The 67,973-nt window shown below is 48.8% G+C and overlaps 7 protein-coding genes across 18 annotated transcripts in view; 4 read left to right on the top strand and 3 right to left on the bottom strand.

Annotated features, from left to right (window-relative positions):
- LOC124066880 (5-hydroxytryptamine receptor 2A-like) overlaps window positions 1–4,937 on the top strand; it is an 18,089-nt gene extending 13,152 nt beyond the window's left edge. Inside the window, exon 3 of the mRNA XM_046403705.1 lies at window positions 2,565–4,937. Coding sequence (XP_046259661.1) covers window positions 2,565–3,406 — 842 coding nt within the window. The 3' untranslated portion in view covers window positions 3,407–4,937. The remainder of the gene's footprint in view (window positions 1–2,564) is intronic.
- An 11,371-nt stretch (window positions 4,938–16,308) lies between these two features.
- Window positions 16,309–27,470, bottom strand: sucla2 (succinate-CoA ligase ADP-forming subunit beta). Its single transcript, XM_046403658.1, has 11 exons — window positions 27,314–27,470; window positions 24,803–24,986; window positions 24,233–24,332; window positions 23,720–23,882; window positions 21,739–21,867; window positions 20,522–20,660; window positions 20,250–20,411; window positions 19,758–19,900; window positions 19,543–19,663; window positions 19,107–19,195; window positions 16,309–18,727 (listed from the first exon to the last, which is right to left on the bottom strand). Exons 1-11 carry the CDS (start codon window positions 27,428–27,430, stop codon window positions 18,653–18,655), a joined length of 1,422 nt encoding a protein of 473 aa, XP_046259614.1. The 5' UTR covers window positions 27,431–27,470; the 3' UTR covers window positions 16,309–18,652.
- A 992-nt stretch (window positions 27,471–28,462) lies between these two features.
- med4 (mediator complex subunit 4) lies at window positions 28,463–32,381 on the bottom strand. 2 transcript variants are annotated; one of them, XM_046403702.1, is made up of 7 exons: window positions 32,228–32,381; window positions 31,989–32,055; window positions 30,979–31,149; window positions 30,740–30,797; window positions 30,558–30,644; window positions 30,077–30,208; window positions 28,463–29,825 (listed from the first exon to the last, which is right to left on the bottom strand). In XM_046403702.1, exons 1-7 carry the CDS (start codon window positions 32,299–32,301, stop codon window positions 29,653–29,655), a joined length of 762 nt encoding a protein of 253 aa, XP_046259658.1. In that variant the 5' UTR covers window positions 32,302–32,381; the 3' UTR covers window positions 28,463–29,652. The 2 variants fall into 2 exon arrangements, with proteins under 2 accessions (XP_046259658.1, XP_046259659.1); XM_046403703.1 differs by having other exon boundaries at window positions 32,151–32,292.
- A 1,098-nt stretch (window positions 32,382–33,479) lies between these two features.
- On the top strand, window positions 33,480–43,218 carry itm2bb (integral membrane protein 2Bb). Of its 2 annotated transcripts, none has more exons than XM_046403669.1 (7): window positions 33,480–33,713; window positions 40,743–40,913; window positions 41,145–41,213; window positions 41,379–41,528; window positions 41,817–41,927; window positions 42,176–42,326; window positions 42,428–43,218. In XM_046403669.1, exons 1-7 carry the CDS (start codon window positions 33,630–33,632, stop codon window positions 42,514–42,516), a joined length of 825 nt encoding a protein of 274 aa, XP_046259625.1. In that variant the 5' UTR covers window positions 33,480–33,629; the 3' UTR covers window positions 42,517–43,218. The 2 variants fall into 2 exon arrangements, with proteins under 2 accessions (XP_046259625.1, XP_046259626.1); XM_046403670.1 differs by having other exon boundaries at window positions 33,481–33,713; window positions 40,743–40,874.
- A 968-nt stretch (window positions 43,219–44,186) lies between these two features.
- Window positions 44,187–54,884, top strand: LOC124066836 (serine/threonine-protein kinase Nek5). 8 transcript variants are annotated; one of them, XR_006844649.1, is made up of 24 exons: window positions 44,189–44,585; window positions 44,752–44,858; window positions 45,206–45,437; window positions 45,879–45,975; window positions 46,079–46,176; window positions 46,267–46,350; window positions 46,968–47,038; window positions 47,698–47,784; window positions 47,885–47,939; window positions 49,038–49,151; window positions 49,333–49,419; window positions 49,802–49,847; window positions 50,189–50,345; window positions 50,779–50,857; window positions 50,975–51,073; window positions 51,294–51,440; window positions 51,530–51,598; window positions 51,785–51,841; window positions 52,143–52,229; window positions 52,314–52,488; window positions 52,602–52,688; window positions 52,776–52,953; window positions 53,302–53,541; window positions 53,782–54,883. XR_006844649.1 is itself a non-coding variant. In XM_046403630.1 (23 exons), the coding sequence occupies exons 3-23, from the start codon at window positions 45,318–45,320 to the stop codon at window positions 53,328–53,330; spliced, it is 2,061 nt and encodes a 686-aa protein (XP_046259586.1). In that variant the 5' UTR covers window positions 44,187–44,585; window positions 44,752–44,858; window positions 45,206–45,317; the 3' UTR covers window positions 53,331–53,476. The 8 variants fall into 8 exon arrangements, 6 of the variants coding, with proteins under 6 accessions (XP_046259586.1, XP_046259582.1, XP_046259583.1 ...); XR_006844648.1 differs by having other exon boundaries at window positions 53,680–54,883; XM_046403630.1 differs by lacking the exon at window positions 53,782–54,883 and having other exon boundaries at window positions 44,187–44,585; window positions 52,564–52,688; window positions 53,302–53,476.
- Window positions 54,885–55,137: 253 nt separating this feature from the next.
- On the bottom strand, window positions 55,138–59,266 carry LOC124066843 (GDP-Man:Man(3)GlcNAc(2)-PP-Dol alpha-1,2-mannosyltransferase-like). 3 transcript variants are annotated; one of them, XM_046403654.1, is made up of 6 exons: window positions 58,989–59,263; window positions 58,615–58,836; window positions 58,030–58,232; window positions 57,762–57,930; window positions 56,623–57,260; window positions 55,138–55,952 (listed from the first exon to the last, which is right to left on the bottom strand). In XM_046403654.1, exons 1-6 carry the CDS (start codon window positions 59,039–59,041, stop codon window positions 55,669–55,671), a joined length of 1,569 nt encoding a protein of 522 aa, XP_046259610.1. In that variant the 5' UTR covers window positions 59,042–59,263; the 3' UTR covers window positions 55,138–55,668. The 3 variants fall into 3 exon arrangements, with proteins under 3 accessions (XP_046259610.1, XP_046259609.1, XP_046259611.1); XM_046403653.1 differs by having other exon boundaries at window positions 57,762–58,232; window positions 58,989–59,265; XM_046403655.1 differs by lacking the exon at window positions 58,615–58,836 and having other exon boundaries at window positions 57,762–58,232; window positions 58,989–59,266.
- Window positions 59,267–61,972: 2,706 nt separating this feature from the next.
- Window positions 61,973–67,973, top strand: part of lcp1 (lymphocyte cytosolic protein 1 (L-plastin)) — an 11,515-nt gene continuing 5,514 nt past the window's right edge. Inside the window, exons 1-4 of the mRNA XM_046403640.1 lie at window positions 61,973–62,127; window positions 66,529–66,610; window positions 67,185–67,333; window positions 67,893–67,973. The exon at window positions 67,893–67,973 is cut by the window's right edge and continues 43 nt beyond it. Of these exons, the coding sequence (XP_046259596.1) occupies window positions 66,544–66,610; window positions 67,185–67,333; window positions 67,893–67,973 (297 nt within the window). The 5' untranslated portion in view covers window positions 61,973–62,127; window positions 66,529–66,543. The remainder of the gene's footprint in view (window positions 62,128–66,528; window positions 66,611–67,184; window positions 67,334–67,892) is intronic.

Here is a 67,973-nt window from a genome sequence, read left to right as displayed (position 1 = left end):
TCCTGCTGAAGAGCTCACCTGCGTGAAGCGAGACACCTGGAGAAAGACAAAGACGTGAAGTCCCTCCCTTCGTCCATAATGTAGCCTGTATGGTGTGACTGTTGTTGGTGTTTTGGCTGTGAGCAGTAGAGACAGTAGATAAAGTTCCATTAGATCAGATGTTCATGGCTTTTTTCCAGTGAAATATCTCTCTGTAGTATTATTGATTTGCGGCGTCATGCGCCAGTTTACTGCATTCGCCATCTTGGTTTCACACACGCAGACTTCAAACGTCTGCTGTAGGCGTCGTCAGGGAAACGCAAAAGGCCCGTAACACGCCAAGCCCAAACCGCGTGATTGTGGTCACGTTCACGCGATGATAACTGACGTTAGCCTACCGCAACGTAACGCTGCTGGTCGGAAATCTTTAACCGACCAATCGGCACGCATTAGCAGAATGCTAACGCTTTAAGGGAAGAGAAACAGGCGTTAGTATTTGTTCTTATCGATTCTGACATACAATCAATCAATACGTTGAGGCGAGACGTTGCGGTGGATCTCGTAGCGCATCACCTCAACGTCAACAGGCAGCGTGATGAGCAGCACCCTGCTGGATCAGTGGGGTGTGACTGATCATTAATCCGATTATCTGGCTCGGGCCCATCAGCCGGCGTCTGCTCGCTCTCCTCGTCGTCTCTAAAGCGACTCCCTCGCCTGCTTCCTCTCGCTCGATCGGCTTTCATCTCCTCTCGTCGAGTTGTTTCCCCTCCGTCTTCTGTCTCTCGTTTCATGTATTTGGAGCACCGAGCTGCCGTCAGGGAAGAAGACCAAAAACCGCCTTTTGATTTCTGCATTCTGTTTGAGTGTGGCGTGAGGGACGCTCGCCTCGGCGGGATTACGAGACGATCGACAACATCACCTCAGCCAACAACATGTGATCAGCTGGACAGCAGTTCACTGCCTGGAATGAGATCTTCTGTCTCTCATTCAGGTCTGCGAGTGCATTTAAAAACTCGCTGTGATTGGTCTTTATCCTCCTCCTTCTCCTCCTCCTCCTCCTTCCCTTCATCCTCCTCCTCCTCCTCCTCCTTCCCTTCATCCTCCTCCTCCTCCTCCTCATCCTCCTCCTCTTCTTCATCCTCCTCCCCTTCATCCTCCTCCTCCTCCCCCTAATCCCCCTCACCCTCCTCCTCCTCCTCCTCCTCATCCTCATCCTCCTCCTCCTCCTCCTCATCCTCCTCCTCTTCTTCATCCTCCTCCCCTTCATCCTCCTCCTCCTCCCCCTAATCCCCCTCACCCTCCTCCTCCTCCTCCTCCTCATCCTCATCCTCCTCCTGTTCTTCATCCTCCTCCCCCTCCGCCCCTTCATCCTCATCCTCCACCATCTCTCACTTCTGTCACTTTTGTTACGAGCAGGTAATGAGGACCTGGCGTGAGGAAGACTGGTCAGGTTATCTCCTCCCACTGAGTTCGTGTTGATGCGGATCGAGTCACAAGCGGGTCATCCAACACTATTTTAGTCCGTTTTTTATTTTTCAGAACGTGCGGCTGCAGTGGACGCTCAGGACACCACGAGACAAAATCAGCAGTGACAAAAGGAGGAATTTTCGGGGGAGGAAATGAAATGGCGAGCTGCTATTTCCTTTCCTTCCTTTCCTTCCTTCCAGAACAACACAATAACACCAGCTGAGCTGCAGGGACGAGCTCATTTTCCTCAGATGTTGTCAATCAGCAGTGGCTGTCCTGAGAAACACCTGACAGGCTCCACCAATGAGAACGTTTGGTGGATTTTAAGTGGATGAAAGCTGTTTGTAGCTGACATGTAAGAAGAGCACAACATCACCAGAAGGCTGCTGACACTTTGTCATTTCAAACATGTTCGGTGGTTAGCACAGACTCCCCTGTGCTCAGATCTGACACTTCCTGTGTGGAGTTAGCGTGAGCGCTTACGACTACGCTGTGCAGGTCAGGCTGATGGGTGACTGGCCTCACCATGCAGGTGTACCTCGCTGCTCGCCCTCCGTCAGCTGGGACGAGGGGTCAGAGGTCAGAGCAGCCCACCAGAGCGGCTAGCATGACTGCACATAGCAGGAGATGAGTTCATTCATGCACGACATGCGTACAAACAGATGTCCTCTGTATCCATAAGCAACCAGATCAACGCACATCATCGGGTCTCCCGGTCTGCTCGGTTTCTGTGTGCTGCTGAGTCATTCAGAACAGAGCGCTTTGCACTGCCTGCAGTTCATTATGCTGCATTATTTGGTCGAGTGGTTACTGCTTACTTTTTATCCACAGTGTGGACGTGAACAGACTTCATAAGAAGACTGTGGACCACAGAAACAGGAAAGGACACACATGCACGTTTGCTTTGGTTACACTTTGGACCAGACAACTTGTCCTCAACTCAGTTTTGTGCCATGTCAGGTTAATCCACCGCTTGTGGTTTTTGTTGTTGCTCCTGTCTAAGTGAAGGAAGTGGAAACAGTCAGCAGTGCAGAACCTGGTCCTGACCGCTCCTCACACAAACAGCCACACATCACATTGTCTGTTTCCTTCTCATCTTGTTTCCTTCCTCTCTGCAGGGATCTCCATGCCGATTCCTGTGCTGGGACTCCGAGACCACTCCAAGGTCTTCAAAGACGGCAGCTGCCTGCTGACAGATGACAACTTTGTGCTAGTTGGCTCCTTCGTGGCCTTCTTCGTGCCCCTCACCATCATGGTCGTCACCTACTTCCTGACCATCAACGCGCTGCAGAACGAAGCCACGCTCTGTCTGGACCAGCTGGTCCCGCGGCCCAAATGGAGCACAACATTCACCTTGAGTTTCTTACCACAAACCTCGCTGTCCTCTGAGAAACTCTTCAGGCGCTCAATAAGCCGCGAGGCCGGCGGCAGAGGAAGCAGCGGTGGCCTGGGAGGCGCCCGCGGGAGCGTCTCCGGCTCGCTGTTCGGACGCCGTACCATGCAGTCCATCAGCAACGAGCAGAAGGCGTCTAAAGTGCTGGGTGTGGTGTTTTTTCTCTTTGTGGTCATGTGGTGCCCGTTTTTCATCACCAACGTGCTGGTGGTGGTCTGTGACCCGGCCGTGTGTGACGCAGGACTCATGGGAAACCTGCTGAACATTTTCGTGTGGGTGGGATACCTGTCCTCCGCAGTGAATCCGCTGGTCTACACCCTGTTCAATAAAACGTACCGAGCGGCGTTCCTGCGCTACGTCCGCTGCCAGTACCAGCCAGAGAAGAAGCCCCTGCAGCTCATACTGGTGAACACCATCCCGCCGCTGGCTTACAGCTCCACCCAGCTGCCCCTGGCCAACATCGGGAGGCTACGAAACGGAGAGTCGCACTCTAGTGGCGAACTGAAGGACACAGAAAAGTGTAGGTCGGACAAAAGTCATGGCGACAGGGACGAGAGCCGCGTGTGAGCGCACATCAGACTGAAATGAAAGCGATCCTGGTCTCGTCACACGTGGGAGCGAAGGGTTTGAGGGTCAAAGTGCCAAAGACAAAGTGCCTCCCAGTCAGGATGTTACAAAAACTGAGCTGATGGCTTCCCAGACCTGCCACCAAGATTTAAAACAGAGCTGCTGGGCCTCACCATGTCAACAGGGTCCAGATCAGCTCCATCGAGTCTGACTTTTATTACAACAAAGACACCTTTTAATAAGTCTGCGTCCACGAATCAGTGCTTCATGGACCGACTCCCAAAACCTCTTTGGTCTTCTGCCACACAGCCAGAAATTTCATATCACTTTGTTTTTCACATCATCTTTTGTTTCTGAGAGTCAAATTTAAAAATAAGGTGTGTGCTGGAAGGGACAGTCCATGCAAATGATGTGAGACGCTCACGATTCACCCACTTCGTACCAAACTCTGAGTGAAAGGGTGAACCAAAGGGTGAACCAAAGGGCGAACCAAAGGGTGAACCAAAGGGCGAACCAAAGGGTGAACCAAAGGGTGAACCAAAGCGTGGACACCGCGGTGACCTCAGCTCCCCTTCGCGCTGCTGCCTGGCATCAGGCAGCCTCTACCTCCCATCATTCCTTTGGATGGATCAGCAGGGATTAGACTGGATTTCCTCCCACTTTATCAGATGTCAGAGATGCAGGATGCGCCTGACGCTCCGGGACTCCAGAGCCTCCCGGGGGTCGGATAAAGCTGCCAAACAGGGAAGGAAAAGCTCCTGCTGCTTCTGTGTTTTCTGTTGAAAATAACAGCAAGACAAAATATGATGTCTGCTCGTAAGAACATGAAGTCACAGAGACAACGTCAATAAATCTATATTTGTATTTTGTGCAGATATGTGAATAAATAAATGTGTGTGATTGAAATGTTTAGTTGTTTAGCCATGATAGGATGCAGTGTGAGGATCGTAACACGAGGAGGATTTAACTGCACATGTTTCCGTCATAAGAGTCACACTTTGCACTGCGGGGTTGGCAGACTGTCAGTGAACACATTTGTTTACCCACAGACACTGAGGCTTTCCTCCAGGCTGCGCCACGTTTCACAGTGCGGCGATATGGATCTGCTGCAGAGGACGGACGAGGGCTGGATTAGCGTACGTAGGCAGGAAAGGTGTGTTCAGACCAGAGACCAAAGCCAAAGGAAAAACGTGACACAAATTCAGTGCAGGCAAAGCAAACAAAGACACAAGCGTGTGAGGTTCACTGGTTCACGACGGACTCAGCCTGGTTAAAGTGTGCAGCGCAGGTCGACCCCGAGTCCGCCACAATCCACATGAGCACACACATCGCTAGTTTTATATTAGTTTGCAACATGCTTCAATGGAATTACTGTCAACGTGAAAATAAACCACATTTTTAAAAGATTTCCCGCAGAATCTCCAGGATAAACGTTGACTCCGTGTATTTCAATTAACGACGTGTATTTCTACTAACCAGGACTCACGTTGATCAGTGAGTCTCGGTTTGGTCAGTTATGTTGTGACGATGCCATCCAGAAGGTCTGGTTGGTTTAGGCGCTTTATGTCTTGGAAAAGATCACATGATTTTCTCCCCACAAACCAGATGTGCAGAGGTTACCACGGCGGCAGCAGCAGCAGCACCTCCACCTCCACCTCCCCCACTGCTGACATGTTAACGTGAAATGTTAATGTTCAGTTTCAACATTTTATTCTGGTGGCTCAACTTAAATTCAACATATCATCACTCTTCGTTAGCTGAGTGAGCTGAGCAGCTCGGCCGACTCTGTCACAAACATCATGGTGCATTTACTGACCGTGTTTCATGTAGGAGCGCTGAATTTCCTCTAATCGATGGCAAAAACAACGAGGAGTTCACATCCAAGATGCTGAACATTCATGTGAAGTCCACCAAAAATAATCATCAGCATCAGCTCAGCAGACGGCTGCTGTCAGATTTACAGCAAGATGCTGAGACACAAGCTGCGTTCACAACCAAACAGAAAAGTTTCTTCATCTGTTCAGACCGTCCAGATGAACGGCAGGTCGTCCGCCGGTCGCAGCTCAGTATTCTGCCTGTCCACATCCTGTTTGGTTCAGAGAGTGAACCCAGTCGGGCTTCTCCAAGGAAAACTCAGTTTAGTTTTATTTTCTGGCCTTAAGTCCTCTCTGTTGTGGTAAAAAACATTTAAAGGGATGTGGATAACCATTTTGACAAAATTATTAAAACCACTTGGAGGTGAACTGAGTTGGAATTAGGCTTTTGTTTTTGATAAGTTTGATAAGACTGGAGTTTCCTTTTAGTAATAGAAGATTGTAGGTTGTGTTCATAGAAGTGTTGTTTTCAGTGACTGGCTGGGAAAACAAACGAGCCAATCAAAGCTTGTCCTCGCTGCTCACCTGCTAGATGAACTTAATCATGTTTGGAAAGAGTCCGGCTGGCTGTTTCACCCTCATTCAGGACTTTACATGAAGCTCAGCTAATGTCGAACTGTAGTTCCAGATGTCTCAGGGCTCAGCTCAGGGGCCCAGCTCGGGGGCCCAGCTCGGGGGCCCGGCTCGGGGGCCCGGCTCGGAGCCCAGGGCTCAGGGGCTCGGGGATCAGGGCTCAGGCCCCGGCTCAGGAAAAGTGCAGCAGGACTTTTATTATTATCACCATCGACAGAAAGTAAACTCCAGGATGTAACGACCACACTGAGTTTTCCTGTTACGTGTGAACGCGGCGGGTGGACGCCTCATGTGCTCGTGTTGAGTTGCTCGTCTCTCAAGGCCCCCGAGGGGTTTGTAGTGGATCTCAGAAGACGTAGCTGACGTGTGGTTCTGCTGCTGCTCAGATCCTGGTCTGAAGTCTGGTCTGTTTTGGACTCTGATGCTCACGTTTGTTTTGTATATGGAACTCGTTTTCAAATGAAAGTAAAAAGCAAAAGTGGAGATGAAACACTTTTCACGTGTGTAAGAGTTTAAGTTACTCAAGTGTTTGTTGGGTGAATAAATGAACAGGTTGGTGACAGTTCAACAGGCTTCTTTCCTGCATGTTTTTATCTTTTATGTTCTGCACACCAGGGATTCATCACATGAAATATGACATCAGTCCACTGCTGACAGAACTACAAGACGAAATAAAAACAAAAGTGTTTTAAGATGTGATTGGACTTGCTTGGGGTCAGGGAAGGATCCTGGTCTGGACTAAACTGGACTTGGTTGAGGTTTGGGGACCCTGGTCTTCGTGCTCACACCGATCACTCTGGTGGCTCAGACTCCCGCCAGCCGTCAGGTGACCTCCTGATGTTTGGTTCGGTAGACAACATATGATTAATAGGCGAAAGTCACTTTGCAGGTGTGTCCCGAACACGCTGGAGACATTTCAGCTGAGGACAGCGACCCAAACTGGGTTACTGGGACAGGAAGTCAGAGACTGTTGTAACACAGCTGACATGTTCATACATCTTAACAAAGTGTGAGTTTCTTCTGTCTTCTTCTCTGTTTATTTGCTGGTTTCTCCACAGTGTGAACGTCCATCCATCCATTTTCTACACCGCTTATCCGTCAGGGTGGCGGGGGAGCTGGAGCCTATCCCAGCTGACTACGGGCGAGAGGCGGGGTTCACCCTGGACTGGTCACCAGTCAATCGCAGGGCCAACACACAAAGACAAACAACCACACACTCTCACACTCACACCTAGGGGGCAGTGTAGAGCAGCCAGTTAACCTAATGTGCATGTTTTTGGTATTGTGGGAGGAAGCCGGAGAACCCGGAGAAAACCCACGCAGGCACAGGGAGAACATGCAAACTCCACATAGAAGGGCCCAGACCGGGATTCGAACCTGGGACCCTCTTGCTATGAGGCGACAGAGCTAACCACCGCACCACCGTGCCGCCCCAGTGTGAACGTGTTTGTACAAAACAAGCTGCGGAAAGTCGGCTCATGTGGATCAGGTTCAGATACGTGACCACATCATAAAACTCTGCTGGTTTGTTCAGCTCAGCGCAGGCCGTTAATGTTCCTCTGGTGTTCTTGTCAGATCCCGGTCCTGATCCGGGCTCACCGAGAACCCGGACCTCACCAGCGCTGATGTCACTTGCTGTGGCCGTGCTGTTGGTTTGTGCCGTCCAGCAGCTGAACGTGTTTGAGCCCGGAGCCTCTGAGTCAGATCCACTTTGTGCAGGTTACGTTCCCACATCACAAACAACAACACGTCCTTCCCTGACAACAAGAGAAGGAGCAGCACTTCACTGCTTTATACCAAAATAACCTCCTTCTCTTTCCACAGTACTGATGATTCAGACTCAAGTGCACACACACAAGCTGAACCTGTGATGAGACTTTGGGCAGAGAGACAAATGAAGGCTGATTTCTACTAATCTGATTCGCCCACAGCAAGTCCTGTCCAACCATCCAATTTGTCTTTGTAAAAAATTTATCTTTGCCCCATCTGTCTTCTGCTGTTTAAAATAGCACAAGCCAAGAGCTGTTCACACACACACACACACACACTCTGTGTAATCAGTTACTACAAAGTGAGCCCGTCTGGGCCTGAATAACACAGCGTGAACATTTGTTGCTTTAAAGTGTCCACTGTGTATCTGTGTCTTCGTGAGGACCCAGTTGGGTTGACGCGTTAAGGGGACGTCGTGGAAAACAAGGACCACAGCTTTGAAAAAATGCTTTAGCCAATTTTTCAAGAGAAATGATGAGGACACCTTTCAGAGACTGAGGCTGAAGTGTCACCTACTCGCTGTGTGTGACCGGGTGCAGCTGGACGGACTGAGGAGACAGCATGTCTCAGAATGTCTCCGGTCCTGCAGGTATCTGAACACGCTGAGCTGATGATGATATCACACACAGAAGACACGCTGACGCTTTTAAAACCTCCACACATCAGCTGAGGAGGCTCAGCGTTAATGAGGTTCACATAAACATCATGAACGCTGCCTGGTGTGTGTGTGCGTGTGTGTGTGTGTGTGTGTGTGTGTGTGAGTTCATAATCCTCTGGGCGGGTCGTCATCCAGCGTGTGTGTGTGTGCGTGACTCACACCTGTGAAATGTCAGTCAGCATGACTGCTCTGATTGGTGCACCTGCTGCTCCACACACACACACACACACACACACACACACACACACACTGATTACCCTTTAATACACACTTGTTTCCTCTTTTTTAAGCTTGTTCCACTCGAGCCATAAATTATTCAAAGAGCCGATCACTTAAACATTCTGCTCGGCTTCCTCCCCCAAACGCAGATGAAGCTAAATCAGCCACAGAGAAGAATTTTAAGTGCAGCATTTAGGACAGACTTCACTTCCAGGGAAAATGAAGCCTTAAAGCAGCAGCAGACGGCAGCACGTTAGTCCAAAGTACACAAATCAAAACGCGTTTCGGGCGTCCGCTCTGAGCTTCGCTCATCTCAGCCGAGCTCGTCAAGGAAAAGGTTCGCTTTTTAAGTGGTTTTAGTGAGCACGAGGTAATTAAGGGATTCCTCCCAAATCCCTCCAGGGGCAGACGGAGGCAGAAGAGGGGATTAATCACAAATCAGAGAGGGGACGCAGCGAGACAGAGATGAAACGAGAGAGGAGGACGTCCCGAAAGAGGCGGAAGGATGACAGGAGACGAGAAACGGGGTCAAGGAAAGGAGCTGAGGAGGGAGAAGAGGAAGAGGTGAGTGAAGGGAACGAGGAGAGAGGAGGCACCAAGAGGTGATTAAAAAGGAGAGAAAGATGGAGAGACACGAGCTCCTCCCATCTTTCCTCCCTCCTCCCCCAGCAGGTGACGTGTGTGACGGACGTCAGAGGGCGACACACACTTCCTGTCAGCGCCACGCCGCAGGGCCGTGAACGCGTCGGAAAGCGGGGAGCCCACAAACGTCAGGTCAGCTCGTTACCTGAGGGCCTCCAGTGAATCACCTGAGTCAAGCCCACAGCGCACCTGACAGGTGAGCGTCCTGTTCCCCCAGCGTTTCACTGCGTCTCTCACGCCGAGTCGACGCCCAGCAGGACGCCGATTTCCCCGCTCCATTCAAACTGTTCCTGCTGAGCGGCCGTTCGTCACTCTGACAGAAATTTGGTTTAAATCACGATGTCATCATTATCACGAGGATTTCATGTTCACTGTTTACATCTGTTTTTATTCTGGTCGTGTTTATATTTATATTTACAGCATCAGGTATTTTGGAGGTTATTGGGCTTATACCGGGAGCGGGGAAGCTAATTTCGTTCCAGCTCATGTTTCTACATGTGTGAAATGACAATAAAGCTCCTGGAATCCTGGAATCCTTGAAAGAGTTTCGCTCACTGTGCTGGATCGTGGACTTGGTGAGGTCCTACTCGTCTGTGCTCAAATACTTCATGTTCAAATGCAAAGTGAAACGGCCCCCAGTGAGATCGGGTTTCTGGAAGGAGCTCAAGCAGGTTTTTAAGTGTTGATTATCACATTTTCACACCAGAAGACGTCTTCATGTTTCCCCAGAGAAAACTCCTCTTCACTCTGTGACAACTTTTATTATGCGAGGACGCCGAGGAGCAGGACGAGGTGGGAGGAGGAGGAGGAGGAGGAGGAGGACGGGCTGACGTGCTTTAATAAAACAACTGATGAGCACCAAAAGAGAAAAGAAAGAACTCACACCCACAGGCAGACGCTGCTCACTTTGCGCCGCCATCAGCGCTTCGTCGCCGTGCGGCGGAGGAAACTTTGTACAAATAAAGTTTTCTGCCGATCTGCAGGGGCTTGTTTCGTGTGCCGTTCATTCAGAGGAGGACATGTGGGATCATTCTGTCACTGTCACGTGGTCCTCGCCAACCTGCTGATTGGCTGCCAGGAAGGCGGGTCTTACATAAACACACGGGGGAACATGTTGAAACTTCACGTCAGGTCGTCACGTCATCTGAGCGTCAGTTGGCAGTCAGCAAAGGTCAGGAGACGCCGACAGCACGCAGCATGAGGACTGTGGTCCTCGGTGGTCTTCAGTGAGGCCTGATGCTTCACTCTCACAGGGCCAATGAGGATCGAGAGGTCGAGCTGACGGGTTTTACTCGTGTACGTCACAGTGAGCCCTGCAGCTGCTCTGTGATTGGCCTGTGAGGACGTCACGTCTGCTGTCTTCACGTCCATCCAGGAACACAGCCTGCTCTGTCCAACCCGACACGAAGACGACACAACCTGAGGCCTTTAAAACAAAGTCAGGATCGAGATCCTCAAAATTCAGAAGACTCGCTTGTTCAGACGTGAGGGGGCGCAAAACGGATCACCTGGCAGGCGAGTCAATGCAGTGAGCCTACAGAGGCTGCCGAGCGCCGCCGGGTCCCGTTCTGTGCCACAGGGGGTCCGCTCTGCTGGTCCTTCAGTCCTCATCACAGACGGACACTGCGGACAGCTGGAGGACGTCTGATACGTCAAAGAGGACACATGATCAGGTTATTCGACATTTTCTGACGCAGATATTGTGACACAGTCCATGTGTGAGACGCACCAGGTGTCCTCCAGCACAAACTGCCACATTATTTCTCACCTGGAAATACAGAGGAGCTGATCAATACACTTTATCAGAAAGTATCAGCTGATATCAAGGAAATGATTCTCGTCCGTCACGTCCTGTTTGATCAGAGGACACGTCTGAAGACACAGCAGGTTGACAGGAAATGAAGACGGATGATAAAAACGATATTCTGGATTCACTGAAGAGCTTTTCTCGACTCTCTCAGTGCGTAAACGTCTCAGTTCCGAGCTGAATGAGTCTCACCTGCCACAGGTGGAACCTGTCAGGGCTGAGGACACCACAGAGAAGACCAGGGAGCAGACAGGGACAGCAGGACAACAGGACAGGACAGTCTGTATCAGAGGACTGGAAGGTTTTATTGAGTTGGTTTTATGAGCTTCCCTGAGACGCTTTCTGACAGGAAGTCTTTGCATCAGGTCTGCCTGGGCCTCCTCCCCCGGCCTGAGACACGCAGGCTCGATGTGCCAGCCCTGTGGAGAACAGGGGACATGCTCAGTGATGATGGACATTAAAGATGATTTGTTGTTGACCATGTGGGGTTTGTGAGATTCACACAGAGACCAAAGCAGCACACGGGAGGACGTGAAAACTAGTGAAGGTCATCACACAGGAAGGTGAGCTTAATGTCACCTGACGAGCCCCGCAGGGGACCGTCAGGTGCGTGAGTTTTGTCGGACGGCTGCGAGCATCATCAGGCTGTGTGGACTCATCGCCGACCTCTCGGTGTCCAGCATCCTGTGGACGCTCAGACTGATGGTTGTGGTGAAAAAGACGCCGAACAGAGAGAATAATGAAGAGCTCACGACAACAGAAACACTGAGGCGACCCGCACGGCGACAGCAGCCAGGATAAATAACTCAAAAGGACCGTGAAGCAGCAGACGTGTGGTCGCATGATGTCCTCCAATCAGAAACCAGAAAGCTTCATTTTCTGTCCCCCACAGGACACACAGGACAGACGACTTCAGCCTCAGGCAGGTTATCACACAGTCTCAGTCAGCAGGGACAGAAGAGACGAGGCAGACTCATCAGGCCCACAATCCTTCACTTCAGATGGGGGGGGGCTGCGAGGACCGACGCTCGTTAATATTCTGTTTTAATAGAAATAAAGAAGGTTGTGTGAAGGCTGACCGCCAGCCTTCTCGCTGAGGACAGGAGCCGCATGCTGGCGGGTCAGTGGTGTCCAGCGTGAAACGTTTGGTGTCAGGGAGGTTTTTCAGGCTGCACACAGACGCCAGGTGCCAGGTGTCCTCTGAATCACGTCAAACAAGCTGCTGAAAGTGAGTGTGTGAGTGCACAGCAGCTGCACACACACACTCACACACACACACACACACACCGGTCTGGTCTCTGAACGAGGTTGGTCTTCATGTGACAAATCCTCTGCGTCCCTGCTGTCTCAGAGGGCTGAGCTGCTCCGGGCTCTAATGACTCCTGAATGAGGCTCCGCTGGCAGCCGCTCAGCTAATTTTAACTTCCTCCAGAATGGCCAGAATTTAAACAGGTTCAAAATGAGGGTGGAGCAGAGACCCGGCGAGGAGGAGGGAAGTGACCGAGACCACTGACTCTCACAGTCCACCGCCGAGATCCTCATATAGAAAGACTATTTGTGGGGTCGCAGGCTGAGTCACAGCTTCAGAAGGTGGTTTTTCTCTCTCTGATTTCCCTCCTCCTGACAGCCACCTGTGGGCAGCGCTGGTGCCAGTACTCACATCTTAGGAGTACAAGTACTACAGCACAGTGTACTCAGAGGATCAGAGCAGAAGTGCTGGTTAGTCAGAATGTGTTTTAATTGCTGGATCTTTATGAACAGCATCATTAGATTTTATATCACTGATAGTAAAAAATAGCAACCAAAACACCAAATCAAATCAGTGGAGTTTAAATTTCCTTCTGCACACACACATACACACACACTGCTCTGTGTGTGCACGTGTGTGTGTGTGTGTTCACACACAGCCCACAGGTGAGAACACCTGGCTGTGCAGCTGTTTTCAGGTGTTGTTCTGCTTCTCCTGGCGGTCAGCCGGGACCCGAGCACCGCCAGCTGTTAGCTGGTTATCTTAGCTTAGCATAAAGACTGGAAACAGCTAACCTGGCTGTGTCCAAACGTAACACACACAAAAGTCACAAACTGGATGACTTCAGACCCAAGAAAATCCAAAAGACTTGGACAGCATGGGACTTCACTCGGACTCGAGTCCTGATTTTCTGTTTGGAGAGTCGATCTGAAGGCCACACAGGAGGGTAAACGTTTGTACCAGAACACGTCTCACAAACAAACTATCGCATCAAGAAGATGGACTTCAGTATGAAAAAATGTCTTCACATCGCCTACATCACACATCTTTGTTTCACAAAGACGAAGATCAGGACGTCAAGACTCGAGTCAAGCTAGCTTTTACAAAACAAACAGCCGACCTCACTGTGGACCATCTTAACATCCCTGTGGGAGGGATTTAAACATCAGCAGGACTGTCACCGTGAGCCTGTTAGCATGCTAACATTAGCATCATTCAATGACCAAATGCCTGCAGCTCAGAGACTGTGGATGGAAGAACCACAGCTAACATCTGCTTTTAGAATCTGTTGAATAATCGACTGCAGTACGACAACAGCAGTGCAGAAAGACAGGAACTCTGAGGGGACATGAAGGCAGCAGGTGAGTGTGGTGACATGCTGACCTCACACCTTCCTGCTGCAGATCCACTTCCTCCTCTCACCCTCTGCAGGCCTTTCAAATGGCACCTGGAAAGTTGGTGAAATATCGTTATTTCCCACACAGAGGACCAGCTGTCCTTTTCTGAATGGACTAAATCGATCGCCCCCCCCCCCCGACTCCACAGCCCCTCCACCCCCTCCCCCACCCCCAGCAGCTCACTGAGGTCGACCGGCCCTATCACCACATGAGTAAATGAACTGGCAGCAGCTCGACTCCCACAAACTCCGAATCTTATCAGCGTGAGGCAGCTGAGAGCAAACAGCCGACCTGCCGGTAGACACTGCACAGGACCTCCATCAGCGCGCAGGACCTCCGTCCGCGCGCAGGACGTCCGTCAGTGTGCACACAGGAGGGAGGAGGTCTGCGGGCGGGTCCACACAGTGGGACGCTCGTCCACACTTTGTCTCAGAGCTGTGGAGGCCTCAGCCCTCCTCATCACATCACTCTGCCGCGTTCCTCTTCTTCTTCAGACGAGTCACATTCGTGTCAGGTCCTCTGGGATGAGGCTGGGTTTGTGTGTATGCAGCTCTGATTGAGGCGTCCTGGTGCCTTTGACACGCTGCAGAAACTACTTGGATGGACTGCATGATGTAATGCTATTCTATTCACACTGAGCATTCAAAGCACTTTTTGTTCTACGGTCGCATGGACGACCTCCTGAGCCACAGCCGGCCGAATTGTCTTTCGTGGCAAAACTTCAACACACGCTCATGAGAGCAAAAACGGCGGCGCAGGACGACCACAACGCCCTTGATGGCCAGTCGGTCCACGTCCTCAGACTGAAACGTCTCTACAGCTACTTCACGGGTTGTGATGAACTACTTCTCATGTAGCTCGAGCTATGGCTGTGCGTTCGCCGTGCTGAACACTGAATATAAATGCTGGCGAATGAGTCTCTGGACAGGGCGAGTCGAATATGACGTGCCCAGTGAGTTCATGTGCACTGAAGCCAAACTGCTCTGAGATCAGCAGATGTTTTGCTCAGTCAAAGGGTGTTTGGTTCTCTCTGCAGGCAGACATGCTGCTCACTCTTGTTCTCCCCACATGGCAGCATCAAAGCGACGGAGCGCCAAGCAGCCGGCGGCTGCAGATTAGGGTTCACACGTGAGCGGGAGCAGAGTGGCCATCGGCTGCTGCTGGGGGAGTCCAGATGTGATGTGAGCCGACACTTCAAAGACTCCTGCAGCGTCGCTGATGCAAGAAACATTTTCATTCTCTACTTTAGTGAAAGTGCTCACACCACCATGTGAAAATACTTTACATTCTGACTGGAGTCTGGATTATACGCAGTAAAATGTACTACAGTATTCAAAGTACTGATGTTGGAACAATGTGACAAGTATCTGCATATTTTGTCTGTGAAAGCAACACAGCTTCAAAACTCTGAACACCTGAGTGTTTAACTTTTTGGCGGCCCCATCTAACGACTAATCTGGTATGTTTGAGGTAACCAGAGGATGAAAAGCAGGAAGGAACACCTGAGCATCAACACATCTGGACAGGAAGGGATTACTGAGTGGAAGAATAATTTGTATGTGAATACAGTAGCTGTAAAAGTACTTCCAAACACACATTAAAGTTTCAGATTTTAATTCTAAATTCATCCTGACAGCCGCTGAATGGCTGAACTGGCTTTGGCTGTGACCTTTTTCTCAAAGAGGTTCATTTATCACAATATTTTCTGGCTCGGTGGCCTTTTCATCCCGGAATAACACGGCAGCCAGTCTGTAATGAAACGTCTCATCTCATCGAGCTGCACGACGAAAGCTGGGCCTCGAATCGCAGACGAGGAAACGGTGGGACAAAAGGCTCGAGTGAAGGCTTCAAAGCTGAGCGTGTGCGTTACAGTGCTGAGACGCAGCAGGGACGTCTTCTGCTGGGACGCGTCCAGCTAAGCTCTCTGCTTTCAGCAGCTAAACGTGACTTGTGTTATCTGTTCATTTGGGTCTCTTTCACACCCGCAGTTCAGATCAGCTCAGGACGCCTGGTGCTCACACGGACTGACGGTCTGTCTCAGGAGCTGATGGTGAAGCAGCTGAAACTGACTTAGGACAAGTGAAAAAGACATGAATGTGAACCCTGCTGGCAGTTCGTTGTTACTGCACCTGACCTGAACCCGACACGGGCCGCACAGTCGCTACGTTTGACTGGTCACCACGTCTGAACCCCAGGAAGTCTGATCCTCCTGCAGTGCGTTTGAACAGAAAAGGCTTAAATAAACACAGAGTCAACAGCACTTCAACCTACTGCTCCACAAAAACACTAAACGCCCACTCAGGTAATCAACCAGCCATTACCGCCGACCCGCATGACTTCACACAGCAGAACCTGCAATCAAACGAGCCGCGAGGCCCAAAACATGTTAGCAACACTATTATTAAGAGAACAAGTCCTGCAGTACTCCAGGAAGCTGAGCTTAACAAGCTCAAAAAGTTCAGAGCGACTGCCTCACATCTCCACACAGCCGGCTGGTTAGCTTAGCTTAGCTTAGTTTAGCTTAAAGGAAACAGAAAACAACTAAATTGCAGCCTCTGAGGCTCCTTTCATGTGCACATATCCACTTATTTCAAATCAACACATATTTAACCGAAAGTGAACAGAGGCCTCAGTTACATTTTGGTTTATTCAGACGGATGAAGGTCCTCACTGAGACAAAAACACGACAGGAAACAGAACAAACCACAGAAACTTTGGTGTCCTCTGCATTTATTTTTTCTCTCTTGGTCGTACTCCTTCGCTTAAATATTTTACAGAGCAAGAACATCAGTTTGGTTATTTACAAGATATAATAAATGACAAACAACTCACAATGTCGGTTTGTGTTTGGAGGGCTGGAGGAGGAAGAGGAGGAGGAGGAAGGTTAAAGTACAGCAATGTCACCGTTGATGTGAGAGGATGCAGCCTGTCGGCCCCGACACGACGTCCAGAGGCGGAGCACCAAGTGGCTGTGGCATGATGGCAGACCGAACAGCAGCAGCCGGTGAAGACGTCCCCGTCCCCTCGGCCTGAAGGAGACACCTCCTCAACCACGGAGGTCCAGGAGAAGTTAATAAATACGCAGACAGAGTACACAGAGTGTCCAGCTGTCACAGGTTTTAACTCAACGTCCAAAGGAAGACACGGGACCTAAAACACCAGGGACGCCTTCAGCGGCTGTTTCCAACACGACGGGAACCAGGTGAGACTCGTGAAGGACAGAACAGGAGAGAGGACAGGGCCAACAGAAGCCAGTGTCCTCACGCTTCAGCAGTTCTGCTTCAGCTCGTCTCCAACAGACTGAGATACACAGGAAGCAGAATGAACGCAGGAAGTCACCGAGTTAACGTTCGGCCGACTCCGCGCTCCTCCTTTTCTCTGAGCTCCTCAATAGGAACAATGAAGACGCATCCCCTCAGCTGAACATTCGTCACAGCAGCTTCACCGATCGATCGGCGCGGCCCGCGGCTCCACAGGCGTCAGAGTCAACACCGCACTGTGTCGAGTTCAAAGCCGAGGGCAAACACTCCACAGCGAGTCGTGTTAACGTCCCCGTCGAGCGTCTCATCGATCAGGGGCTTCCTGCCGTCACACTGGGCCTCCGACTCAAAGTGCAGCTGGGCTTTGCTGCTGTGTCATCAGCCTGCTTTCACATCTGATTGGCTCTGACCAGTTTTAAGAAGCTCAGTTTCTCAAAGCTTCAACCACTGAGGAAGAGTTTAGTCTCTCGCTCTCTCACACACACACACACACACACACACACACACACACACAGCGTGGGGGGGCCATCGACACTTCGCCCTGTGACTCAGCGGCAGTCGCACTCGACGCTCTGAGCTTTATGGTCGCTTCATCAAAACGTAAAAGTGGTTTTCTCACAGACCTCCATGTGACACGTCTGCCTCCACCACCTGACACAAAACACACGTCAGTCAAGTCTGCCGTGTTAGCATGCTAACAGCTGACTGGCTGCCTGCGGCTCCTGCAGCTAAACAAACTAACATGTTTTTCCAGGAACAGCATCAGTGTTGGGCTTCATCTGGACCAAAACACCAGTCCTCTGAGTGTGTGTGGAGTGTGTGTGTGGAGTGTGTGTGTGTGGAGTGTGTGCAGGCTGCAGAAGACCTGAGACACAGCAGCCCTGTGGTGAAACCTTAAAACATTTGAGAAACACAACCTGACGTCACGCTGCTGCGGCCAATCGGGCGATCAGACTGCAGGTCATGCACTGACATCCTGCTCTGATTGGTGCATCAGACGCCGTCACGGTGCCAGGAGCCTCCAGCGGGGAGGAGAAACCCTCTGGATGGACAAGCTGTGTGCTTCACAGGCCAGTTGACGGCTCTGGGTCCTGCACTGGTCAGCGTGACACTCGACTCTGTGAAGGAGGCCCAACTCGACCGGAACACAACAGAAAGTGCCGGCAGCGTGTGAGGGGGTTCGGGATCATGCTGGACCACGTGGGATCACAGGATCCTGGAGGGTCTGAAAGTCTGAGTCAAACGTCAGAGACTCCGTCTGCTGGGACGAGAACTCGATTATTAGATCCACCAGCTGCTGCTGTTTTACAGCACGTGCTGTGTGTGTGTGTGTGTGTGTGTGTGCGCGTGCGTGTGTGTGTTTTCAGCCCGTGTTGGATGAAACACTCCTGCACAGGAACCAATCTGGTCTTTATTGTGTTACTGTCCTCTTGAGAGACAACACACAGTCTGCAGCTGCTGTCTCACCATCACTCATTTAACTGAACTGAAAACACAACGTCAAACAGGAAACCGCCGGGCAACAGAGCGGCTCGGCTGGGGGTGACAGGAGGAGGTTTGTGCGTATCGACTCAAGTGCAACATAAGTTTGTAGGTGGAGGGGGCGGAGGGAGACAGGAAGGTGGTGTTGGACACCTGCATTCACTCACACCATCATGCCACAGAGAAAGAAAGAAAAAAAACTAAACTAAACGTCTGAGGTGGGCGGGAACTCGTCTGTTCTGGTCGCTGGGGGTGAGGAGGCGAGGAGGCGACGCAGGAGGTGCGAGGGGTCGGGGGGGCGGGGCTCCAGGTTTCTTAGATGGGCAGCTGGAAGGTGATGTCCACCTGAGCTTCCTTAGCCAGCGAGACGATTTCAGAAAGCTTGACAACCTGAGAAGGAAAATGAAGACGAACGAAGTGAGTCGGCACAGCCACAACACTTTGAGCAGAAAACACACAGCCTGATCTGCTCTGACATGACCACTGCATGTGTGTGAGTGTGTGAGCGTGTACGAGCATGTGTGTGTGTGTGTGTGTGAGAGAGTGTGTGTGAGAGAGTGTACGGGCATGTGTGTGTGTGTGAGAGAGTGTACGGGCATGTGTGTGTGTGTGTGTGTGAGTGTGTGTGTGTGAGCGTGTACGAGCATGTGTGTGTGTGTGTGTGTGAGAGTGTGTGTGAGAGAGTGTACGGGCATGTGTGTGTGTGTGTGTGTGTGTGTGTGTGTGTGTGAGCGTGTACGAGCATGTGTGAATGTGTGTGTGTGCGTACCATTTTGGCAGCTTCGTCCAGGTCGTCACAGGCCAGGATTTTGAGCGGACTGGCGGCGATCAGAGCTTTGGCGTCGTCCACTCTCGTCCCTTCAGTCGAGACAAACACAGTCAGACTTCTCAGATTTCAGGTCGTATTTCCCGCCAGGACACAAAAGCGTCCAACTCTCAGCGAGCAGCTGCGTCTCCGTCAGGCCGCCTCATGCCAGTTAATCCATGACATGCTTTTAATGTGAAGTGAAAAACCTAAATTCTGGCAGCACTGAAGGATTCTGACCAAACCTGAGTGACAACACACCTTCAAACCACCAACAACGGATCTGATTGGACGATTCCAGACAGGCTGCCATGTTTGCATACAGAGTGAACCATTTTGATGAAATTTTTATATATTTTAAGGTTTTCTTGGACGTGTGTGTGTGTGCGTGTGTGTGTACCTTGTAACCGCACTACGATGGGGATCTTGAGGTCCAGGTCTCTCACAGCCATGATGATGCCCTGAGCGATGACATCACACCTCATGATGCCTCCAAAGATGTTGACCAGGATGGCCTGAACCTGAGCGATGACCAAACACACAACAGGAAGTGACACAGCGGTGTGTGATGTTTTGGCATGAGGGGCGGCAGCCGAACGGCCTGCATTTTCTTACCTTCCGGTCAGACGTGATGAGTTTGAAGGCCTCGGTCACCTGATGAGCTGTGGCTCCTCCTCCCACATCCAGGAAGTTGGCCGGCGTGCCGCCGTGGAGTTTGATGATGTCCATGGTGGCCATGGCCAGACCTGCTCCGTTCACTGGAAACAAGCACCAACACCCGTCATTCCAGAGCCAGCAGCAAATCAAATGTCAACACTGGGGACGTTTGTTTGTCCCGACCCGAGTCGGGTAGTCCTGGCTGGTGCTGATCACGTGCATGTGGCTTAAGATGGACCAGCTTCTCATTCAAACTTACTGAGGGGATTCCTGTGTGCATGAAGTGTGAACTCTAAGGATGAGGAGCTGCTGAGTCAGGGATTCCAAGATAACTTATGAGATGAAAACCTGAATATTCTCTGAGACTATAAAGGAGCTTCAGCTCGGGACACGGGGGAGTCAACGCTCTTCAGCTGCAACTCGTCTCTTTTAAAGACCGGATTCACTGACCCAGACAGCCGATGGTTCCATCCAGGCCGATGTAGTTGAGGTCGGCCTTGGCGGCCTGCCGGTCCCGGGGGTCCTCCTGGGTCCAGTCCTGCATTTCGAACACCTTCTTCTGGCGGTACTCTGCGTTGGAGTCAAAGTTGATCTTGGCGTCCATGCACATCACTGGTGACGAGCAGACACGGGAGAAGGTGAAGCATCAGCAGTGGAAAGATTTTGCTCAAAGTACTTCATCAAAATACCAAATAATACCACGAAGTACAGAGTGCGAGTACCCATGCCAGAGGAGTCCTCCACCATGGGGTTGATCTCCACCATGGAGGCGTCGTACTTGATGAACAGATTGTACAGCTTGACCATGTTCTCCGCCGCCTCGTTCACCAGCGCCTCCGGGAAGCCCATCTTCTGCGCGACCTGCAGCAACGGCAAACATTCATTAGCACGACAGCAGCGTGTCAGCGGTCGGGTCACCACAGACTCGCCGCCGTCCGAACGTTCATATTCCATATACACAGCCACCGTCCAGCTCCACCCGACTCGCCGTAGCTCCACACGCGGTGGACTTTATTTCCTGTGACAATCACAGGAGATTCAAGAATGATGATTAAGAGAAGGTAACCACACAGTCTGGGTTAAAATAACATCATCAGCTGACATATTACTCTTACATGAAGCCACCATCAGAACCACAAGTCTTTTCAACAGCATTTACGAAGAAAGAAGCTGAAAGCGAAGCAGCAGCTTCTTCGTGTGCGTCCGAGGAAACAGGAAACCCGCTGCAGACTCTAAATGTCATGTCGTTTGACAGACTCCGTCTCAGTGGACACAAGGAGACAACGGAGTGAAGCAACATCAATGGACCTCCATCTGCTCGGAGAGCCCTGCAATCGGCACCTGCTCAGTCAATATGCCGAGCCTCTGCGCTCACTATGACAACCGACATATTCAATACCCGCAAATTATGCTCAGACTCTGAGGACAGGCGAGGAGGACAAAGACGAGTGGACACAGAACGGGAGGAGTGAGTGTAAGGACAAGCCAACACAATGGTTTCACGATGATTTCACACTTCAGTCTTTTAAAAAGAACTGAAACCACCTCAGAACACATCTGATCCCGTCCCGTGATCCTCCTCAGCCGATGGGACGTCATTTTAGACAGAAATGGACGATTTTAAAGGTGTGAATGTTGTCATTAACAAACTGGAAAACCAAAACCAGGACGGATGCTTTCAAACTGCAGACGGTCAGAAAACACACAAAGTTTTCTCTCAAGTCTGCAGCTGGAAGGAAATGTGGAAAGACAGAACCATCAGTTCAACCATCTGATTTCTAGGACAGACGGTGGGTCCTGTTAACAAAGACGTTTTCCTTCGGCGCGCACGCGCGCGCACACACACACACACAGCATCACTTCCTCCTCTTCGATTGCTCCTGCAGTCCAAACCACACAGCTGTTTTGTGTGAGTCCTTCCATCTACTATTGATTGTACCTTGACTGCCTGCTCCATCTTAATGCCCTCCACAATGTCGATGGGCTCTTTCACAATGGCATCTGGGTTCTCCGCTGCAACGTCTTCAATGTTCACGCCGCCCTGCGAGCTGCCAATCAGTACGGGCCCCTGGGGGACACGAGAGGAGTTTTAGGACTTCTGAAGCATCATTTTTATCTGCATGTCAAGAAAACAGACTGAATGTCACAAAATGAGAGCCGAGGCGTCTCACTCGGTGTCGTCTTTCACTGCTCCAACCAGAAAACTCTCTCACTTTTATGATCGTCCAAATCATGACAACATTAAAAATAAAAATGTCACATTCTTATAAGATGAAGTGTTCAGGAAAAAGAAGGTGAAGGCTGAAAGTGCTGGCACCAACAGAAGCATTTTAAAATCAGCGGCTTCATGTCCCAGGAGGAGCCACTTCATGACAGACAGCCACCTGAGAAGACGTTCTTTTGTCTTTTCTCTGCTGTGGGAGTGAAGATTAACAGCGAACATCATCATTATCACATGTTTAATGTATGATAATGATCTCATTACGGACAGAGATCTCCTGCCTGCTCGTCTCTCAGACCAGAATCTACAAGTTACGACCGCTGACTGTACATAAAGACGGACGACTTGAGAGCTCCCCAATGTAAAGCCCAAACATCTGGACGCCCCCTGGTGGCTGGCTGCAGTACAGCTCATAAGCTCCTCCTCCTCCGTGTTAGCAGATGGGACATGAGCCAAACTAAAAACTCAAAGTACACATCAAATAATTTTTTCCCAAAGATGGTTCCTGTCATTTTAGGAAGTTCTTATCACGCTGATGTTTGTTCATTTTTCTGATCAGTCTCATCTCAGGTTGAGATATTCTGGCTTCTGTTCAGTGGGAGGAAGTGGAGACGTGTTGGCCATCTTTATGCATGTCGGTATGTTAGAGGTCGTGACCTTGAAGCTTCTTCATTTCCCCACAGTCAGGAACTACTTTAGTCTGAGGCTGATCTGTGATCTTTGGGATGAGAGAAATCTACTATTGTCCTTTTCTGTTTCTGTTTCTGTTTCCTCGTCACTTAAAACAGAGAGCAGGACAAGCAGTTGAATGATCTTTAAAGCCTTTTCTATCACCTTTCTGCATTCACACGCATCCATTCAGCTGCACTCACCGAGTGGTAAAGCAGTCAAAGCTCTGACACCGACTGACTGTCTCTGAATCAACTGTTCATTTGCACATCACATAAATACATAAATAAATCAGCGACTTAAGGCCAGTGCTAGAACAGGCTACCATCGCCATGTCCAGCCCTGTGCTGCCATCTAGTGTTGTAAATCAGCACCACCAAGACATTCACAGCCTTCATTGTCATATGCACAGTAAGGAAACAGGTTTCCCTGCACAATGAAATTCTTACTTTGCTGTCCACTCCAAATTTCATATAAAGTTTACGGGCACTTTACCAAAATAGAATAATTTAACAATATATGCAATTTGAGAAGAGCAAGCAAAAAGTAAACATAAAATATAAACTATGAATAAGTAAGGTAAAGTAAAGCCATATACATAACTAACAACTATAATGACTTGAGAAGGATCGACTTTGTATTCCGCCTTCTGTACTTCAACAGAGCAGTCTGAGGAGGAAACCAAAGGAAGGGACTCATAGAACTGGAGTTACATCCCAGTAACTCCTCATCTAAGTGTATGCAGGACATCCCAAGGTGCCATCTTTGTGCTTGGGTCATTTACAACAAAGGTAGGAACTTTCTCTAAATGGCTCTTATACACAATATTTTAACCCGCGTTTAACCGTACAGATTAAACTGAGCCCCATTTGTGTGTGAGTGTTAAAATCAGAGAAATTAGTCATTAAGAACATCCCTCATCTCCACCACAAGCAAGCTGACCAGTTACACTGTGTGTGTGTGTGTGTGTGTATGTGTGTGTGTGTGTGTGCGTGCGTGTGTGTGTGTGTGTGCGTGTGTGTTCACTCACCTGGTAAGACCTCTCCATGGTGATGGCGAAGTAGTACTCTCTGCGTGGGTACCTGCGCTCACAGATGAACACCTGGTTGCAGATACGACCCGCCTCCCCGGTCTGTTTGGTGTACAGTTTTCGACCAATCATCTGGGACGAAATGTCACGGGCCTCTTCTGGCCTGGAGAGGAGGAGGAGGAACACGTAATCACATGAGGTTACACGGAGCAGCCGTCTCTCAAAGAGCTTCTGTCAGATTTTCCTTTTTCAAACTCATCTAAGGATGGAGGACGGCGAGTGCTGCAGAGGGTGGGGAGCTCTCTGAGGAGAACTGGGGCTACGTCAGTGAAAGGGAAACAGAAAGCTGACCATGTGAAGCCGCCAGACTTCTGACTTTCAGCAGTGACAGCAACCCAGAGCTAAAACAGGAAGTGAAACAAAACGCGGCTGCGTGAGGAGAATCCAGCAGATTGTTTCTGGATGCTCGGCAGCGTCTGGTTCGTGTCTGATCACAGAAGCTGGATTACTTACGAGTAGACGATCCTCACTCCGCCCTTCAGTCCGCCCTCGAACGTCCCCTTCCCTCTGCCACCAGCCAGCACCTGAGCTTTCACCACCAGGTCCTTGGAGCCTGACACACACACACAAGTCACTCAGTAAAACACCGGGATGCAGCTTAATCAGTCAATCAGTCCTCACACGGTCACCACCTTTCACACATTATTGCTCTCAACATCGTCACAGCTTCCAAGGTGGGTGGAAACTGACGGTGCGAGATTCCACCAGTTGAATGTTGGTGCTGGAATCAAGTAAGCTGAGTGTCAACTGATGCCACTGAAGCAGGGGGCTATGTTTAGACCGAGCGAGTGTCTTCAGCTATTTAAAAAGCTCCTCACACAAAAGGTCAAGACTCATGAACTCAACCGAACTGAGTCAGCAAGACAAAAGACTTTGTATTTGTCAGTGAGAACCGAGTGTCGAGCCTCAGTGCTTCTGTGCTGCTGACTGAAACGTGTTTGTAAAACAAGTCAACACACCAAAGTTTTCATCTTTGATAATCTCTCTGATACTGCGTGTTTAGTGGCACTTGGTCCAGCTTACCGATCTGCTTGGCCACAGCGTAGGCCTCCTCCGAGGAGCTGGCCACCATGCCGGTCGGCACAGAGATGCCGGCCTCCTTCAGCAGCCCGATGCTCATGTACTCGTGAAGGGAGAGAGTCCTGTGCTGCTGCTGCTGCGGCTGGGACACAAGGCCTCCGAACAGACCCGAAGAACCACCGAGAACCTGGAACAAACAGGAGCCGCGAGCAGAGGAGGAGTGAGGAGGTGAAGTTCAGCTATGTTTCATCGCTTTGTCTGCCACTGAACTGCTGAGCTCGAGCCAACACGCTTTATCCACATGCTACACCTGTTCTGTTTGGCTTCTCCATCCTGCCGCCCTTCACTGTGTGCTGCATCACTTCCTGTCTGTACACCACGTGGAGGTGATCGAAGTCCCGTGCAAAACAAAGTAAACTACGACTGCTACTGTGCATGTAGAACATCGTCGACAGCGCGACAGCAGACACGAAGAGCAACAGGAGGACAACATTACAGAAAATGACGTTAAACACGACCATCCTGAGCAACGGCGGAAACTTGACTGAGGATATGAAACCAAACCAGTTAAAATGTTTCTCAACTCAGGCGGAGTCAGCTGGATCTCACGATGGCTTTCTCAGTGAGGAGTCGCTGTGTACACAACACAGGTGTTCCCATAACACACATCTTTGGTCCCTGTTTGTGTATTTATATCATACGTCCAAAACTCAAAGACATTCAGTCTAAGAAACAATTAATGAATTATTCAGACAGACAGATGACTTCATTCATCCCGAGGTAAACAGTTTTCTGTCAGTCGACTGCTGTCAGATGGTGTATTATCCCAGAAATAATAACGATGAATACTATTATTGGTCATTGTAGGACCTTTTAATGTCACTGATATGATGGTAATTTATTACCATATCAATATAAACACACTGTGAATGAACTTTGAATTTTTGACAATATTCAGACATCAGAATGTCAGAAAAATATTCAAATATCCTAAATAAATGAAACAGAAACACAATGGACTGTCGGGCTCTGTTAAATTTACACTTAATTAAACACAACCATTATACACATCGATTTCGTTATTATTATTTAACAGACTGAGTATTGGGTCGCTGGTTCGGTTCCCCGTCCCGGTGTCCATGGCTGAGGTACCCTCGAGCAAGGTACCTAACCCCCACTGCTCCCCGGGCGCTGCACGCGGTCGCCCACTGCCCCGGGTTTGCTGTGTGTGTGTGTGTGTGCACGTCACTTGGGTGGGTTAAATGCAGAGCACGAATTTCGTTGGAGTGAGTTCCCTCCAATGACAAAATATGTCACTTTCTTACTTTCTTTCTTATTGAAAACCCAGTCTGTCACTTTCCTTTGGGTCGTGTCTGTAATATTGAGAAGTCAGTAAGATAAGTGCAACAGCATATTTACAACAAGTCAGTAATGTGATTATCATGACAGGCTGCTCTGCTGTCGTACATAAAGTCGAATATCACACGTAGTTAACACAACACACACATCCACCAGGACATAACAATGAGGACACTGACTGTTCTTCTTTTCAGGCCTCATGCTACCACACGACACCTCAGAGGACAAACTCGACTTTCAGCTCCACTCTGATTAATAAAGTAACTACCAAACAGTAGATAAACGGCAGTCTGACTCCACCAGAGGCGGTCTCACCAGGATCAGGGGCCTTCGCCTCCTTCCAATGAGACTGCAGTTTTAGGTCAGTGAGTGTGTCGTTATGTGAGTTAAAGATTTGAATTCTTCTTTACTAATAAACACAGAAAACTGAGCTCAGAAATCTGTGCTGCTGCATCGCTGTCACAAATCCCACCATCTGAGGGCACTCAATCAACAGGGACTCTCGGAGCAGACATTACAAATACTCGAGACGTCCCTGAGTCCTGAATCTGTGGCTCGGGACCGGTTTGTACTTGTCAAACAATGAGTGGGTGACACCGCCTCTGAAAACCACATCAGCAGTACTCATCTCTTCCCCGGTTTTCGTGTCTAGCTTTCTCTGCAGTGAAAGCTCCTGTTTGTGCTCACTGAGGCTTAGCGGATTTGTCCAGATAACTCATCCACCAAGACACAGCGGGACAGGTGCGACGGCGCAGCGCTCGGCAGCCGCTCTCCTCCGCCTCGGGCTAGCAGTAGCTGCCGCTGGAGGTCACTGAGCTGCTGTTCGCTGTGCACATTCACCCCCCACACGCCGTTTAAAACAACACGCAGGTGTGACACGGTGAGCTGAGGACAAACGGACTGTGTGCACGCTAGCTGCTGTTTTTGCTGGGTCACCTCATCTCAGCGGCAGTGACAGCCGCACGAGCTACCGCTAGTACCGCGCTAGTTAGCATATTAGCCAAAAACAACGAGAACTCAATTAACAGAATGCTAATGTCAAATTTGACCCTGTCAGTTTAAAGGAAGCTGCAGACGTCAGGGAAGGTGCAGCGCTGTCAGGCACACCTGTCCCAAAAGCTGGACATCTTGTCTTCATTTTGGACACACACTCACCTTGGAAGCGGAGCTGATAGTGTTTCTGGCCCCTGAATTCCTCAGGCTAGCCGTCAAACGGCCGCAGATCAGGGACGTCGCCATGTCTCCCTCTCGAGCGGAGTACTTAACGCGCATGCGTAGTGAGCTGCAAAGTCGGCTTCCCCACGGCTGCCTTCTGCGCCATCGGAAATTATACCATCATCTCAAAATGAGCACTCAACGTAACTCTGTGAACACGTCTGAGAAGTATTCACAGGCTGTAAACACAGTTATAATCAGACGGCTACGCAAATTAGCCATGTCACATGACATATAACAAAACATATATCAAACCATACAGCAATAGTACGCTGTATTTTCTGTAAAGAAATCCATCGGCGCGGGGGTTTTACTGTGATAATCACAGGCTTGTGAACGCAGCACTGTTATGGCCTTGACACGCTAAGTATAGCCTCTCTCTGGCCTTTGGCCTAAATTAATACATATTACATTATTACTGCATAATAACTGAGAACTAATAACACAGATAAGAGTTTTTATTAGGAGATGCAGATTAGGTTTCATTGCAATTTCGGTTAACGTTTGTTAGATGTCACTTGAAAACTCCTGCTAACCTTTTGAATCTGTTCATCAGGTCAGAGTATTGCATTACTGTTATTATAGAAATACGTTATTACATTAACAGCCAATCCCCCACACACTACAGAGACCCTGGCCTTCTGTCTAGCTGATGTTAAAGGCACTTGATAATGATATTAAATCTTATAGTGTCTAACTAATTTATTGGGGACAGCTTCTTCCCCAGAGCTGTTAAAGCAATAACCCCCCTGCAGTGAAACACTCACATTCCACCCCCCTACAGGACTTCACACATACACCCTCCCCCGTCTAGCCACACACACACACACAGCATACCATAGACTAAGTGCACTTTATTTACCTTACTTGTATTTTGTATATTTTTATATTTTTCTTAAGTGTGCAATTTTAATTTTCTGCTGTTATCGGTGTGCTTTTAAGCCGAGAATCTGCACAAAATAAAGACTCCTCTGAAAGAAGCAGGCGTTAGCTACCATCACAATGGAAATTAAACTCAAACTCTCACCTACAGTGCTAATCTGAAAGTGAACTGAACAGAGTTACACAAGAAAGGAGTCTTCAGGTGGATTTCTATGCAAAAAGTATTTATTTACAAGGCCGAGTCTGTACAAGCGTATTTACACAGAGGTAAGTTAACAGCATGTGTCCACATTGCTACACAGCCACTCTCACTTCACTGGAACACAGAGAACAATGGCACATGAAGTTTGTTTCAACATGAGTCACCAAAGGAGAAGTCTGGGTTCGGTTTTGTTTTCAGTTCCAGCCTGTTTTTACACAACGATGTTGCTCATGAATTCTCTCTTCATGTACAGAGTTCACCAGTAAACTTCGCAACAGTTCCACATTTAAACGTGCCAGTTAGCTTAGCACAAAGACAGGAAATGGGGACAAAGCTCGTCTGGCTCCACCTTGGTGGCACTTGAGGTTGCCAAGCCCTTAAATTACACTTCAGTTTCTGTACAGATTAGACAAACACAATGTAATCAGTGAGTTTCACAGCAGATTTTGCTGAACAGAGTGAAGTTTCCCTGCTTCCGGTCTTTAAGCTAAGCTAATCAGCTCTCAGCAAGACAGTGAACATGCGCTTCCAAAAACGTAATTTCTTTAAAAACATGCTGTATCTCAGGCCGGGAGCTGGGCCACACGAAAACCCTGAGACGCTGTTCACTGACTCCCCCACACACGGCTCCGTTTCCTCCCTGCAGTCAAAACCCTCAAACTACCACCCAGAATATCACTGTGGAAGCCTCATTTCATTATGGTCACAATAACAATGTCTTCAGACCTGCAGCCGCTGGTCCATCCTGCTCCTTCAGCCAAATGAGCTTCAGAGGCTCCTCCTTAATATAAAAATCAATGCTACTCCTACAAACTGACTCATTCTACAGATTGAAATTAATGACGGCACATTTTAAATCAGAGACATGTGGGGAACTCAAGCCCTCAGCTGATATAATGAGAATAAATGGGGGTTTAATGATCCCACTTTAGGAATGAGCTCCTCCATCAGTGACAAACAGGCAGACTGAACTTCTGCAGAGAAGACGAATGAAGACTCAGGTTTACAAAGTCAGACCACCACGTGACTGTGGAACAGGTCCTGTGAAAAACTACTGAATGGACCTTTAAATTAACAAGCTCCATTTTTGTCCTCCATCATATATCAGATACAAATGAACAGAGGTGTCCCTGTCCCTGCCCCCCCACCCCACACACACACACACACACACACACACACACACACTGTCAGTCTTTCAGTCGGAGTCACTGCTGCTGCTGGAAGAGTCGGTCGACATAGCCTCCACGTCGTCCTCGTTCTCCTTGTTGTGACCCGGAGGCTCCAGGCCAAAGTCGTTGCCGTGGTGAGGAGGCAGCATCCCCACTGAGACGTCTGACGTCTGCCAGGGGTAGTGAGGCGTCAACACGTCTGAGAAGCCAGAGGAGACATGGCGGTTAGTCTGCAGGCCTCGACTCTCTAAGGCCTGAGCTGTCATGGACGGAGGACCACACGAGAATAATAAACAAATAAGTGAATAAGGAGGGTTAGCTGAAAAACTTCTTCACGGCTCAGAGTGTCCTCAGTCACATGACCGAGAGGGCCGAAGTGAACGCAGCTTTAATGAAGAAACATCTACATGTCCGAAGAAGACATAACTGCAAACCTCTGGACAGACTCACCAGGAAGCCTCCCAGCAGCCAGAGCGTCGCCGGGCAGGTGTCCATTCACGCCATTGGTCGGCAGGTTGGCCATGTGACCCAGCATCCCACTGCGCATTTCCAGGTCAGTCGGGTAGGGCCTGCGTGGATCACCTGAGGACAACGTGAGCGTTAAAGATAAGTTGAAGATGACATCAAACAGTCTGACTGACTGACGCATCGAATCCTCCTCCCTTTAACGAAGCTGAACTGTCTCCTACTTCACTGTAAACTCTCAGCCTGTGTGGACCGCTGACATAAATGAAGACGGCCAACGCGCCAAAAACATTTCTTACCATTGTATGTACCAAATAACTAATCCATCAGTTGAGAAAAAGACAGACAGATTAATCGATGATGAAAACGTTTGCAGCCCTACGGCACACACATCAATGTACCCAGTGAAGCTCACACATTCAAGGGTGGGAACAAGAAAACACCATTTGGACTCTGTGGTTCCTACCTGGGACCCAGTTGAGAGGCGCACACACGGCGTTACTGGCACTGATCCTGTGGGCATACTTGATGATTTCTTCTGAAGAGATGCTTCCTGCAGGGAACGAGTGAACAAGATGAGTTTATGGACACGCCAACAGACGCAGCAGCAGCAGCAGCAGCAGCAGCTGGACAGGTGTGTCAGCTCACCTTTCCTGGCTTTTTCGATGGATTTGAGTTTCTCTTTGGCTTGGTAAACAGCAGTGGCCTTAAAACAACGAGAAGACGATTTAGATCAGCTGATCTGTGTGAAAATGTATTTATGACACAGCACATCTGGAGTGTCCTTCAAATTCAGGCGTCAATCATGTCAACATCACTTCCTCCTACTTTATGCTTAATGTTGTATGAAACCACCTGTAGTCACAGAGTTGTCAAGCTCCACCCACCAAGATGTGTTCAGCCTCCTTCAGCTGTTTCTGGAGCTGCTGGATGTCGCTGTCTCTCTTCTCCACCTCCTTCTCCAGCAGCTGCATCTCCTGGTGCACTTTCCCCTGCTGCTGAGCCACCTCCATCAGCTCCTGAAACTCCCTGTCCCTCTGCACCAGCAGCTCCAGGATCTGAGGACCCCCCCCCCACACACACACACACACATGAGCAAAGTCCCAGTGTGTGTGCATTATCTCAGTCTCACTGTGTCTTTGTTTCAGTCCCCATCACAACAGCTTCCCCTCACTCTGAAGTGACCCACACAGAACAGCATGATGGGAGTGTGGTGATAAAAGAGCTCACCCTGGACCCGACAGCTTTCAAGTGGTGTAATATATTACTTTAACTTTTATTTGTGCACAGAAAAAAATATATTGACAGAAAGTCAAGCATGTCTCGCTAACAGAGGAAACACAGCTGTTGAAGAAGCACAAGAAATGAGAAAGAAACATGTGGAGAACATGAAGTGTTGATGGGGGCGTCTCTGCAGCACAACACAAAGATTCACCCATAAATCACAATACTGCACTCGGCCATGTTGTCAGTTCAATAGTTTTTCGATTGTTCAGTCCTGACAGAGACAGTAACTATGCACTTACAGTGTATACAGTGTATTGGCGGGGCAGCCAGTTCCATTCCACCCCGGACTGTGTGATTGATCAATGCCCCCCCCCCCATTAGTCAGCTGATTTGCTCCCCAGGCGCCTGACATGTCAGCCCACTGCTCCTGTGTGTTTCACTGCGTGTTGCATGTGTGTGTGTTTCAATCAGAGATGGGGTAAATGTAGAGAAAGAATTTCGGTGTGTGTAAAAATATACTAACAAAACAACGTTTGTTAATAAAGTTGAAACACAGCAGTGTCGTACTTTAATCAATACTGCGGTACTGTGAAGTGAGCGTCAACGTAAAAACTGTGTGGTCGGTGTATTTTGTGGTTTTGACGCTCGGACTGTGCACGTGCTGTGTTACCTGAATGTCCTCTCCCGGTTGGGGCAGTTTCTGACTCCTGGACAGAGCCAACATCTCGATCAGTTCTCTGAAACACGAACACCAGCAGAAACAAATGAGCGCTAACGTTAGCTAACAGCACCGCTGCTGGTTCACAGGCTCTGAGCGGCAGTCTAAACTCACCACCCTGGAAAAAACAGCAGCCTACACGACTCCGTGAAGGCCTCACCAAGAAACCACTGAGTGACTGTGAACTTTACCGGGATAAAACCTCCAAATCGTCCAACACAGACAACAGCCGCTCTTTCGTTGACTTCGCTGCCGCCGTCGCCATGGTTGATTCACGTCGCTTCTGCGCAAGACAGGAAGTGTCTTCTTCGTTAACCTTTGTTGCCTTACTGCCATCTTCTGGTCACGACTAACACCTACAAGTACATTTTCTAAAATACTGGTGACATTTTGTACTTACTTTACTTTAAGTACTTTAAGTGAATATTTTCATGTTATGCTACATTCTACTTTATTATTTAACTTATTTATTTTATTTATATACAGTTATAGGGGCTTTTCTTAAATTATGATGTTGCATCTCAGAGTCTTTAATTTGTTTCTAGTCTGAACTTTTTACATGTTTTCATTTCAATAAGATGATCCAATATTTCACCGAAAACCCAAAATATTTATGCAACACAACTTTATTTTTTCTTCTTTCCTCTCACATCAATCAGTGTATATGAAATTATAAAGCAGTTCAAGCCAACTCCGCTTCAGTAACAATCGGATAATGACATTTTTATAACATGGTACCAACAGAAGGCATTTTTCTGCGAAGCAGATGCTTTTACTTTGACATTTTAGTTCTTATTGATATATTTAATTACTGTTCTTCAACTTAGGCAGTGTTTTGAAACGCCCTTCTGTTTTTGCCTTCTTTGTTTTTACTTTCTTTATTGTTACGTTCCTTAATTTTACTTTCACTCTGGCTGGGGGATTAACTGCCCACATCTGACAATTCTCGATGGGCCGTTCAGTTTTGTTGTCGTTCCCCGCACAGACTCATCAAGGCAGCCGCAGGCAGCCACGTCTTTACCGGAACCTGGGGATGACTGACTTCACAATAAAAGCGGATAGCTGAAGCTCAGATACCTACAGAAAACTTTTTTTAATCATTTTTTATTATATTTTTATAATTCTACTCAACTACATTTTGTATCAAATATTTATTCTGAATTATCAGGCATTGCTGAAGATTATAAACCACTCAACAGATTATATAGTAAATTTAAAGTATACCGTACAGTATAATGACTGAACACTTAACATTTTTCTTGTTTCTTTACTGAGGTAACTTTTACAACGTACTATTAGTATTGCTATTACCAGCGCATACGAGGAAACTCAAAAAGAAGAAAAGTTCTCCTGAGATCATCCACGAAATGTCTCCATGTTTCGGCAGTGATACTTTTATTTTGAATGCAAACCGGATGTTGTGTCGCAGGTTTCTTCCTGAGCCGAGGCCGATGTTATCACAACAACAGATCAGAGCGGAGAGAGAGAAGTGCGAAGACTTTCCGTCGGACTAAACCTGCTTCGTTTTGTTCCGTTTCACAGCTTTTTCGTCTTGTCTTTTCCTGGTCGGAGTTTGTCATCGTCTCTTGCAACATGGTTAAAGTGTCTTTTAACTCCGCTTTGGGACAGAAAGAGGTGAAGAAGGACGCGGAAACTCTTATTCCCGACGAAGACAAAGTGAGTAGAAAATGGCTAACGGAGCTAACGATAAGTTAGCTTCGAGCTCGGTGAGAAAAACGCAGTTGATGCCAACGCGTTTATGTCCACTAATGGCGCGATAAATAAGCTGTACACTTCAGAAAGCTCGCTGAAACAGTGAAAAGCAGCTTTTCGAGTGTGTTTTGGTAACGTTGTATAGTTTGTGACTTTGGCCACTTCCTCATGTTAACGTCTTAACGTCGATTTCCTCGTCAGCCGCACTTTTTATTGACAAACAGTTGTGAGGCGATGTCGTCAGCTTTCCGTCAGTCTCTCCGCCTTCGTCCGAAGACTTTTACTTTGGTTTGATAAAACTTTCCCTGGCGCTGTGTGGTCGCAGCGAAAAGGCACAGACGAGCTGGGTCGGTAGTTTTCGGTTTGAGCTGACAGCCAGCGCTTTCAGGTAAGCCAACATGTCCTCCATTCAGAAAGGTCATTTTTGTTTCTGAAATGAAGGTGCCGCCGATGAGACACGGAGACACTTTCCCTCGTGCTGTCTCTGAGCTGCCGTGGCTCGTCACTTTACACAAAACCGGTTTGAAACCTCGTTCTTGTCGCTGCCTGTCAGAAGTGCGTCATCTTCAGCGAAGAGACAGCAGACGAGGTGCTACATGTCCATCATCCGCGTTCGTGCTGACGTTATGTGATCCTCTACCTGATCCACTGCAGGTGGACAGAAGAGCTGGAGGCTTTCTGAGTTGTGTAACGCTAAACGTTGTGAGCAGCACTTGTGGGTTTGTGTGTGCAGGTTTGAACTGGTGTGAGCAGTTTGTGTCGCCTCTGTTTACCCCGCTGAGAAACTGCTGCTCCGTCTAACAGGAAGTCTCACTTCTGTTGGCGTGCCGAGCGGTTCTCTGTACGAGTGTGATGTCTTCATGTCTTTGCAGTCTGGTTATTGCGGCTGCAGACTGTGCAGTGGGGGTGCGGGTGTTTTTTCTCTAGAACTCTTATTTTGGTAATCGGAGCTTAATGTTTTCCTTCTGGGGACTGAAGTGGGTGCAAACGCAGCAGATCGTGTTTTTTTTTTCTTCGTGCTGTTTGGAGGGGGTTTCCACTCCACCTGCAGCGTGAAGACGCCACCATGAAGGAGTCTGGAAGATGTGGAAAACTCACACCCGATGTGTCCGACTCTGCATTTTTTATATCTTTATAGACTCATAGACTGTGATCACATTAAAGTGAAGTCCGGATTGTCCAGTCACAGTTCAGTTCAGACCAGTTCAACACACAGGACAGGAGGTGCTCGGTGGTCCTGACTGATTCACTGATTGGTCAGTTCACTGTAACCGGTACTGCTTTTGTATGAGTGATCCTCAGCCCTGCTTCTGTGTGGACCAGACGGAGCAGTGGAGGACATGTTGTCTCATGTTGTTCTGTCTCACTGTAACACGCTGCAGGTGGACCTTCAGGTGGTGTTGGGACGTGAGGTGTGGGTGGTGCATCAGTGCAACATCAGTTTTCTCCTCTCACACGAACCACATTTTGTGTTTGGGTCTGGATCATCACCGAGTCCCTCATGGATTCACCTGAGGTGTTGAGTTTCAGCTCGTTTGATATCTCGCCTCATCAAAACCACACACAGCAAAGAGGAAGTGCAGAACTGGTGCACAGTGCAGCTTCAAACCTGTGTACAACACCAACATCACCTGTATATGCACTGTGCAGACAGACGGGTAGGCAGGCAGGCAGGCAGGCAGGCAGACGGGTAGGCAGGCACGCAGGCAGGCAGGCGTTGATCAGCAGCATTAAATGAGTCTCACGTTGACAGTTTGGTGTTCACCATAACACAGTCTTTTATAACGTCTGACTTTTATTCTCATGGATACAGTCAACAGCTGAAGTGCTGATTGGCCAGCGGCAGTCAGCTGACTGAAATAATGACAGTTTACATGAAGGCCGTTGACGTGTGTTTATGAAGCTTTGGGTTTTCGTACTGACGCCTTCAGTCTGACTTCTTGTTGGAGTCCTGACGCGGTTGTGAGCTGCTGGAACTGAACAAGGTTTGTGAGGTCCGGATGCAGGGTGAGGGTGTGCAGCGAACAGGAAGGAAGCTGATAATGTGCTCCTCGCAGGTGAAGCTTTGAGCTCAAGGTTTGCTGTGTCTGAGCATTAAATGATTTCTGAAATAGAAAATGAAGACAGCAGCAGGTTTGTTTGTAAGGCTGGAGTGGATTAGTCGATTGATCGATTGACAGAAAATGAACTGGACTTGAGGAAATTGTGATGAGTTCGCAGACCAATTGATCGATCAGTTAATCGCCAGCAGCCCTGGTTAGGATCCCTGATTCTGAGGCGCGGATCTGAACGCAAACATCCCCCGACGGGTGAAATGCTCACACGTTTAGTGAGTCAGATGGCGATGCGGTCGGTCCTGCAGACGCTTGGTGGGACTGAAGGCCTTGAAACAACAACAAGTTTTCTCGCTGGGGTCAGACTTCCTCGAGCGTCCACTTCAAGCTGCCAGTTGGCTTCACGCACTGAAATGTGTTTCCTGTTTCTCGCTTCTCCATGCACAAACTTCATTTTTACAGGTCGAGTCCGCGAGTCACTGAGCTCGTTTCAGCTTCTCAGGTGTGCAGACTCTCTGCTTGCTCTCCTGCCTGAACGTCTGGTGTTTGAGCTGCAGATGTCATGCTGGGCTTCAGGAAGCTGTGGTAGCAGCTGATTGATGAAGAACATAACAAGCATTTTGCTGGAGTAAGAAGACACCTCAGCGTGTTGTTCTGGTAGGCGGGTTGGAGCTGCCTTTTGCTGCAGGTGGTTCATTCAGACATGGAAATAAATGTAAATGACTTCTGGCTCTGACTGCCAGACTGTCGTCTCAGTGTGGACTGTTGTTCATTCTGCGCAGATGAATACAAAAATGTCTTGTGAGTTGGGTCTCACTTTGTCCTGGCAGTTTGGCTGTCTTCGTGCATGAGCTGAACACGCACACACACACATACCTTCATTATCAGATTACAGCCCAGATCTTTCCCTCTGCTGCTCTGTGTCGTCTGCCTGAGGAGGATTATGGTTTAATCAGTCAGACGGGGAGCGTCAGCGGCCTCCTGCAGGGCGCCAACTCCTAAGACTCAGCGAGGAGGAGGATTAACCGGCGGGCCCGCTGCCCCCCTTCAGCAGCCCTGAGACCCAGACCTCCTGCAGCCAGTCAGAGCTGACCTGAGACCAGCCCGATTCACACCACAACATCTGTTTATCATGTGTAAAGCTGCAGAGATTAGTTGATCAGTTGATTTGTCTGTTGATCAGCTGCAGTTTTGATGTATCGTTTCAGTCATTTTTCAACCAAAATGGCAGACGTGTGTCACTTATGACATATGAAGTATCTCTGATTTTCTCCTATTTACTAGCATTTTAGAGACTAAATGATGAAATTAACCCAGAAGATAATCTTCAGACAAACTGATACAGTCTGAGGTTGTATGAGTTCTGCTCTCCACAGGTGTTTCCAGGTAGCAGATTTCTGTGTGTTTTTGTGGTGGTGCAGAAGCTGAAGGAGGCTCAGCTCTGATATCAGAGGCTTCATGGAGACATTAATGATTCGTGGGTTAAAGAGAAGCTGCGAGAGGCTGAGGAGCTGAATGTTTGCTGAAGTGTGTGTGTGTGTCGGGTTCCTTCCTTCACTCAGGATGGAGTTTCAGAATGAAACTAAACCTGATGCTCACCTGTCTGACACACAACAGTCACGCGTTTGAATGCTGATCATTGACGAGAACAATTTAATAAACATCATTTATAAGGGGATAAAACCCAGGCAACATTAAACGCCTCACTGAGGTGACCAGAAGGTCGACGACACGTTCATAGATTAATGAGGGCGACAGTCACTCATTAGTCACAACACAAACGACTTGCTGACTGAAAGTCTTCTGGACTGTTGGTTGAGTTCATCCATCATACTGTGTGTTTCCTGACATTTCTACACAAAATGATGAATTGATTAATGACTGCCAGCAGGGACTCTCTGATCCACGCATGCTCGCCATGTGAACAGAGACGCAGAAGAGACGGCGTCTAACAGAAAAATCCCATCAGCCCTCTGTGATTCAGCTCACCAGTTAATCCACACTCACACACACTCGAGGTGCAGCCACAAAAACTTAATGGACTGTTTGAAAATGTTTGTTTGTTGTGGCCGACTTGATGTGGAGGCTGGTTGCTTCATCTCAAAGACACACACAAAGAGAGTCATTGATCCCTGTCGTAGTGTGTGTGTGTGCTGTGAATGCAGTCCAGATGAAACCACAGCAGGCTGCATCCACAGCCGAAAACAAGAGGCTTTGTGCCGACGGTTGGCGTGAGAGTGGAGCCCTCAGTCCTCTGCAGACGAGGCGTCTGAGGCGAGGACAGGACGCGAACAGAAGCGGGCAGCGTTGGTCGGCCCAGCGTTCGGACGCAGCTGCACGAGAAACGATCAGTCGATCGACAGGAAATGAATCTGTTTTGGTAAGCGCGAGTTGTCAGAATGTTTAAGAAAATGATTTTACTCCTCAAGTCATCAAGTCGGCTGATTAACCAATAAGTCAGCGAGCGGATAGAAAGAAAACACTTGCAGTCGGTCAGGATGTGCTGCTTCATCAGTCCGTCGACGACATACTGATAGTCAGTTTGTTCCCCGAGTGTGTTCCTCTCTGTACATACTGTTCCTGCTGTGTGTGATGTCAGCCTGCTGAGGTGTGTGTGTGCGCCTCACGTTGTTGCTCTGAGGGCCTGTTGGTTCTTGTTGGTGAAACAGTCTGACTCTGTGGAGCCACCTGTTTGAATCACTTCAGAGCGTATCAGTGTGAGGTGGTTTGGCTGGAGGTCCGGCAGCCTGACCCGTTGACCTATCAGCGAAGATGGAGGAGGACGCGAGCCGTACTGCCGTGAAACATCTGAGAAGGTTTGGTGGCGTCACGATGAAATATGAAATCGGATCCTGTGTTCGGACACTTGTGAGATGTTCTTCACACAACCCTGATCACAGCAACAGTTGGGACGCTGTGTGAAACCTCCATTAAAAACTGAATTCATGTGCAAATCCTTTCTGACCCACACTGAATGTGAGAACAGTACAAAGATTTGATGCCTAATGCTTTGAAGTGTGCGAGATGAGATGTGCGACTTCAGCTGCTCAGCTGATCTTCATCTCTGTTGTCATGTTATCTGTAATCCAGAACAACAAAGTGTTGAAAACAGCAGGATCAAATATTGAGTTTATTAAATTAAGGCCGTAGAAGTGAGCATTATTGCTAGCAGCAGGAGTTTATGTGTCCGTATTATTTTGCGGCCGACCTTTGCCCTGGTTGACCGCACCCTCAGCCTTTATCAGAGATGGAGCTCAGGATTTATCAGGAGGACAGCTGCTTTACCCCGGACAGCTTCGCTGTATGAACCTGGTCTGTGTGGGAGCTGAATGACTTTGCTTTTTACCCACCCTTATCCCTTAGTTATTGTGGATATTTGAATGTGGTTTGTTTACCAAAAACAAAAGGCTGACTTGTGTTTGGTGCTGGAGGTTCACCACCCGCCTGACAGGCTGAATGCAGGGCCATAGAGTGAGCTGAAGATGCTCAGTCTGCTGCTCTCTGTGTAGTGTTGCCTTCAGGGCTGGGGGCAGCGATGACCTGAACTGTACAGCTGATGGAGAGAAGGCCCAGGAAGTCTTCCATCATCTGACACCCTGAGCAGCACTGCCTCAAGGCTTCACTTTACTTCCTCTTTGTTCTCGTGTTGTGCTCTCCTGAGGTATCAGACAGCCGTTCTTTGGTTCCTCTTTTCCTAACGTTCTCCTCACCAAACAACATGACCCGACACTTGAGTCTGGCTTGTGTCTCTACAAGTTGTCTACGAGTCTTTTGTTTCCTCCTGTTGCCTGAGCTGCTGTGTGTCTTATCTGACCAGGAAGTACCGACTGCTGAGCATGATGACAAGCTGTAACAAATATCAGAGTTTGCAGGGCTGTTGAGTGTGTGTGATCAGAGCAGAACTGTTGGTTCCATAGAGGCACGTTTCCTCTGGTGTTTTCCTGCTTTGACCTCACAGGAACAAGAGCAGGAAGTGTCCGTGTCCATGTGCTATGCAGTGTGGCGTTGTGGAAAACCAGCGACCATCCCAGACCAGCAGAATGTTGTTTTCTGTGCTTCATACAGCTGGTTTGTTCTGCTTGACTGATCAAGTGACGCAGCTATAAATTAATTTAGGTTCTATGATCAGATATTTCATACCAGTAACTATAAAGAACCATTTAAATCTGCTTATGTTTTTATATCTGCAGGGTTGTGACATTGTGCCGCTCTCATCACGTTTATTTCTTAACAAATTCCGTTTGGGGCCGAGAGGAACAGCAGTTCAAGGGGCCCCGGGGGCTCGTGATGGTGGTCTTCATTGGTGGTTTTGACAGCACGTGGACTGATTGATCTCACTATTAGTCGTCGTCGAGTAGCGGCCTTTCATTGTGGACTAAAGAAACCAAAACCTGCACCTTCAGAGAGTTGTTGTGTGTTGAAAAACACAGCGTGTCTGTCTTCTGGCTGGACATCAGCATGTGATGTGATCGTCGTCACAGGAGACCAACAACAGAGCAGCAGAGCTTCACGTTAATGATTCACTTTCTGTCAGCGGGAGGCCAGTCCAGACTTGTCCTGAGAGAAGCTGGACAGAGTCCACCGGCTCGTGTTTGTCTGCTGATAAGGCCCGGCTTCTTCACTGTTTACCCACAATCCTCCTTTCCACTCAGCTCAAAGCCTCCAGTTTCTCTCTCTCACACACACACACACACACACACACACACACTTTGACTTGAATGCTAATGTGCTAACAACAAAACTCAGCGTCTCCACTGTGCCTCTAGAGGTCAGAAAGTGCACTTCAGCCTGTTAGCATGCGATACGCGTGCTGATAGCAGGATTTAAGACAATACGTTTCTTTCCCCTCTCTGTTTAAAAAGCTTCCTGTTGTCGATAAAGAGAAGAAATGCCTGTTTGTCTCAGAAAGTGTCTCTGATCTGTGATCTCCGTCCTGCAGGATGCCGAGGCAGCTCTGCCGGTTCGTCACCAGTCTCGGGCCTGGTGCTGGTGCATGTGCCTGGGTCTGGCCCTCATGCTGTCTGGAGTGGTGGTTGGAGGAGCCTACCTATACCGCTACTACGTCCTGGAGGTGAGCAGCCAGCCCCAACAAGGCTGGGCAGAGGGAGAGGTAATGACCTACCAGAACGTGTGGGTGGAGAACAGTGACGGTGTTTCCAGGCAGATTAGACTGCTCACAGCTTTGACGTGTCGGGGCCTGTTTTATCGGCCCTGCTTTCTTCTTCTGCTGTTTTTCCTGTGTGAAGCGTGTTGTTGCTTTGCTCTGAGGCTGGGTCTGAATAAAGTTTGTCTGGAGACGTGTTCAGTCCGGCAGCTGACATGTGACGTGTGCTTCCTGCAGGAGGACCAGGTGTTCTTCTGCGGGGTGAACTACCGCGAGGAGGACTTCATGATCCACGAAGAGGATGAGGTATGATGTCACTGTGATGTCACTTCCTTTCACAGGCAGTTAACGTTTGAACGCTTTCCGTCGCATTAGCTTCTCGCAACCAGCGAGCTGCAGAGTCTGTTCAGACAGGTGACTGACCTGATTGGCTGTGCGACGGGTTCATGAACTGTCTGAACTGGTGTGTAGGTGGAGGTGGAGCTGCCAAACCAGTTCTACCTGCGGCAGCTGGAGGAGAAGATTCGGGTGCTGGAGAGGGAGCAGGTGGAGCTCATCAACGTCCCGGTGCCCGAGTTCGACAACGGAGACCCGGCAGATATCGTCCACGACTTCCAGCGGGTGAGACGAAGCTCCGCCCACAGCTCTGCTGTTTCCTGTTTGAGAGCACACGTCATGTACATGACACATGAAACACTTTGATTCTCATGTAATATGCAGCGGTCGTGCAGTGGCAACACTTCCTGTTGATTTTTCATATTAAAAGCCTATCGATGACAGGATGGAAAACGCTTAATGTGAAAGATCCACTGGAGCTGTTGTTTCCACAAAGCCACTGCGGTGCGTGAAAGCGCTAAACTGTACTAAAACAATCAAAACACAGCTTCAATGCTTTGTGTCGTGTCTCAGAGGCTGACCGCCTACCTGGACTTGAGTCTGAACAAGTGCTACGTCATCCCGCTCAACACGTCCATCGTCATGCCTCCCAGAGACTTCCTGGAGCTGCTCATCAACATCAAGGTGACTGAGTGGCTTCAGCAGAGATGAAGCTCATGATTCACGTGCTTTGATTACTGTGGCTGCTGTGGAGGACACTTTAAAGACATAAACTCATCATAAGCTTGTTTTTGCGTAGGTTGAGCAGTCATTTTAAACGTATTGCTTTGCTAAAAGCGTCTGATGAAGGCTCCTCCAGCTGTCTGCATTGGTCACGTTTGTTCCTCTCTTCATCCTTCTTCTTTGCCGTGTGGTGTGTTTGTGCTGCCCAGGCCGGCACCTACCTGCCCCAGTCCTACCTGGTCCACGAGGAGATGATCGTGACCGAGCGCCTGGAGCACGTCGAGCAGCTCGGCTACTTCATCTACAACCTGTGCCGCGGCAAAGACACCTACAAGCTGCAGCGCAGAGACAGGATCCTGGGTAAGTACAGGAAGTCCTCCTCTCACGTTCAATAAGACCGGAGACGTTTTCCCGCCGCTGTGGTCGGTCCGGTCACGCCCTCTCCTCTGTTCGTCTCACAGGTATGCAGAAGCGTGAAGCGCTGAACTGCCACAAGATCCGTCACTTCGAGAACACGTTTGTAGTGGAGACGCTGATCTGTGAGCCTTAAGAGACGGCGTGGCGTGCCGCGGCGTGGCGGCTGCTCTGAGAATCACTGGCGTGCAGTGAGATGTGTGTTCTTAACGGTCACCTGTCTGTTTTCTGTCCTCCAGGTAGTCTGAGTGAGTGAGGGAAGTGAAATGTGAATATTCATTGATTGTCGTGTGTTGTTTCACTTTTCTGTGTGGGGGTTTTCTAGGAATCTTTTGGTAAGATAATTAGCTAAAAGTCAGCTGAGTATAAAGCAGTAAATTATTTTAATCAAAACAACTGCAGTTATAGCATGAACATTTATTTTACTAGACAAGGGACATGTAGTTTTTAAGATTTGAAGAGAAAGGGCAACTTTTATACAACTCGTCCTGGTTTTTAACAACCCATCAGTCCAGGGAGGCTAATTTAGTTTTCAGTATTTTGTCTGCTGTAGCTTTTAACAACACTGCATCTCATGTGGAAAATGATCTTAAAATAAGAGCGAGGACACGGGCTTCTCTTAGCATAGCTTTAAAATACGTTTGTCTAAGTTTGAACCAGAAATGAGGAAGTGAAATGAACAGCGGAGGAAGCTCACATTGCGACATGTTAAAATCTTTTTCTGTCTCTTTTTGAATGTGTCTTTTTTTAGATAACTCTTCCTGTTGTACTAATTTGTATATAATCTCTCTGAAGATAAGACCAGACCAACACAATAAACAAAACAGTAAAAACACAAGCTGTCGTCTCGCTGTCAAGTCTTTCCATTAAGCCCACAAGCAGCCTGTGTTTGCTCCGCCTCCGTCACAGCTTTACCTGTGCGGCTCCTCATCACAGTCAGTCAAGGTGGCACAACCACGAAGAGTCTTCAGAATATGAGCATTGCAGTTCTGTCAATGGAGACTGTGGAGAAGAGGCCTCTCCACACCGAGCCGGTCAGCAGTGTGTGTGTGTGAGTGTGTGTGTGAACTGACACTGGATCAGCCTGCTGTCATTTGACCCCAGTGGAAAGTTGTCCTTGATGAAAACAGTACCCAGAGGGGGATGATGGGAAGTCGGCGTGCTGGTCACCTCAGCGTGTCCACACCAGCACACGTCCTGTCCCGACCAGAAGAACAACATAAAATAAGTACTGCAGTAGTACGGTTACTTAAGTACTGCATCTGTGAAGACTCAAGAATCAGAATTCCTTTATTTATCCCTGAATGAGTCTTTATTGTTATTATGCAAGCACAACGAAAGTTTGTGCAGATTCTCGGCTTGAAAGCACACTAATAAATAACAGAAGAAAATTAAATTTGCACACTTAAGAAAAATCTAAAATACAAATTAAAGTGAAGTGAATAAAGTGCACTCAGTGCCAATGTGTGGTGTTCTGTGAGTGTGTGATTGTGTGTGTCTGTGGCTGGGGTGGGACATGTGTGAGGTCCTGTAGGGGGGTGGGACATGTGTGAAGTCCTGTAGGGGGGTGGGACATGTGTGAAGTCCTGTAGGGGGGTGGGGCATGTGTGAGGTCCTGTAGGGGGGTGGGACATGTGTGAAGTCCTGTAGGGGGGTGGGACGTGAGTGTTTCACTGCAGGGGGGTTATTGCTTTAACAGCTCTGGGGAAGAAGCTGACCCCACCGGGTGGGTGGGGTCTGTGGCAATGCGTCTGGCCTTCTTCTGGACTCAGGTCCAGATCTGGTAGACTGCAGCCCGCAATCCCCTGTGCTGTCCTCACCACCCGGGATAAGTCCTTCCTGTCCTGTGCTGTGCAACTGCCATACCACACAGTCACACTGAGACACAGGATGCTTTCAACTGCGGCCCGATAAAAGTCCACAAGCAGCTGAGAAGACAGTCCAGTCCGTTTCAACTTCCTGAGAAAGAAGAGACGTGAAGTGGACTGAAGTCAGTGTGTCTTTCATCACAAACTCAGTCAGACTTCGAGCTGGTTTGGGTTAATCCCGGAGGACGGACGGATGGAGCGACACCACCTGTTGGGACTACAACTTCCGGAACACGTTGTGGTGCTTCCGCCCAGCGTCTTCCAGTCCAGTTTGGACCCGCTGTCGCCGCTTCGCTTCACGGTTTCCCCCTCTGAGAAGAGGACAGCTCAGTGAAAGGTGAGCCGAGACTTTTGTCTGACGGCAAAACAGGAAATCACGTCAGTCTGTCGTCCAAAATGAACTCATGTTAGCATGCTAATGAGAAAGCTGCCGTGTCTCCATGGCAACGGGCTGCTTCCGCCGGGACTCGACCCTGAAAACTGTTTGGTATGTGAGCCTATAGGGACAACAGATCAACAACACACACGCTCGAACTGTTTCCTGTCCAGCGCCTGCTGTGGAGGAGTACTCTGTTCTGTGTACTGCAGTACGGCCAGGGACGACTTCGAGGTACTTGTACTTGACTCCACTACAGCTCACATATCGTCCTGTTTACTCCAACACGATTGCCGGGTGTTGCATGTGTGTGTGTTCAGCTAAGGATGGGTCAAATGCAGAAGACAAATTCAGCGTGTGTATGTAAAAATATATATACTGTCAATAAAGTGAGTCTTAATTAACACGTCTATCTGGCAGCTTTAGTTGCAAATTGAACAAAAAATTAAATGATGTTTTGTGACGAGTTTATAAAATATGCTGACTCTCTCTGAATGTACAAGTACAGCAAATCAAACATGGTGAGGGCGAACATCTGCCTGGTTGTGACCACAGTTTGTTACGTTTTACAAACCAATCAGGCAGCAGATTCAAAATGAGCTCCAACAGGAAACAGGAGTCAGTCAGCTGATCTGAGGTCAGACAGGACGGGACAACACTGCATACTGAGCACCTGCGCGTCCTCCAGGTGTGATGGATGACTACGAGGTGATCTGTCAGATCGGAGAGGGCTCGTTCGGTCAGGCCTTCCTGGTTCGGCACAGAACAGATGGAGCCAAACGGCGTGTGGTCAAGCAGATCAGCCTCAGGAAGGTACGCGTCAGCACCAACACCTGTTTGTTTTAACATGTCTCACCTGCCGTCTGTCTGCCCGCGTCTCGGCCAGGTGTGGTGGCGTCCTGCAGGCTCTGTCACGTGACTTCCTGTGAAACAGACAGATGCTGTGTCCACAAGGGAGTCTGGGAGGTGCTGGTAGGTGCACAGAGCCAGTCTGGTCTCTTGGGTAGTCCTAATTTGGTTTTAATTGGTTATTTGATGCTATAAGAAGAGGCTGACACGTCATCACCTGATTGACTCTGGCTCCAAATGACATCACCAGAGCAAGATGGCGGCACTCGTATCAGGGATGTTTTGGCTTCACTTTGTTCGGTGGGAGGAAGTGCAGACACGTCGGCCATCTTTATATGAGTCTGGGGATGTCACCTCCACATGAGTTAAAGATGTTGTTTGACTAGCGGTGTGTTCACTGCTCAGATGTCAGCGAGGGAAAAGGAAGCATCCAAGAATGAAGTGACGCTGCTGTCCAAGATGAAACACCCCAACATCGTCACCTTCATCACATCTTTCCAAGGTGAGCGCAACCACACACACACCACATGTGATCATGTGTGTTTGCTTCAGTGTCAGAGTGTGAACCCTTCACTCTGTGTGTGTGTGTGTGTGTGTGTGTGTAGAGGGTTTCAGCCTGTACATAGTGATGGAGTACTGTGACGGAGGAGATCTGCTGAAGAAGATCAAACAGCAGAGAGGAGTCCCCTTCACTGAGGAGCAGGTACACACACGGACACACACACACACACGCACACACACACACACACAGTAACATGGTGGAAATGTGAATGTGTAAATGTGTGTTCCTCAGATCCTTGACTGGTTTGTTCAGATCTGTATGGGACTCAAATACATCCATGACAGGAAGATCCTGCACAGAGACATCAAAACTCAGGTATCTGATTCACTTCACACACACACACAATTACTGTCACCTGCTCTGATGTCTCTTGTGTTTAGAATTAATGGATTTATATTTTAGCGTGGCCTTCAAACTGTCTTGTCTGACCAGCAATCCAATCCAAAACAGTCAAAAGCGGAAAATGCTGACATTTTTAGTAGCTGCAAACAAATTGTTTGATGTTTGTGCTTGACAAACAAAACAGTTGTTGATTAATTTATTGTCAAGCAGCCCAATCAACTGATCATCTGATCGGCTAATCATTTCAGCAGTCAAGCAGCTCGTCTTTAAGCAGTGAGACACTGAAACCTCGTCTAAGTGCTTTAAAGGTTTGTGGTTTGTTTTGCAGAGTCTGAGTTCGTGCATGAGGCCTGTTGTTTCGTGTCATCTGTACGCAGTGTGTTGTATGAATAAAGTTTTGCCATCGTTCAAAGACACATGAATCCAACGTGATCACAGCTGCTGTGGGAAACGTTTCACAGTCTGAGAGTAAAAAGAGTTTCAGTGTAACTGAGCCTTGTATCCCACACGCACACACGCACACACACACACACACACACACACACACACACACACACACACACACATGTGCTGTCTCTCCTCTCGTCCAGAATATCTTCCTCACCAACGGAGGGATGAAAGCAAAGCTGGGGGACTTTGGAATCGCAAGAATGTTGAAGAAGTAAGTCAGTGTCATCTTCACACACACGCGCACACACACACACACGCACACACACACACACACACACACACACACACAGTGCAGCTGTTTGAGTGCTGTGTAACACATGGAAGACCTCCAACAAGTCATTAACATTCCATAAGCAGGACATGTAAACATACACTGTAATAATGTTGAACCTGTGAGACAGAACAGAGGGAACCAATCTCATCTGTGTACTGTAAGTACTGTGTACTCATCTGTGTACTGTGTGTGTATTTCTGTCATGTCCTACTGTATCAGATCACATAAGAAGAGAAGCAGCAGTGGAAAGTAACTAACTGCATTTACTCAAGTGCTGAACTGAACTTCACTGTCGACACGTTCCTTCATTAACATGAACACACAGCAAATGCGGCCTCATCCGCCGCTGAAAATAGTCCCCAGCACATGTCCTGTTCGTGACCTGGGAATGAACGCACACTGAAGACAAAAGCCAGATGTTAGTGGGTTTGGGTTATGAAAGAGGTGTTAAGGTCCAGCGTGACCAGAATCGTTACAGGCAAACAGACTGTCCTCTATGAGACGTCTGGACCTCGCCTCAGGAGCACGTTTCATGTGTCCAAGGCGTCCAGCGAGTTTCCACATGTGACCTGACTGAGTGTGTTGTGTCTGCGCAGCACCACGGAGCTGGCCAGGACTCGTGTCGGGACGCCGTACTACCTCTCCCCTGAGATCTGTGACAACCGGCCCTACAACAACAAGACGTACGTATGTCAGCCACAGCCTGAACCACCACGACGGCCTCAGCACGCCGCTCTTTCACTTCTCTTTCATCCTCTAATGAACAGTGTGTCCCCTCCACAGGGACGTCTGGTCTCTGGGCTGCGTCCTGTATGAACTCTGCACCCTGAGGCATCCAGTAAGCTGCACCACACCCAGCACATCCGCAGCTACTCCGCACACACGCGCACAGACCTGACGCTAACCCTGAACTGATGCTAACACCGAGCTAATGTTAACCCTGAACTGATGCTAACACCGAGCTAATGTTAACACTGAGCTGATGCTAACACCAAGCTGACGCTAACACTGAGCTGATGCAAACACAGAGCTGATGCTAACACTGAGCTGATGCTAACACTGAGCTGACGCTAACACTGAGCTGATGCAAACACAGAGCTGATGCTAACACTGAGCTGACGCTAACACTGAGCTGATGCAAACACAGAGCTGATGCTAACACTGAGCTGACGCTAACACCGAGCTGATGCAAACACTGAGCTGATGCTAACACCGAGCTGACGCTAACACCGAGCTGATGCAAACACTGAGCTGATGCTAACACCAAGCTGACGCTAACACTGAGCTGATGCTAACACTGAGCTGATGCTAACACCAAGCTGACGCTAACACTGAGCTGATGCTAACACTGAGCTGATGCTAACACTGAGCTGATGCTAACACCGAGCTGACGCTAACACTGAGCTGATGCAAACACAGAGCTGATGCTAACACTGAGCTGATGCTAACACTGAGCTGACGCTAACACTGAGCTGATGCAAACACAGAGCTGATGCTAACACTGAGCTGACGCTAACACCGAGCTGATGCAAACACTGAGCTGATGCTAACACCGAGCTGACGCTAACACCGAGCTGATGCAAACACTGAGCTGATGCTAACACCAAGCTGACGCTAACACTGAGCTGATGCTAACACTGAGCTGATGCTAACACTGAGCTGATGCAAACACAGAGCTAATGCTAACACTGAGCTGACGCTAACACCGAGCTGATGCAAACACTGAGCTGATGCTAACACGAAGCTGACGCTAACACTGAGCTGATGCTAACACTGAGCTGATGCTAACACTGAGCTGATGCAAACACAGAGCTAATGCTAACACTGAGCTGACGCTAACACCGAGCTGATGCAAACACTGAGCTGATGCTAACACGAAGCTGACGCTAACACTGAGCTGATGCTAACACTGTGTGTGTGTGTCCACCTGTCACAGTTTGAGGGCAGCAGTCTGCTGCAGCTGGTCAGGAAAATCTGCAGAGGGCGCTACAGCCAACTACCCAACCGCTACAGCCGAGAGCTCCACCAGCTGGTTGCCCAGCTCTTCAAGGTCAGACTAAACACAGTTTTTATGTCGCCGTTCTTCCTTCAGCGCGAGTGAAACTTTGCCTGTCGTCTTGCTCAGGAGTCTGAAGGACTTCCTGTGGGCAGCTGCAGATGTCAAACTCATTCTTAGTTACTTTACATGTTGATTACGAAGTGATTTTTTTAACACAGTCTCTGTCTTTCAGGTCAACCCCCGCGACCGTCCTTCAGTCAGCTCTGTGCTCAGGCGGCCTCACCTGGAGAAGCACATCAGCAGACACCTGGACCCACAGGTGATGACTCTGACTGGCTCTGGGGTCTGTGCTGCAGACCGGGTTCTGTGACAGACCGACAATCTGCTGTCGCTGCACAGTATTGAGCCACAATACGAGGAAGGAAAGGAGGATGTGGTGAAAGATCTGCAGCAGGATCTTACTCAACAAAAATAAGTAGTGATCTTCAGAGACATTTGTGTCATTTCCTGTTAACATAAAGCAGTAAAGTACTTGTAAAGTACTACAACAGAGTACTGTGACTGCAGCTGTTATTCAAGTCTTATGGATCCTCTGCTTCCCCAAATGAGAGTCCTCACAAGTGTAGAAGAGCCAATAACAGATGAGCCACGAAATCGTTCCCTAACACGTGTGTGTGTGTGTGTGTGTGTGTGTGATCCAGGTGGAGTTCAGCCACACGACGTTGTGTGGAGACAAGGCAGGAGCAGGTAACACACTGACATACAGGTAACACGGAACACACACACACTGCAGCTTCACCTCAGGTGTTTGATGTGGACTCTGGCGCCACCCAGTGGTGGTCTGCAGGGAAACACGCCCGTCCTCGAGACCAGCGGGATCCTGGTTGGAGGACTGTGAGCACACGTTGTGTTTTGGCAACACCAGAACACAACGTGTGTGTGTGTCCTCACACACTCGTCATTTATGCTTCAACAACAGACGACAACTAAACCGAGTTCACTCATGTTTCTCCATCAGAGGGTCGAGAGCAGGAAACAGCAGGCAGTCACCTGTTGTTGTTCTAACTGGACACTCTCCTGCTGTCCAGAGAGGAGACAGACGTCCAGACCTCCAGAGAGACCCGAGACTGCTGTCAAGACACGTCCTGCTAAAGCAGCACCTGCTCCTGCTGCTCCTGCTGCTCCTGCTGCTCCTGCTGCTCCTCAGGCGGGAGGTGAAGCCCACCCTGTGCAGCCGTTCCAGCTGTGAGTGGCTGCAGCCAAACGTTATTTTCATCATCAGTTGATCTGTGGATTTTATTTCTCCAGTCAGCGATCACTTGTTTTGTCTGTAAACAGTGAAAAGCGTCCGTCCCAGCTTTCCAGACGTCAAAGTGATGTGTCCAAGCTGCTCCTTTCGGTCTGATCAACAGTCCAACTCAAGCTTATTCTCACAATCGGTCGATTATCGCAGCAGTTTCCCACTGATCTTCTGTTGAGCGACTAGTCGCTCCACTCTCCGTACATCGGGGTAACACACCTTATGACTCGCTACCCATCAGCCACCAGGTGGAGAACACCTGGAGCTGACAGCCCGCAGGCTGTACACACTGACTCACAGGAGCAGCAGGGACATTTCCAGTTAGAGGCTGATGACTCACTGTAACTCTGTGTGTGTGTGTGTGTGTGTGTGCATCAGTGTGGCTGCAGCTCGTCATGAATACCTGCAGAGGAGACACGAGGCCAACCAGTACAAGCTGAGAGCAGAGAAACAGCTGGTAGGTTTCATCTGCCGGCTCGCGCTGACACAAAACCTTCACCTTCAACAGATCACAGATGGACCGTCTCACCTTTGACCTGTCCTCTCTGTCCTCTCTGTCCTCTCTGACCATCAGGGTCTGCGTCCGTGTACAGCTGAGACAAACAGGAAACAGGAAGTGGGACGCCCTGAACACCAGCATGCACCTCTGCACAGGAGGAAGGAGGGACAGCAGGTAGGACTCAGAGGAGACAGGATGTAGGGACAACATCGGGGACCTTACGATCCACCTCTCAGAGCCTCTACAGAGCACAACCTGCCGCCTCAAGACAATCCACTCGCTTTTCAAAATAAAACCAGCTCAGTGTCCCACCAAAGCAGACAAAGCAGAGAGCAGTTACTTCAAGTTACTGAAGTAACTGAAGTAACTTGTGTGTGTGCGTGTGTGTGTGCAGGACTACCTGCGTCAGCTGGAGGTCATCAGACAGCAGTATCAGCAGGAAATGAGGCAGAGGAGGCTGAGAGCTGAAGCAGAGGTCCAGTCCCCGTCCTCCGGTCTGAAGGGGCCCACTGGGACCCCGAGACGCTCCTGCCAGTCTCCTGTCAGTACCTCACTGTCCCTGTCTTCCTGTGTCCACCTGATGAGTCACACAGTAACTCACTGAGATGTTTTTATTCTGTCGTGTGTCAGACTCAACACAAACACAGAACGTTTGTGGTGGAGGAGCCCAGAGAGCAGCAGCGAGCCCCACCTGCACAGGTAAGCACTGACCACAAACCACTTGTTTATTATTATTATTATTGATTTTAACAGGACCGATAATCAGTTCGTCCAGAGAGGAGACGGTCGTGATGTGCGGCCTCGTTTAGCTTCCGGCTAATGAACACGGTGAAGTCAGTGCAGAGCGACGCGTCCTGTAACGGCTGTGTGTGCTTCCTGCTGCAGGACGCTGCTCGCGCGCTGATCAGAGACCAGAGGAGGGCGCTGCAGACAAGACCCAAGGTGAGATCAGACCACCTGGACCGAGTCAGACCCGCTTCACACCCCGAATGCACTGAAACATTAAGAAAGACATTAGAATGGAAACAAAGGTTAACATAAATACAGACAGGAGAGCGAGACGCACTGCTGCTTGTCCACATGTAGTTTGTCTCTGTGGACAGTCTGAGAGGGGACACGTGGTCAGAGTCCAGCAGCAGAACTTCACAGACATCTGCTCTGATGCATTCACTGCTGCTGGTTTGTTTGGGACTCGAGCTGAAGACCATTACAGTCATGTGAGCTGCTGTTTGTCTCCCTGCAGAAGGGAATCATGTTTGAAATCCGGTTAGACGACGGAGGGACGATGGAGGACACGGAGGAGGAGAAAGAGGAGAGGAGAGAGGAGGAGGTACGTGGTGACTCGCTGTCCCGCTTTCTCTTCTTCTTCTTCTTCTTCTTCTCTCTCTTATTCTGCCACCAACTCCCCCAACAGGAAGTGGACCCTCTGAACCAGACTCTGAGCTTCCAGGAGGGAGAGGAGTTGAAGCTCAGTGATTGGTCAGAGGCGAGGAGGGGGTGGAGCCAAAGGACTCCTCAGACTCTGCTAGATGCACTCGCCAAAATGGACGTCAACTCCATCTACAACACCGCGGTCGAGGGAGATGAAGGTGAGCTTTCTTCTATCTGTCACTGATCAGTGATCAGCAGGTGGAGACAGCTGGCCCAGCTCCACCCATGTCCAGTCTGTGTGTCCCCTGTGTGTCCCCTGTCCCCCCCTCAGGTCGCAGGCAGTGGGTGGACGGCCCCCCCTACACCCTGCTGGAGGCTCTCGCTCAGGCTGGACTCAGATCATCGACCGTGGCTGCAGGTCAGATGTCCCCGTCTCACCTGAGGACATGTTCGCCTCACTGACTGAGCTCAGGACACACTGAACTGTCTTCACTCTGTCATTTAGAGTCAGAGACAGGCCGAGTGGAGGTGGAGGAGGAGCAGGAGGAGGTGGAGGAGGAGCAGCAGGAAGAGGAGGTGGAGGAGGAGCAGCAGCAGGAGGAGGCGGAGCAGCAGGAGCAGGAGGACTCTGATGTGGAGGTGGATGAAGAGCGTCTGGAGCCGCGGTCAGACGATGACGACACGTGAGTCAGTGACCTCCATTCAAACGAACTCGACATGTTGGCTGTGCTGATGTTTTCTCTGAGGTTTCTGGTTATGAACTTGATAAAATGAGATGCATGGGTTGAAACAGGCTCTGATTATTGAATATGTGGTCGGGAACCCTGACTCGAGTGCACCCAGAGGCCACAGACTGTTCAGCGTCTGTAAACCGTCTCACTGCTGTTAAAACCATTTAGATGCAGAAAAAGAACTAAGTTAAGACGGCCGATTAGCTGCGGTGACCGGGACCCAGGAGGCTCCTGATCCATCGATCAGATTCCACTCTGCTGCTCCACACCAGGTCATGTCGGTTTCCTGTCGGTCAACAGGAACTTTGAGGACTCGGAGGACGAGCTGAGAGGGGCGGTCGCAGACTCCATGAAGAACCTGTTTGTCCCGGAGGACAGCAGTCCGGAGGTGATGCAGACGGCCAGCACACCCAGCCAGAGTCCAGTCCAGTGCCAGCCGTATCAGACTGACATGAAGGTCGGACCCTAATGAATCCACAACACGCCTGGAGGGGCGGAGCCTCCATAAGCAACCCCCCCACCACCACCACCACCACCCAGGTGACACTCAGGCCGGGTGGGCTTCACGGCTGGTTTCTGTGTGTGTGTGTTTGTGTACAGTTTTAATGAATGTTTGTAAAGACTGATTTTGATTTCATGAACGAATCTGTTTGTTCTGTTGGTGTGTTTGCTGTTCAGGTGCTGCAGTGTTAACTGAATCACCATCGAGTCTGCTGATCCATAAATCAGCTCGAGTCATTTTTTAGGAAAAAAGTCCATTTTGTTTTCTTTGTTCCTCAGTGACGGCAAACTGACAACACGACACGTCTGTGGACGTCAGGATTTAATAGATCAGTCAGTCAGTCAATCAATCAATCAGGGAAATAATCGACACTGAAGAGAATCATCACTTGAGTCTGTCAGGAAACAAAGTCAGCATGGTTCCTCTTTCAGAATAAAGGTTTTTTAACTCTCACGATTTTATTTCTGTAAACAGGAAGTGAAAGAACATTTAAATAAGAGAGATTTGGTCACCACATGTGAAAAGTGACTAAAACCAAAGCTATGATGAAAATCACCTCACTTTTAACTGAATGTGACTCGTGGACGTCGCCGTTGTCATGGTGAACTCAAGCTGAGCTCTCAGTCATTTTTGTAACGTTCACTTGTATCCGTCACTGCCTAGTGATCAGCAGGTGGAGACAGGTGGAGAGGCTCCGCCCACTGCAAAACGAGCCTGGTGTTGTTAAAGATGCTCCACTCTGTGGTACAAAGTATCCACATGTTTTATGTTACAGTCTCATTCCAAAATGGATTAAATTCATTTTCCCCTCAAAATTCTGCACAAAACACCTCATAATGACAAAGTGAAACAAGTTTGCTTGAATTTTTTGCAAATTTATTAAAAATAAAAAAACACAAATGTAACATGTGCATAAGTATTCACACTCTGTGATCAATACTTTGTTACAGCCTCGAGCCTGCCTGAGTCTGATCCTTTAAGCTTGGCACACTTATGTTTGAGCAGTTTCTCCCACTCTTCAGTGCAGGAGCTCAGGTGGGCTTTAATGAGGTGCACTGATGCATTTTACTGAGGAGAGGCCATTCAGGCCTGACTGCTGGATTTATCTGCAGCAGACATGGTTGTCCTTCTTGAAGGTTCTTCCCCCTCCACAGAGCAAAGCTGGAGCTCTGTCACAGTGACCATTGGGTTGTTGGTCACCTCCCTGACTGAGGCCCTTCCACCCCGATCACTCAGTTAGCTTGTTCCACTTATGGATTATGGAGGCCACTGTGCTCTTAATGCAGCAGAGGTCTTTCTGTACCTGGACACAATCCTGTCTCAGAGGTCTGCAGACGATTCCTTTGACTTCATGGTTCTGACGTGCTGTCAACTGTGAGGGCTTATATAGACAGGTGTGTGCCTTTCCAGATCACAGCCAATCAGCTGAATTTACCACAGGTGGACTCAACTCAAGCTGTAGAAACCTCTGAAGGATGATCCATGGAAACAGGAAGCACCTGAGCTCAGTTTTGAGTGTCATGACAAAGACTGTGAATACTTATGTACATGTTACATGTTTTGTTTCTCATTTTTAATAAATTCGCAAAAATTCAAGCAAACTTGTTTCACTGTCATTATGAGGTATTTTGTGTAGAATTTTGAGGGAGAAATTTAATCCATTTTGAAATGAGACTGTAACATAACATTCCGGATGTTACAGTAAGTACTGCAGTACAGTATAAGTACTGCAGTACAATACACTACTCCAGTACTGTCCCATTGTTTATTGTCCAAAATGAGCTCATGTTAGCAGGCTAATAAGAAAGCTGCCATGTCTCCGTGGTATAACTTAAACTGTGCAGGGGAACTTCTGAGATCTTCTGGAGCAAAACCTTGTCGTCTCTGGCTCTCCTCTGGTCACCTGGAGACCGACCTGAGGACCACAGGAGTTTGACACATGCAGAGGGACCGGACGTGTCCTGTTTCTGCTGCTTCATGGTGTTGGATAAGAAGGACAGTTTTAGTCCACCTCGAACAGGAGTTCTTTGATCTGTTATTTTAAATCTGAACTGAGGCATCACGTCACACTTTACTAACAGGGTTGGAGGGTTGGAGTTGGTCCTTGGTGCTTCAGCCTCATGAATGTGTCCCCCTGCTGGACACCAGGCCTCGTCTGCTCCTCCTCATCGCTCCAGTTTCCTCATCAGAGAATCTGTGGCGGCGAGGAAACAGGCCTCAAACTCCTGGTCGGAGAATCGCTCCACAGAGCGCCGAGCGTTTCGCCTGATCTCCAGTCTGGCAGACAGAGACAGCGTTAAGATGGTTTCCATGGCAGCGGCATAGCCGTCCTCGCTATCAGCCAGGAAGCCCGTCTGTCCGCCTTCGTATGGCACCACGATGTCCAGCTTTGGACCTCCTGACTTATGAGCCAGAACGATGGTGCCTGCAGCCATACACTCCACCACACCTGGGGAAAAAAGAACAGTTTGTCCTGAAGGTGGCGCTAGAGGAGGAACAACAGTTTGTATCAATTCACATAACTTTATTTAGCATGTTAGCATGCTAACTGTCGCCTGTTAGCACATGCACTGTTAGCATGTTTTGAAGTACACACCCAAAGTGTTCAAACCTAAAAATATAAATCATGTCCACGAACTAAACTTGTCAAAACTAATTCAATCCAAAGTGTTACGTCATGCGTGTCAGTTTTATTTCATCCAGCAGTTTCAGTTCCAAAATGTTTCTAATACTTTTACATGGCAGCACCAGCTCTCCCAGTGAAACTTCCAGTTCAGACTGGTGAGAAGCGAAGTCAAGAGGACACTGAGCAGAGCAAACAGCTCAGAATGGACGATCGTTTTAGGTTCATTTGGAGTCTGAATTCATTTAATTCACATAATCTTCATTTCATTTGAACACTTTGGGTGTAATACCGACTTGGTGACAGCAAGAAATGCTAACTTGAGGCATGTTGCTGACACAGAATTATTAGCATGCTATGTTAGCAATGTAAATGAAAAGTCACATGATCACCACGGACGTGAGGATGGATGCTGTGGCGCGTGTGGACGCCATGATGAGCCATCCAGTAGTTTGACATAAACATAAATCCCGTGGAGACGCGCGTGCGTCCTCACCTATGCCGAAGTGTTCGTTCCACATGGTGTGCAGTCCGATGGTGGCGTTGACCAGCTCCCTCTTCAGCTCCTCAAAGGGCACGTTGAGTCTGAAGTCGACACGGTCGGACACGCCGAGCTCCTGGCAGAGCCCCCGCAGCATCAGCACCCTGTCCTCGTCCTCCTGGTTTCTGCACCCGCCAATCAGCACCAGCCGCAGCGACTCCCGCCCACCGGGCGTCCCCGCTCTCCTGTCCAGCAGTTTGCCAAAGGCCCTGATCTGCAGCTGGTGGTCCTTCTCCGGCCGAAACTGACCCACCGACACGATGGAGTGGCACTTCCTGTCCACTCCTGCGTCCTCCTCCTGTCCGCTCCTCAGCTCCTCCTGTCCGAGCTCCTCCCAGCCCTCCTCGGACTCATCTTCCTCTTCCAGGGGCACGTCCAGAAAAGCCCTGACGTCGCAGGGCGGGTAGACGACGCCGGTGCGGCTCGGGCATCGCCACAGAGCCAGAATGTGTCCCAGCGTCCAGGTGGAGTTCACCATGACGACGTCGCTGCAGGAGCCGGCCAGGCCGTACAGCAGGGCGAAGCAGCAGTAGTACAGCACCTTGACCGCGCTCAGCACGGGGTTTCTGGAGATGAAGTCAGCGTTGTTGAATCTGGAATGAAGACAGGAGGTTCTGAACAGTCCGTCTGGTTCAGGGTGAACCACCAGCTGCTCAGAGACGAGTGCCAGCTGTGAGCTAACAAGACAAACTTCAGACGTGGTTACCGATTTTATCCGAATAACCTGAGCCGGCACTGACTTTAGGGGGGAAATTCTGACATCGATGAATCGATATCGGTCATTCGGCTCTCTGATAGGCCAACATCGTCCAATAATATCGGTCAGGCTCGAGTCAATACAACCAATCACACAGCTGGATTTTTGTTTAGCTTGCCAGCTGATGTGACTGTTAAAGCGGCTTGGTTGGATTTTAAATCGCTGTTTGATACTCGGTCATCTGAGCAGAAACAGAGCCAACTCTGCCTCTGATTGGCTGGTGCTTCACACCTTCAGTGCTTCGATTGGTTAGGTTTAGGCAGGAGGAATGATGACTGGTTACTGTCAGAGTGTCGGGTAAGCCAATCAGAGGGAGCCTTCACCGCCCCCTGCCTACCTGGGGTTCCTCTCTCTGACCACAGACAGCATGTCGGTGCTGACGGTGGGATAGTGGACGTAGCTCGCCACCTTGCAGCCTCCCAGGTAGCGGAAGATGGGCAGCGTGAAGGCGTAGCCCATCGAGTCCACGTACAGGTCAGGAACGAAGGCCGTCAGCGCCTCCCAGCCTGCAACACACACCCACAAGCTTCTGTTTCCACCAGCTAACACCTGGTGCCAAATACCACAAGCTCTCAGTACTTTACACGCCGCTGAAGCGTTCTTACCCAGGAACATGGAGCCGGCGCTCTGGCCCAGCAGGGTGAAGTGAGGGTACGAGCTGGCCTCCACCAGCACGCGGTGACGCAGGAAGATGAAGGTGACTGGTCGGGGCAGCGTGATGTTGAAACGCCGTCGGGCTCCCTCCACAATCTGCTCGCCTGTCACTCCCTGGTCACCCGTGTAAACCACAAAGCAGACGCCGGGGTACCTGGACGGGAGGGAAAACATCCAGTCAGGCCCGGCGATTTTAGAGTCAGCAACTGTGGTCACACACCTGAATCAGCCTCTGCGGCTCTCAGAGTTCAGCACCGCAGTCGGCGGTCGGATTTTGCGCTTCTCTTTGGCGCAGTTCAAAACAGAAGCTGAATATGTTTGGCTTTGGTGGTTGAACTCTGAGAAATTAGTCATTTTTCATTATGTTCTGGCTTTAATCGAGAGCCTGCACATCATTCGTTAGCTGGACGGACTCCACGGTCTACTGCACCAGCAACAAGCCTCCACAGACCCAGAGCGCATGTAAGTCAGAGTGAGTGACCAAGCCGTGTCCAGACGGGACAGACGGGACAGACAGACAGCTGAGGCCCGTGTACCGGTGCATGAGAGCCCGCAGGGAGCACCAGAGGACCCGCTCCCCGCCTCCTCCGGCGTTGCAGTACGGGTGGAAGAAAGCCACGGCGGGGCCGCCGTCCTGAGCCCGGCGAGCCTTGCGGCGGCCCTGCAGCCACGCGCGGACCCCCAGCAGGAGCAGCAGCAGCAGGAGCGTCAGGAACAGGCTGAGGTAGGCGCAGGGGACCACCAAGGACCACAACAACCTGAGGAGGAGCCACAGAGGACAGTGAACCACACTCCTGCTCCTACTCCGACGTTAGCCACCTAGCTGCTAGTTCAGCTAAAGCTAGCTGCCCGCTGCGAGCACCACAGTTAAACTCACGTTCATTACAGCATTCTGAGAGAAGACCCGTACCTCATTAAATCGCAGAAACACAGAGAAAAGTGGTGATGGTCGTGTCCTGCCATTTCCAACGCTTGACGTGACAATACCGGAAGTTGCTGTCAGCTGACCGAACTGCCTCTCTGCGATTGGCTCGCTGTTTGTTTGCCCACACGTCATCGACATGTGACTTCTACCTGCCAGTTTATTTAGTTATATATTTATTGTGACAGGCAAAAATGTGAGCTTCCTGCGTGCCGGATCCAGGATCAGTGCACACACGGGATGGAAGTAACAGACAGACGACCATCACCGTTACCTGACTGCACCTGACTGCACCTGACTGCAGACTTTGGTGCCGGGACTCTGTTGTCCTCCAGCTGCTGCGTGTCCACACACAGCAGCTGGACACAGTCAGCTCAGTAAGAACACATTGTGGTGTTAAAGTACAGATTAGACAAACGATATTCAACACGCTAATTGGTGAACTTGACAGGAGCTGACTGACCTGAAATCAGTGAAACTAAAGAAAAGTATTTTACTTCCTTCCTTCACCTCCGTAATATCGCTAAGATTAGGAGCATCTTCTCTCAGAGTGATGCTGAAAAACTCATCCATGCTTTTGTTACTTCTAGCCTGGACTACTGCGGCTCATTATTGTCAGGATGTCCAAATGACTCCATTAATAGCCATTATAGATCACATCTCGCCCGTCTTAGCTTCCCTTCACTGGCTTCCAGTAAAATTCAGAATAAACTTTTTTTTTTTAATTCTCCCACTTACATATAAGGCCCTAAGTGGACTCGCCCCGTCATACCTGCAGGATCTAATAGTCCCATATATTCCCAATAGATCACTTAGATCACAGAGTGCAGGTTTACTTGCAGGTCCCAGAATTCATAAAAGTAAACCCACACGGAAAGGAAATATATGAACATATATCCAAATATATGCAGAATACTGCATGTATGCCATATTTAGGGTCATATATGTGCATGTATTCAATATTCAAGATTCAAGATTCAAGAGTCTTTATTGTCATTATGCAAGCATAACGAAATTTTGTGCAGATTCTCAGCTTCAAAACACACTTATAAATAGGAAAATAAAAAATTGCACACCTTAGAAGAAAATATAAAAATATAGAAATATAAAATACAAAGTACAAAATGCAGATACAGAGTGAGGTAGATAAAAACAAAGTGCACTAGTGCCAGACTATGTGTATGAGTGTTTCACTGTATGGGGGTTATTGCTTTAACAGCTCTGGGGAAGAAGCTGTCCCTGAGTCTGTTGGTGCTGGTTTTAATGTTCCTGTACCGCTTTCCTGATGGAAGCGGTACAAACAGTTCGTTTCCCGGGTGGGTGGGGTCTGTGGCAATGCGTCTTGCCTTCTTCTGGACTCGGGCAGTGTAAACCGAGTCCAGATCTGGTAGACTGCAGCCCACAATCCCCTGTGCTGTCCTCACCACCCGGGCCAAGTCCTTCCTGTCCTGTGCTGTGCAACTGCCATACCACACAGTCACACTGAGACACAGGATGCTTTCGATTGTGGCTCTGTAAAAGTTCATGAGCAGCTGAGTAGACAGTCCAGTCCGTTTCAACTTCCTGAGATGTATCCTGTATGTGGATATATAGGAAATATATGTGTCATATATGACTTCTATATATCCACACATATGCCACAGTCAGGTGCATATATGCCATACATAATGCCTATATCTCACTTTATTTGCAAGTGATGTAATGTGCACATGTTCAAACAGAATGTATTTATGATTGTACTTATTTTAGTTCAATGCAGATTGAGGTTTGCAGAAGAAAATTCAGTTTATAAGACAGCAACTTTTGATTGTTTTATTGCATGCAGCAGTTTTTAAATCATCTCTCATCAAGTCGATCCACACTGCGGCGACAGACGAACTACCGACTCACGAAGCCGACCGACACACCGGGCTTAGAAGGCTACAGGGCTCGAGAGGGTGACGTAGCGGAGCGGGAAAACCGCGATGCATTGTGGGCTTTGTGGGCAGCTGAAAGGTGTGTTTCCGCCGGCTGCATGCTAGACGCTGCTCTTGTGTTGTGTTGTTTTGTTTTGTTTAAACAAGTTAAAACATGGCGCAAACGTGCCGTGTCGTTAACCGCCACGATCGGTCACGTGATCGTTTCGGTAAAACAAACGACGGGCTGAGATTTTTCTCATTTCCGACGTGGAAGCAAAGCCGAGGACCTCGGCTGGTCCTGGTGTCTCCGTGTGACTGAGCAGCGGTCACATTCAGAACAGTTTCACATCACATCACGGCCTGACAGAACCGGTTCGTTACGGTAAGTGGACTTTCTTATGCTGCCTCAGGTCGTAGTGTTGTCTTATATTCCCGCCAGTGTGTGATAAAGAACATTTTAAAAAATATCCCCGTATGGCTGACAAAACAGAAGTTTGTTGTTCAGTAACCTTGAAAACACTTTGCATAACAGAACAGATTTAAAGGAGCTTTCAGCTGTCAGCATCTAGCATCTCACATCTGCCACAGGAAGTGGAATAAGATTAAATAATCAAGCAATCTTTTTCAGTCCCCTGAAAATGGAGACTTAGTTTTGAATATGTGCACATATGTTGGAAAATATATGTGGCATAGATAAAAAACATATGTTCATGTATTTTGTTTCCGTGTGGGCAGCTTTCAGCAGATTGTCTCTGTCATGTTTCAACATGTCAAGAGTTTTCCCACTTTGGTGTGGAAGGATCTGACTGGACTGCACAGAGTCCTGACCTCGACCCCCCTGAGATGAACTGGATCACCAGCCTTGGCCTCGGTGCCCCGCTGATCAGATTTCTGATGCCTAAACCTTCCAGGACAGCCTGACAGCCTTTCGGAAACTCCAAAAGGTTGCTAAAATGTCCTCAAAGCCACCGCGGGGGGTCACCTTAACTTGCAGCCAGCACGCATTGCCATATAAAGACAAAACGCCTCTCATTCCTGTTTCTGAAGCGTTGTGTGTCACTTCCTTCCCCGTAGATTTGAATAGATGCGTCGTCGCCCTGCCTTTGGTGCCTGTTGAGCAGCGAGCAGCACAGCAAGCAGCACAGCGACCGGACGGAGCAGCCGAGGAAGAGACAGACAAATAAGCGTCCAAGCCCAGAGACCAGCAGCCCTCTCACCTCACCTCTCAGGTAACTGCACATGACATCGGTGGGCCTCTGGTCTGCACAGGTGCTTCCAAAGCCCGACCACTCTTCGCCTCAGGTCCACGTTTTACTGCTGCGCCCACGTGCCGCCTCGCTTCTCGAACCGACGGCGGGGCTGCGAGCACAAGCTGAAACCTTCCGCGCTTTATCTGTTTAACTGTGTGCATGTTTGAAAACTGTCTGAAAACCCGTCCAGCAGAGCAGATGAGAGCCGTCAGAGCCTGAGTGAGGCCTGCAGAGGAGGGGAAGGAGAAGTTAAACCACTGCAGCGAACTGAACAGGAAGTTTGCGGTTAGCTTCACTTCAACTGCTGAAAATCCCTCCAAGGCAGCGATGGGGCACAGAAGCCGAGCTGAGGACGGGGTCTGCCTTGTGTGCTTTGTGTTGGGGGGTGGAGGACGTGTTGTGGATGCAGGTGTGAGGCGTCCCGATGAGGTTCAGCTTGTGTACGCCGATTCATACAGTCAGTCACCGACAGATAAGGAAGTTCTGTCACGAGCACTTTACTTAAGCACACCTTTATACTCCTGCCTGAGTGTTTCAGTCCACTTTCCGTCCGGTACAGACGAGATGGAGACTCTTCAGTCCACATGTTGGAGTTCGCTTTTCTCATATGATCGAATTATAAACTGTGATGCTTTAGTGTAGATAAAGTGCTCATAATACTGACTGTTTTGCTAATGGTGTTTCTGTACATTTAGTGAAAGGCAGTAAGTAAATCCTACACTTTTACAGGTGTTTCTACGTCGTGGTGTTGTAGAGGTGTGGACTCAAGTCACATGACTTAAAGTAGACATTAAAGCAGTTTTTCAAATTTAGCCCAAGTTGTTTAGAGTAAACCAAAGTTTAGAGTTTAGAGTCGACAAATCATCACATTTGAGAAGCTTGTTTGGCTTGTTTATTTAAATGATGAAATAGTTGGTTAATAATATCGTGGTTTCAGGATAAGGTGTCCCTGCCGAGTTTATTTTATTGGATCCCCGTTAGCTTCTGTGGGAGCAGTTGTTGAATCTACCCGAGTAAAACCTCAGTGCAGTCTTAAAAGCAAGGCCCAAAATTAAAGTAAAATAGTGTTGGCTACTGGGGCGACTTGAAACTTAACGCTCTTAACTAACTTAAACATACACTTGAGGAGAGAAGTCTGACTTTCTGAGATGAACTGAACAAAATAATGCTGATGAAACCGACGAGACAGACTCAACCCAGCTGGGTTTTATGATACTCTCAAGGTGATGGTTCAGCCAAAAACCGTTCTGGAGCTGAACAGGAGAACTGGATCAAACCACCGATGAGCCGACTCCTGGTGGGGAATCAGAGCTTCTCTGCTGAGTCATCATGAGCAGATTGAATTAGCTAGCGGCTAACAGTGTACAGTGTGTACAGTGTGTAACAGTGTGTTTTTGTGAGGAATACAGAACAACCTTTTTCATGCTGCGTGTAGAAGTCCTGATGTCACACAGCTTATTTATCTCATTATATGTTAAACTGTTTACCTTCTTTCCTCAAACAAAAGCTGGGTCTCTAATAATGGCTGGGGGGGGGGGGTGTTGACTTAAACGAATAAAGTCCCTTGAGCATAATGTTTATTTCCACCACTTAAACTTAATAAATTCAGGCATGTAAATGTGCTGTTTTTTGGTGTATCTGTGTTAGTGTCTCAGCCAAGACACTAACCCAGCTGGGTTGAGTCTGTCTCATCGGTTTCATCAGCATTATTTTGTTCAGTTCATCTCAGGCAGTCGTGGATCAGCGGTTAGGGTGTCGGACCCGTAACCGGTGGATCGCTGGTTCGATTCCCCGTCCTGGTGTCCATGGCTGAGGTACCCTTGAGCAAGGTACCTAACCCCCACTGCTCCCCGGGCGCTGCACGCGGTCGCCCACTGCCCCGGGTTTGCTGTGTGTGTGTGCACGTCACTTGGGTGGGTTAAATGCAGAGAGCAAATTTCGTTGGAGTGAGTTCCCTCCAATGACAAAATATGTCACTTTAATCTTAAAAAAAAAAAAAAAAAAAAGAAGAAGTAAGAAACCTTTAACAGGGAAAATGGGAAGATTAGACACTTCATACTAAACTATGACCAAATTTACTCAGAGAGAATTAGAAATAAAAGTCAAATTGTGCCCTTAAATCAAATGAATCTTTGCAGATGTAACCCAGTCTGTATGTTACATGTTCTGCTGGGTAGCGGCTGTGCTGCGTTTAGGGACACCGCTCAGCGACGTTGTTTCACTACATTTAGCTCCAACAGAACTGATGGAACGTCAAAGTTCTTGTCCAGTTCATTTAACCTGCTGAGGTTCAGGACAGACTGAACAGAGCGTCTGTATTCACCTCAGCCATGTTTCACTAAGTGTGGTCTTCACAGCTCTGAGGACATGAGCCGGATAAGTAACGACACACGAGATGGGAGCATGGATGACGTTCACATGTGGTCTGATAAGATAAACTTATGACTTGATACCAAAGTTAAAGGACATCATCTTATCGTTTCAGATACGTCAGGCTGTCAGTGCTCATTTCAGGGAGATTTTGAAGAAGACTTGAACATTTCACTTTTAATCAGTTGTATTTTATCAATATGTTGCTTTGACTCTCTGAAAGTGTAGGCTGATCTAAAAACAGTCGACTTCTGATAAATCACCTCCTCCATCCTCTCAGACTCTAACTTCATCTGCTGACAGAATCCACTCGTTTGCTGCATGGGCACGAATGCGGCAGCCATGACAGTCGAGGTTAGCGTCACGCTTCATCATGTCGGCTCCGGTTCCCCAGTTCGGTTCAGGTACATCTGGATCTGTATGGGTAAAGGATTACTTGTTTGGGTCATTTGTCAAGCAGCTTACAAAATAACTGATGTTTTATGACGTTTTAAACTCTCAGAAGTGACGATTGGTTGCCATGAGTTAGCCGTGAAGCAGTGGACAACTCGTGAATGTGCTGTTTGAATCAGCTTTGGTCTGTCAGATCCACTGATCCAGTCTTTGGATTTTACTCATGTTGCTTTAACGTGATGTTTGTGTACACAAGTTATTAACATGAGGCCGTGAGGTCATAATTTTTCCACAGACAGTTGATGTTTTGCTCTAAAATACGTCACCATCGGGTTGCTTTTCTCCGAGCAGTACAGGAAGCTGAATCACTTCTCTTCAAGGTTTTCTTCGTGGTTTGAAACCAACAAACAGGTCGAATTCTGACTTTGCCAAAAAAGGACCTGCAAACACAAACACACACACACAGCCAAACAAAATAGCTTATGTGTCATGTGATCGCCTGCTTCTCAAAATTGCTTCACTGTTCCTCATGTGCAGAATGTGAGCGCTGGTACGGACGATGAGACGGGTTAGCGGCGACGTCATTGCTGTTGCAGACACTCATGGAACCAATGTGAACGTTATAAACAACCCGTGAACCTAAAACTACTAAACAAAGACAGAATCTGACCTTCGGAAGCTTCTTCACTTTCTTCTGAAAAGTTAGATGAAAGGTTGACATCGCTCATACGCCTGACTGGAGCCAGCAGTCTGTTAGCTGAGCTCAGCTCAGCATTAACACTGGAAGCAGCTAGCCTGCCTCAGTCCAAAGCTAATTAAAGTGACTTGGCAGCACCTCAGAAGCTCTCCAGCGACTGTGTTAATTACCTGAGACGTTCGGGCAGAGTCGGGCCAGCTGGGCTCTCCTGTTTCTGGTCTTTACACTGACTGAACTGAAAGCTGTGGGAGTATTCAGCTGCACACCAACAGTTTGTAATGACAGAAGTATTAAATGCGGGTCGTGTTTTCATCGTTTCACAAGAAAATGTCTGCTGAAGAGAATCACGAAAACTTTAAACTGGCATGAAAGGATTCCGATCTGTGATTGGTGGGTCGTTTCATCCTGTCTTTGGAGAAATGAAAACTGGAGAACTCGTGTCTCTGAGCCGTCTCAGCTGACCGGGGATAAAAATGAACTTCGACTCTGAATATTTGTTTCCTTTTTTCATGTCGTCAGCCTTGCTGGATGGTTGAACTCGCTGCTTCTCTCTGCTACAGGCATGACACAGCTGAACCTCACACCCAGCTGATGGCAGTTGATCTGCATGGTGGGTAACGTAGGCAGCATTGAGATGGGTCCTGCCTTCAGGTCGGGTACCCGTGGGACCAGCAGATACTCGCGTGTAATTGCACATCGGCAGCAAACAAAGAAGCTCCTCTGTCAGGCAGGAAGTGCCACAGAAGCAGGAAGTTAGAGGTCGGCAGAAGTGAGAACTGTGAGCAGTTTGCATCACAGTACGAAATCAGGAGGTCTCGTCTGCCAAGTTCCTCCTTTTCTGCACACACGTCCCCTGAGCCGGCCAGTCCTGTCCGGATCCCACCTTTGATTTACAGACGAGGTTTTCTTTCCTCTGTCAGTTTCAGGTTTCCAACATGGCAGCCACCGTGCCGATGTCTCCAGAGGAAGAGGAGGAACTCCGAGAAGCTTTTGCCAAGATTGGTAAGAGAACGGCGGTTACTGCCGTTTCCTCGTGTTTGATTCAGGAAGAGAAGTGGTGGAGCTTCCCTGAAAACCAAACTAAACTGGTGACTAATGATGTTCCTGATTAATTGATTCAATTAATTATTATTTGTTTAACTTATTTAAAGGGGGCAGATTAGGTTATATCCTCGAGATGATTTGAGGATGTGATGTTTTGTCCTTTTAGTCGATATAAATGTCCATAAGGCTGAATGGTCCTGTGTTCAAATCAACAGCTCATCTTCTTCCTCCCAGTCTGTCATTAAACTCTTAATACGTCAAGAAAGTCATCTGGAAGTCAGAGGGAAACTGCACATATAAATTAGATTAACGGCCCTCTTCAGCTGGTTGTGGGACTCGGCATCTTACTTGTCTTTACATTTCTGGGGAATTTCAAACTCTCGAATCAATTTATCACAGAGTGAAAAGTGAGGTGTGCTGCTGTTTGAGGACTAAGCTTGTTTAAGGGTGTGCGCAGGCCTCCTGTATGAAAACAGTGTCAAGGCTGAACTGCTTCCTGTGTTCGACCTCTGACCTCTCTGTCCTTCTCCAGATGTGGACAACAACGGATTCATCAGCAAGGATGAGCTCAACGAGCTCTTCAGGGCCGCTAACCTGGCACTGCCGGGCTACCGGGTCCGAGAGATCGTCCAGGAGCTGACCAAGACCAGCGACCAGCTCACCTTCAACGAGTTTACTCAGGTCAGTCCACACCTGCACACGGTTCCCGGATACACCTGAGGGGCCGTCACAGGAAGTAACAAAGTCCCGCCGCACAAACCTGTTCTCAGCCTCTGGACTTTAATATTTGCTTGGATCATTTGAACCCTTACTGCCGTGAAACCAGGCTGCAATGATAAGTTGATTAATTAGATGATCAGAAAAATTAATTACCAAATATTTTGATAATTGATTAAAGATTTTAGTCAAAGTTGCTTCCAGCTTCTTACACGTCAGGCTCTGCAGCTTTTCTTCGTCGTCCAGACAGAAGATGAAGAGTCTTCGGGTTTTGGACTGTTGGTTGAAGGAAACTGCAGACGTCACTTTGAGCTCAGGGAAACGTTTTACATTTTATAGACTGAACAATTACTTTATTACTTTAAGTGTAGTGTCCTGTAATACTTTTCTATAATATTGCATAAAATGTGAAATACTGGTCAAGTACAAGTATTTCCAAATTGTACTTGAGTGTACTTTACGTGAGTGTAATCAAAGTTCTCTGGTTGCTCTCTTGTCTCTCGCTGATTGTTCAAACCATCAGATCGTCTGCGGGCTGAAGAGCGGCGAGGTGGCCAAGACCTTCAGGAAGGCCATCAATAAAAAGGAGGGAATCTGCAACGTG

Source organism: Scatophagus argus, chromosome 11, assembly GCF_020382885.2.
Source record: "Scatophagus argus isolate fScaArg1 chromosome 11, fScaArg1.pri, whole genome shotgun sequence".
Taxonomy (NCBI): Eukaryota; Metazoa; Chordata; class Actinopteri; family Scatophagidae; genus Scatophagus; species Scatophagus argus.
This window is presented reverse-complemented; position numbering and strand designations above follow the sequence as displayed.

Excerpts from the sequence above, each read along its gene's own strand:
- LOC124066836 (XM_046403626.1), top strand. The coding sequence starts at position 45,318 with ATGGATGACTACGAGGTGATCTGTCAGATCGGAGAGGGCTCGTTCGGT. Across the intron at positions 50,346-50,778 it reads CCTGTGCAGCCGTTCCAGCT|TGTGGCTGCAGCTCGTCATG; the intron begins GTGAGTGGCTGC and ends TGTGTGCATCAG. Across the intron at positions 51,842-52,142 it reads CGCTGCAGACAAGACCCAAG|AAGGGAATCATGTTTGAAAT; the intron begins GTGAGATCAGAC and ends GTCTCCCTGCAG.
- med4 (XM_046403702.1), bottom strand. The coding sequence starts at position 32,301 with ATGGCGACGGCGGCAGCGAAGTCAACGAAAGAGCGGCTGTTGTCTGTG. Across the intron at positions 32,056-32,227 it reads GATTTGGAGGTTTTATCCCG|AGAACTGATCGAGATGTTGG; the intron begins GTAAAGTTCACA and ends TTCGTGTTTCAG. Across the intron at positions 31,150-31,988 it reads AACCGGGAGAGGACATTCAG|ATCCTGGAGCTGCTGGTGCA; the intron begins GTAACACAGCAC and ends GGGGGTCCTCAG.
- LOC124066843 (XM_046403653.1), bottom strand. The coding sequence starts at position 59,041 with ATGGCAGGACACGACCATCACCACTTTTCTCTGTGTTTCTGCGATTTA. Across the intron at positions 58,233-58,614 it reads CTGCGGGCTCTCATGCACCG|GTACCCCGGCGTCTGCTTTG; the intron begins GTACACGGGCCT and ends CCTCCCGTCCAG. Across the intron at positions 55,953-56,622 it reads GAACGAACACTTCGGCATAG|GTGTGGTGGAGTGTATGGCT; the intron begins GTGAGGACGCAC and ends TTTTTTCCCCAG.
- itm2bb (XM_046403669.1), top strand. The coding sequence starts at position 33,630 with ATGGTTAAAGTGTCTTTTAACTCCGCTTTGGGACAGAAAGAGGTGAAG. Across the intron at positions 33,714-40,742 it reads TTATTCCCGACGAAGACAAA|GATGCCGAGGCAGCTCTGCC; the intron begins GTGAGTAGAAAA and ends TCCGTCCTGCAG. Across the intron at positions 40,914-41,144 it reads AAGGCTGGGCAGAGGGAGAG|GAGGACCAGGTGTTCTTCTG; the intron begins GTAATGACCTAC and ends TGCTTCCTGCAG.
- sucla2 (XM_046403658.1), bottom strand. The coding sequence starts at position 27,430 with ATGCGCGTTAAGTACTCCGCTCGAGAGGGAGACATGGCGACGTCCCTG. Across the intron at positions 19,664-19,757 it reads TCATCACGTCTGACCGGAAG|GTTCAGGCCATCCTGGTCAA; the intron begins GTAAGAAAATGC and ends GTCATCGCTCAG. Across the intron at positions 19,196-19,542 it reads CATCGTAGTGCGGTTACAAG|GGACGAGAGTGGACGACGCC; the intron begins GTACACACACAC and ends TCTCGACTGAAG.